This window comes from Scomber japonicus, chromosome 16 (genome assembly GCF_027409825.1).
Source record: "Scomber japonicus isolate fScoJap1 chromosome 16, fScoJap1.pri, whole genome shotgun sequence".
In the NCBI taxonomy this organism is placed as follows: domain Eukaryota; kingdom Metazoa; phylum Chordata; class Actinopteri; order Scombriformes; family Scombridae; genus Scomber; species Scomber japonicus.
Genome location: NC_070593.1, coordinates 14,168,629 through 14,234,044, shown reverse-complemented (window position 1 = coordinate 14,234,044; position 65,416 = coordinate 14,168,629). Strand labels below are relative to the sequence as shown.

General features: G+C 41.4%; 2 protein-coding genes across 2 annotated transcripts in view; both read right to left on the bottom strand.

Annotated features, from left to right (window-relative positions):
- Positions 1-6,151: 6,151 nt before the first annotated feature.
- On the bottom strand, positions 6,152-38,451 carry msrab (methionine sulfoxide reductase Ab). Its single transcript, XM_053336249.1, has 6 exons — positions 38,263-38,451; positions 32,209-32,277; positions 31,975-32,094; positions 28,812-28,916; positions 16,374-16,480; positions 6,152-7,429 (listed from the first exon to the last, which is right to left on the bottom strand). The coding sequence occupies exons 1-6, from the start codon at positions 38,444-38,446 to the stop codon at positions 7,256-7,258; spliced, it is 759 nt and encodes a 252-aa protein (XP_053192224.1). The 5' UTR covers positions 38,447-38,451; the 3' UTR covers positions 6,152-7,255.
- Positions 38,452-58,075: 19,624 nt separating this feature from the next.
- The window catches only part of ythdf2 (YTH N6-methyladenosine RNA binding protein F2), an 8,328-nt gene continuing 987 nt past the window's right edge, over positions 58,076-65,416 (bottom strand). The window contains exons 3-6 of the mRNA XM_053336247.1: positions 64,763-64,842; positions 61,838-63,532; positions 59,887-59,952; positions 58,076-59,548 (exon numbers count right to left, since the gene is read on the bottom strand). Coding sequence (XP_053192222.1) covers positions 59,525-59,548; positions 59,887-59,952; positions 61,838-63,532; positions 64,763-64,842 — 1,865 coding nt within the window. The 3' untranslated portion in view covers positions 58,076-59,524. The remainder of the gene's footprint in view (positions 59,549-59,886; positions 59,953-61,837; positions 63,533-64,762; positions 64,843-65,416) is intronic.

Below are 65,416 nucleotides of genomic sequence, written 5' to 3'. Positions count from 1 at the left end.
TTGACTAAAGCTGAAACAAACTGCTACATTATTAATCAAACTGCTCATTATTTTCTTAATTTATCAATGAATTGTTTGGCTGGAACAAGGTAATGTTTGGTTGTTTTTTTTAATATAATTGCAATTGGCCTTTTTTTTTGGTTACCTAAATTATGAATTGAAATGATCTGGTGATCAACTAATTGACTATGTGATCAGCTCTGTTTTCGATATCACCCAATTTAACACCCTGAACACATTGAAAAGAGCTGTGAATTTTAGAATATAAAAAATATATTTTACCCTGCAAACATAACTGGAAAAGACATTGATTTAACAGTTAAAAGCCATTTTGAAACTGGCTTCATTTCACCATCAAAATGTTGCCAGCAAGATGGGATTCTAATCAAAAATCAGCACAACCATGTTCTGCAATCTCCTCAAACTCAAATTTTCTTCAATAATAGCCATCCACTTTGAACTGGCAGCGCTATAATGTAATGGTCTATCACACAGTTTTGGTGCTGAACACGTGCTGTTCCCCCATCATTATGGAGTGTGAAGCAGATGTACTGTATCCTGTCTCAGTACCCAGCACCAGCAGCATATGAAGAATAATACAGTCGACAGCGAGCCTCCAGTATCTAAATCCAGTTTAAAATCTCATTAGCTGAAAAGCATTTGATCAGTTAACAAGCTGGCTTCTATATACATATTTAAGATAACATTTTATAATGTCTTGACCATATAAAAGATACTGATATGTTTTGTTAAGTGAGGGTGATTAGCATAATTACCTGAAAACGTCATTGATAACAGGCCTCACTACCTCAGTGAAATAAAAAGCTGTTCGTTCCTCATTCTTACAATATTTTACAGATGCTGGTTCACCAAGTAAGGACGGAGCTCGCTTTTACATTTAATTTTTGTCAATTCTAAAGGATCAGAAAACAGTACGATGCAGTTGCTTACTTTATTATGAATGAAAAATCATACCTGTTTATGCAACTTAACTGGATTACTCTCTAATTCCATATTAACTTGCTATTGTGCTCACTCGTGTATAGTGTGAAAGTTGTATTAGTCTGTTTATGTTGTTTGTATTTATAGTTGTTACAAGGTCTCTCTTGCAATGAGACTTTTTAACTTGTTAAATAATGCAAAGTCTTCTCTTTCATTTGTGTGTTTGAACTTGGTCGGTTCAGTCACTTAGAAATAACATCAACAATATTAGTGATAAAACTAATTAGGTTAAATATGTTATTAAATTACATGGGCAAAAACTCTAACTTTTATACTGTATTGTTGATACACTTTTATTTCAATATGCTTTATCTAATTTTTTTAATTAAGTATATTGGTTCTGGCACTTGTTATACAAGCAGAAGTGATGCTTAATGCCAGTGCATGAAATACATTAGAAATGTAAGCTTAACAGTTAGTGGTGATATCTGCTGAGGACAAGCATGTCAGAGGTCAACAGGAACAAAAGATGTCAGTTGCAACCAGCCAGTTGCAACAGTGATGTGGCTGTGCATTCGATTGTGATCGAAACACTTTGTGATGGAAAGACCGCTACACACAGCATGTACACACAAATAGAAATGTATGCAGATGCACACATTCACACACATCATCACACACCCTGCTGACACCTCAGTGTGGCCACATTCTCACCTCAAACCTTTCCATTCACTTGACTGTCAGGCCAGTGTTTCCACCAGCGGATGTTTTTTGAGGCCACTCTTTCTTTGAAAAGATGCTTAGGGCCTCAGTAAGGCAGGAGAAATCTACTTCAGCTATTTTAGACTGAGTCTTCTGTTGGATATCTGAAGATCTATAGCTTTCAAGCTGAAAAAACAACCTCTTTTTTGTTCTAAGCTAGTTTTCTGTTTGATTATGACATAAGGGCAACATTTGTATCTTATTTTATTCAGCATCTCTAGAAATCAAGACCATATTGTTTATATATGTGATACAAGTAATGGTTATTGAAATACCTGCATCAGCATTAAGCAACAATGCAGGGTCTAACCAGTTAGAACAATGCAAGTTCCTTTTTCCTTATGTGAAAGTAAGACAATGAATATATATACACACACACACACACACACACACATACACACAAACACACACACACACACACACACACACACACACACACACACACACACACACACACACACACACACACACACACACACGCTCCAACAGGAAGAAGGAAGAGTGTGGGTGTTTGGGAGCAGCTGCATGGAGAAGCATCAGACCCAGCTTCCTCCTGGTGCAGCCAGCACCATCTCTCCTCCCTTCTCTTTTTTTCACTCCCTCCATCTACTTATTTCCTTCATGACAATTTCCTTTTTATTTTGCTCTCTCTCTCTCTATCATAGACAGAAATATTAAGCCAAAAACAGATGCCACCATCTTTGTCATGATTTTTTATCAGGCTCTCATCCTTGGCACAAATTATGGGTTGTTGCAAGCATTCTGAAAACGTGGTTGGTGCATGTTGCAATGCAAACTGTGTGTCCTGTTTCTGTCCTCTTTTGTCAGAATGGTGACACATAAGTACATCACCACCTGAAAGCCAAACTGTTTCACAACGCTTTCCTGTTTTGTGTTCTAATCGAAGGTTTTTTGGGGTAGCGTTACAACTTGACTCCACTCTCACACCTGTGCGAGGTGTGGCTTGGATGACTCAAGGCACAGATGGACAGAACAGATTAAACCAGAAAATGAGCAAGAGAGAGATTTGTTTTGGAAATTTAACTGTGACATATGCTCAATGCTGATGGCAGATGCCTCAGCTGTGAAATGTAAATCTTTGATTATTGTGCAATCAACTTTGTAGTGTTTTGATTATAAAACACCATCATACACAGGATATACTGCATATGTCAGTGAGTACGTAAATGCAAGATATTCTGACTCTGAATCAAGGCCGGTGGAATCTTCCTCTAACATGAGCCTTCACAGGTGCACGTACTAGAGCATCTTTGTGTTTAACTCTTTCACTTTCCTTTCCAGTTTTCTATTCTTACTCCTTAATGCTATCACCCAGTCTCATTTTGATCCAGTACTCCCCTGATTTTTTCTCTTTCTCCTTCCCCTCCATCCTCAGCCCCACTTTCTGTCTGCAACACACCCCCAGTAAGTGGTTACTGTGATAAAGACACACAGCAGTTATTTCTGTGTTTCCTGTGTATCATGTGGTGGTAGCTTGAGCTAGCCAGCATGGCTGACAACGCACAGGCTTCCAGGTGCAGTGTGACAGTGTGGGCTGTCAGCCAGAAAGCCAGTGGGCCAGTTAGCAAGCCAGCTAGGCCCTGCAGCACGTGCTGCCCTCCACCCCCACCCTTAACCCATCACTATTCCCAGTGGAAAGGAGTAACAGGCTTTTGACATGTTCTTTATGGGAAAGAACACACAATTGTGTTTGTGTGAGCGTGTGCAAGCTTGCCTTTTTTGTTTTTATTTTTAATGAGACGATTGCTGAACCCAATAACCTGTTTGAGGAAATGTCTAAAAGTTTTAAAGAGTCATTAACTTGTTCATTAGTGAGACAGGGATGGGAGATTCTTAGGTTACATGCAAATCTACTGTACCTAGGAATCAGCTTGTGTTTCTCACCCAGAATTGAGGGGTCATGTTGAGCTGACGGCAAGAGACCTCCAGTGTAACCAGCATGCAGGGGCATCAGGGTTTGCCCTCTCTCCCCCAGCTCACCCACAGGCTGCAGATGCATCGACCCAGACAAGGCTGCACTTCTCTGGGCAGCACAGAGAGACTGCTGTGCTCCGGTTCCTGGAGCCCTGATGCTCTGATTGAGACCCTGCGCCCATGCAGGAACCAGAGGGAGGGGAAGGGAGAGCAAGGGAGGGGATGCAAACACATCTGGCATCTGCAAAACCCTGCACACAACTCTCACATATCATGAGAGAAATGTACAGGCCATATAGAAAAGCGAGCTCTGTTTTACCCTCTGCTACCACACGTGCAGAGGATGATACACACACACCAACACACATAGGCAATTGTGTTCCTACTACCTCAAAAATCCAGAAAAGTAATTATATGATGAGCATGGTATGAAGGAACAAAAACACAAATCTCCAGCTAGCAGGACAGTAAGGCAGCAGCACCAGAATACACTACTCTCTGCTACTGTGCTATTTATATAACTTACCAAACAATGGTGTTGGTTGGTGTCTAAAAAAAAACTAACAAATTACCTAGCTGCCTATGGCAGCATCTTCACAGGAAATTGTATAAAACAATACTATAGTCAATGATGTATACATACATGGCACTGTATATAAATAAGAAAAGATCTATTTAAGCTGTCAGGGGGAAGATAAATGAAAAGCTGTGAAAGGAGGACACAATAGAGAGCATATCAGAGTGCAAGAAATTTGTGTGGGTGCACATCTCTGCAAGGTGTCTTTTTGGTGTGTGTGTGTGTTTCTTTGCGTGGGCGCTACCTTTTGCATTAGGCGGCAGTACAGGACGAAGTTCGAGGTAGTGGGTTGGGACATGTGTTGTATGTGTATGTGTGTGTGTACACGTGTGGGTAAGGGTGCAGAGTACTTAGTGATAAACAACCAGCACCTAGCTCTCTGTTTCAACTCGCTCTTAGAAAGTACCTTGTGTTTTCATGAACCTCAGAATCACTAGGCAATGATTTTTCTTTGTGAGCTTTTAAACCTTTAAGAATTTGTCAAGGGGGAAAGGATGCTTGCAAGAGCATAATAGGATAACATATTAAATGCATATACATGCATTGGTGGTTAGTTTAGTATGAGCTGCCTCCTCTCTTCAGGGTGACCAAGTATAGGCCAGTGAGAGGCATAGCAGCAAGCTGGAGCGGTATGCTCTTTGTGGCCAGCTGTGGGGCCATTAAAGGCCCATCTGCAGACAATAGGCTCTGTCTGAAGGGCACACACAGCCTGGTTCCTGTCCTGCTCTGCCTCACTGTGTTTGTGTATGGATGCGTATATGAGAGTACCATGCATTTCCATGCCCCATTTTTTAATCTATTACAAAGGAATACACAGAAAACACATACTTGCTCAAGCAGCTACCTCTAAATGTCAGTCAATTTAATGCATAAGCACTAAACTTTGTAATTTTCCACAACAAATTTCAATCTCTTCTCACTCATAATTTTACTTTGTGATAATTCCTTTCCTGTACTGTGGCAGAAATAAACACAATCATGTCATGATTCACTGAGGCATTTCTTGTTGAAGTCAGACATCATCGCAGATGGTGGAAAGACAGATTTCACAGTGTGATTAAAGTGTTCTTCAAAAACTGAGAAAACGAAGATCACTTTATTAAAAGGTTATCTCCTCTCAAGCACTTGACAAAACACAACAGCATGCAAAAATATAGGCGTGCATTGGAAAAACAGCTAGCTGGCCCAACCACATACCACTCAGCGCGGTTCGATCAAGCAAGCCGCAACTTCACATGCCCCAACACACACACACACACAAACACACACACACACTGCTCCTACATGCAGACACATGCAAAAATATCTGTCCCAATACTAAAATAGGCCCTGAGAGGTTGCACCTGCACCTGTGCCCTGGTCCACACCTACACACAGGTGTCAGGATGTGACACATACACACAGACAGAGAAAGAAAGATAGAAGAGAGGGAGGGGGAAAAACGAGAGCGGGTGAATCACACAACTGCGGTCGACCAAAAAGCTTTTTCTAGATATCATCTCTGTATTTTGGAGTGTAACCATGAGTGTGATTTTCATTTTTAAATAGACTTTCAGGTTGATGTGTTTAATTATAAGAAGTAGTACACACAATGCTTATTCAGTAATTGCTTATTCTCTATGATATGTAATTATATAATGTATAATAAGTCATTTATTCATAATCACGGGTTTGGGGGGAGTGAAGTGAGGGTTTAAGCAAAGTGTGTATCATACTGCATACATTAATGCCTTGAGTGTCTCATTCTGTGATTCAGTATGAGTGATCTCTCAGTGTGTATTTGTGTGTCACAGTGACTCATACCCATTCGTCCCTTAACAGTCCCTTTTTAAATGGAGCAGAAATAGGGGGAAAATAATCTAAGCAGTGGCTTAATATGCATGCATGAATACACACAATTACATGCATGACACAAAAAATAAAAGCTTGGACAAAACATATTTTATTTCCAAAATTAGATGTTATGAAAATAAAGGCAGTGCACTGCCTATGTCAATATTCACTACTTGATTCAATCAAATCAAGATATTCACAGTAAAAAGAAAACAATAACATTACATCAAGTTAGTATTGTGGTTGCGTACTGCTGTGCTACTAGTCATATTAAAAATGCATTTGAGGAAAAATAATACTTTCTCAGCTATGTCACATGAAAAAGAAATGCCATGAAAACATTCTGCCTTGTGTTCTTTGAGAGATGTCGCCACCCTGTGGAAGTTTACTGTTGCTGCAGTCCAACAGTCAGCTGCAACTATTTTATTCCATTTACCTTATGTTATTTTCCTCCTCTTTGTCTTGTTGTTTTGATTGATTGTTATGCCTTATGTAAAGCAATTTGAATTACTTTTTTGAATTGCTATAGCCTACATACAAAGTTAGTTACAGTGTAAAAACTGTATTAATATCACAGAGGTGCCAGAAAGACAGGATACAGTATACAGTGAAGCTTTGAACAAACTATTCCCTGAGACCTAGCAGTGAATTTGTCTGAATTTGCTAAAATATTCTATTATGCAAGAAAGTTTGACAGACACAATATACATTCATAATTTAAAGATCCTCTCTAAAGATGTATATAAAATACTGAATAATACTGTATACCTGATATGGTTTTTATATAAAAAAGTTACATTATCTTGTTAAATTCTTAAAATGGTACCTAATTTTTCTGTCCAAATAAAAATGATAGAATCTATAAATATGCAAATGCAAAAAAACTGCTGTACAGAAAATGTCTCCTACTTCACTGTAAAGTCCATTTCCACATCACACTTTTTTATAAGTTGAATATTAGACCATGATTGGCTTCTAAATTAAAGTGAAACTACCTTCTTTTTGTAGAAACAGCCTCCCAGTGTCAAACTCTGCACATTCATTTATTCTGCACATGAGGCTCAAATATCCAAATGTTGGGACAAGAAGAAAAACATATTTTGTAGTGGAGAGGGACTTTAACAAGTGCATCAAATTGTTTTCAAAATAAAATGTACATTAGTGCCTTAAAGAATCCTTATCCATCACTTTCTCAACACACATTTCTCACAGTTCATCCTTCTCAGCTCCAATGGGACAAGAGGCCCCAGTGCCTTTGAGGCCACAATAACCTTTAGGTACCTTCTTCAGGTACTGCTGGTGATAGTCTTCAGCATAGTAAAACTGTTGACCCTCCAGAATCTCTGTGGTAATGGGACCATAGCCTTTTTTATCCAGTTCCTATAGACAAAATACACAGACACAAATTACAGGTTAATCAGGTTATTCCAAGAAAAAAAAGCTTGATTATGTCAATGAAAATGGATATATGATATTTGAATATTTAATTTTCAGATGTATTAATAATTATACAAACACACATCACAAAAGGAATATTAGAAAAACATAGAAGAAAAAGAAAGAAAGAAAAAGGTCAGTGTATAGAGTCAAAAGAGACTCTATATAAACAGGCCTTCTGGCTAACCAGTAACCCTATGGTGGTGTAGGCAAGACCGCCAAATTTCAGTCATCAGAAAGGTGTTGTATCCTTTCCTGCGAGTATATGCAATCCTTTCAAGGGGAATATATCTGTTCATTTCCAAAGACCATCTATCAATGGGGAGAGGGGATTCAGATTTATATGTCATTGTTATGCATTTCCTGGCCACACATAAAGTGATTTCCATAAATGTAATTTGGGAATTGTCTAAAGATCTCTTGTGAAATTTCCAAATAAGCAAAGCTCAGGATCTACTGTAATAGGAAGGTAACTCATATTTTGTTCTTCAGTACATCTTGGAAATAAACTTGTACATGCAAGTAAAGTCATTCCAAATATATATTTTGTATTCAAGCTGATATATCTACACATTTCAGATGATGCTCCTGCAAGTCATTAGATGAGGCTTTAACATGCTGCTTGACATTTTAGATTTAATGGATGTACAGTGTGGGGATTTTCCTAATAAGTTTTTCCAGCTAATATCAAGCTGTATTTAACCAGTAACAAGGTAAGGCAATAGATTACAAATTATTCAAGCAATGGCACAAGATTGTTTTCCTTATTTTAAGACAGGGCTATTCTTAAAATAAGAATTCTAAGAAATGACAATGATAACACACAACAATAACCAAAAAAAGTTATTTATTCACTGGCTTTGAAAACATTACAAATATGACAATGCAGCTTAACATAACTACTGCTGAAAGTTGGTGGAGTACTCTTTTAGGTTGAGACAATGTTCAAGGTTATAATCCCTAAAACAGACCTATGCATTTGCTGTGAGGAAGTGATTCCTAGCATGCAGCATCTTCACATGCTCATATCCTGTAGCCTGTTTCCATTACCACACGCGACATACATTCATTGCTACTTTCTCAGACTGCTGTAACTTCTTCAAAATGAGCACGTCGATTAAATGGCTGTTTTATTCGGCAGTGTATCGGATGTGAACTTTCAATACCTCTCACTAATACAGTAAAGAGTTTCTGCTCCTTGACTAGAAAGCAGGGTTATTGAGTGACAGAAGAAAGGAACATCTATTTCTTTTTGTAGTGCAGCTTGCCTCTGTGGCTCTCTCTGTGGGACAAAGCATCAAAGAGTATCCGCTCTCTTTGAGAACTCCTAAAGACACTTTCACACTTACACTTTTCTAAACACCACGAGAAAAGGCTTCAAACACCCTAAAAACGCACAAATTCACATACACACATTAAACACCTCTGACAGATATATCAAAGGTATACCTGCTGTGCTGAGTGGTTTTCTCTATCTAATAATACAAGCGCTCAGTCCTTTCTAGATCAGTGCTCTTGAGAGCTGACAAAACAAGTTCGAGGTGCAGTGGGACTATCTGTGGGCAACAAGTAGCTTGCATGTAGTTCTGTACACCTCAGCACTGCGCAGCACCGAGGAGCTTTGCTTTGTGGAGGCGTCAATTGGCAAGGTTCAACAACCACCATAAAACAGAAACCGTATATTCAATCCTGGCTCAACCTGGTCTTATCAGCTCCTGCAATATAGTCTCTCTTTCTGCATGACACTGTCATGGATACTGTTGGAGTATTTAAGGAAGGACGACTTCATTCTTCTTAAGGTGATAAAATGTATACTTGTCATCCAGTGGAGGCAGGTTTTCAAGGCAGGAAAAAGGTACGGAAATGTATATCTAGACTTCTGAAGTCACTCACACAAAATAATACACTTCCTTCAAAGTATTTTTGGGCATATTTTCACCTTTATTAGATACAGTGGAGAGTGACAGGAAATGTGGGCAGAAAGAGAGAGTCATGCAACAAAGGTCCCTGACCAAGCTCGAATGGAATGTTGCAATAACATCAGCATCATCTTCAATCATCCATCATCATCTGGAACTACTTCTCCATTGTTGAACTGTGTGCACTTTATTGTTCCAAAATATGTCAATATTCAGACACTGTAGAGTTCATGAGAAGTAAAAATGCCTCAAAATGGAGTTTGAAGACAAAAATATACATAAATGGGTGGCAAAATGTTAATAAATGATCCTAGTAGGGTTTATGACTCATTCTAAAACTCTCCAAAAACCCTGCTGAGATAATTGAAAACCATTCTTCCAAAGATCTTTCGAACATTTTGAGAATAGTGCTGCTGTTCATGTTGAAAGACAGAAAAATGGGAGGGTTGCTGGTCCAAAATCTCCCTCTCCTTTATTAAGAATGTTCCAATTCTTTACATTTGTTTTTGACTGACAAAAGCGCATGTTCAGTTGTTGATTGATACGTAACATTCCTCTCAAAAAAAACAAAACAAAACCCCAACAAAACAAATCAAGCCAAACACATGCAGGAAAAGTTACAGGCCACAAGTCTGGTTAAACATATTTTGCTGTTGCTGTAACTGAGCTGAATGATGTCATGAAAATAAATTATGTTGGCTATGACAGAACAATTCCCAGTCTGTACTTGTGTGAGAGAGAGGATGCATGTAGAATAAAAAGTAAAGATCTGTATATGATCTCTAAAAAGGACATAATGTAATGGGGAGCATGTTACAGGTAGTGTATAGTTTTGTCCACATGGTGGCAGTGTGGTACTTGATGTGTGTCTGAGTGTGTCCTGGACGTGGTGCAGTGGAGTCTGTAAATCAAAGCTCTGCGCCCCACAGAGAGGCTGAGGCAGTAGCTGACCTCTAAGTCCTCAGTGGCTGCTGCTACAATGCAAGGGCTCTAATCTCCCTGCAGGAAGGACCCAACGTTCAGAAACCCAACTACAGCGCAACACGGCCTTCAGCACAGAATATCAGCCTGACAAGCATGGATGTATTTACATTTTAAATGCACTGTTGACACAGAGTAACCCATTTATCCCTGCTTTTATCCAACAGCACTCTAGTAAACCAGCCGACACAAGCATAGAGCTTTGTACATCATGGCCTAATTAATCAGTCATCACCACCAAACCACAGCAGTAGCGAAGCCTTAAGGGCAGAGGATGCTTCATGTAAGAAGAACACAATGTCCAAGAAAAGGTCTGTTATACCGAGCAGACATACACCCCCACCCTGACACCCCCGCGCTCTACATCCAGCCTTCCACAGCAGTCACAACACGGCAGCCATTTTAGATCTATAAATCAGAATGCATGGCGTCACGCCACTGTGTATAACCTTATGTGGCTTCACTCTCTCTCTCACTGCAGCAGCAGCGGCAGAGGAATGGAGGGAAGAAAGACAGACGGATGTGGAGGTTAAAAACTGCAAAAATGGAGGAGGAAATATTCGAGAGAGGAAGCGCGAACTAGATGTTCTCAAGTTGAGCTTTTTAATGCTGTTGATGATGATAATGTTTAGATGATGACTACATGGAGAGAGATCGTGTGTGTGCAAGTAGGCTATACATTTGTGCATGTATGTGTGTGTGTGAGGAGTGAAACAAATACAGGACATTTTAGGAATACATAAATGTATGTGTATATCATGGGGATGTAAATCTGTCACATTATGGGGACTCACCTTCAATTTGGAAATGAAAAGCTTGTACCCACAAGGTACAAAGTTTATATTTGGGGTTGAGACTTGGTTATGTTTAGACAGTTAGGTATGTACTGGAAATGGTTAATATTAGGTTAAATTGCCAGGGAATTCAATTAAGTCAGTGCAATGTCCTCCAAAATGACAAAAACAAGTAATGAGTGTGTGTGTGTGTGTGTGTGTGTGCGTATATGTGTGTGTGTGTGTGTGTGTGTGTGTGTGTGTGTGTCCAGGGTTGAGCTCACTCAGCCCAGTCAGCCTTTCCTTTCTTCACGCCTGTCGGAAAGACTCCCCTGTCAAAGACATGGCTGAACGGGTGAATTTCTCTCTCTCTCTCTTTCTCTCTCTCTCTCTCCATATCCCTCCATTTCTGCTTTTCTTGCTCTCTCTCTCTCTCTCCCATGTGAGCAAAGACCACAGCTTCGTGCTACCAAGTCCTCCCTGCTCTCCAGCCAAGCGAGAGAGCCCCTCTCGCCATCACCATCGCGAGAGAGTCGGCCCCGGGACACAAATAGGACGTGACATCCCGAGAGAGGGTGGAGGTGGAGGAGGAAGAGCAGGAGGAGGAAAATGTACTCTCTTCTCTTATCCTACCCCACTGTCTTGTCTCTCTCTGTCGTTTTCCCTCGGAAGGCCTACGGCTGCAGAGTGGTAGGGAAGAGACGTGCATTGACATAGAGTTTGTGACACCCGATGACTCATGGTGAAGACATTTGAAGAGGGACATGACCTCAATTCTGTGATTTATGTAATCATCCCTTAGTCCACTCCAGTTACTGATGTGTGGTTATTGCTATTTACCATTTCTCTGGTTCCTCACCTCCATCATTTTATTCATTTTTCCTGGTGTCAGTGTCTCAGTCTTGATCTTGAATTAGTACTTTATTGCCAAAGCATAAGTTTACAGTGTAAGTGTTGTAGTTCAGTATTGAGATCTTTTACATTTTTGTAAAAGCAGCAATACCTCAATGACAAATAAAAGATAAAAAGATACTAATAGAGGTTCTGCATTTATAGATTTATTTTGTTTTATTATATAAGCACCAAAATACTTTTTAAAAAAAAGAAAAAAAGAATGGTCCCTGCCCATGCTGCTCACACTGTTACACGCTTAGTTTGATCCTTCACACTGTATTATATTTTATTTTATATTTTCTTCCTCTGCGAACCTGAACGCTGGAGAACAAGAAGCCCTTCAACATCTTAAAAATGTAAGGTAGTGCGACTCTGGTAGTAGATAGACTGTGACTCTGCCTGAAAACGCACGAAATAGACTGACATGATACTTATCGACTTGTCCGCGGCACCGCGCCTGCCCTCAATGACCTCGGGGAGAGACACAGAACGGGAGTGATGGAGAGAGAGGACGAAGGAGAAAGACAGACAGGGAAGAAAAAAAAAAGAGACACGGAAATACTGCAGAGACACACAGGGAGATATGGAGTGAAGGAAAGGAGGAGAAGAGCATAGGAGATTATTGTGAGGCTGAGGGAATGAAAACAGCAGCAGTGAAAAAAACAAACACAATAATCTGAAATAGAGACATAGAAGATACTGAAAGCTTGTTCCTGTGAGGTTCTGTGAAATTCCATACATGTAAAACATTCACGTATATATCACTGTGTGTTTAAATATGTGTGAGCTAAAGGATGTGTATTCCCTGTGTGTCTGATTTTTTTTTTCTGCCCTGCTCTGTTCATCTCTCTTTCTCTCTCTCAGCACGGGTCAGGCATCCATTTTAGCTGAGCTCTAATCTTCAGCGAGCGCTCCTACATTTTGTGAGCGAGGAAGCCAACACTCCTACATTTTGAGAGGCAGAAAGGATGCACACGTACTTCAGTCTCGGAGCGAGGTAGCGCATGTTCCTACGTCTTTTTTTCCCAGGGCAGACAACAAGTAGCTCAACATCTGAAGAACAAAAAACGCAGAAGATACGTCCTGCATTTCGGTGAAAAATATGATCACATTTCAGCTGCACTGTACTTGACAATATCGCACTGACTGGATTACCCCAGCACATTTTTAAAAAGTTATCCTTGAATCATATACAACTTAAAATTTGTCCATTTTTATCTTAATCTTAAATGTCTTGTAGCTACATGGGCACAATGTCTCACAGCAAAAATATATAAATATATAAAGATATTTAAGACTTGATGTAAAAGGAAAGACAGTCTATAATATGCCAGAGTTGGGGAATAGTTGGAAGTATGTGAATGTGACTTTTGAAGACTTTCCAGAATAGGAGGCGGTGAAAACCGAACTGAGCTTGTGTGACTAGAAGCCTGCTACGGAAACCTGCTGATGCTGTGTCCCGTTTTAACAACCCTCAAGCTTCTCCTCAAGACTTCTAGCCCCAAACGACCCCCACCCCCTTTTTTTTCCCAGCCATCATCCGAACCCCCTTTCCCCCCTCCCTTCCATCTTTCAAGCTCATTAAGTTAGGATGCCTTATCAGAGGGCACACTCACCCCTCCAAGGCCCTACACACATGTATGTGCACGTACACACACACAATATCCATGCTGGCTTGATAAAACCTATTGTTCATACATGCGTGTGCACACACACACACACACACACGCACACACGCAAGTGTACACACACATATATAGAACCCCCGTTCTTTCATTTTCCTCTCCAAACCCTAACCCAACTCTAAACCCCCCACGACAACCACCCCACTCTCTCCTCCTAATCAACTCTTCCCATCCCTCTTCTCCTCTCCTCTCACTCCCAACTAACCCCCCCTCACCCAGCTCTGGGGAGACACATTTTAGCAGAGAGGGAGGGATGGAGAGAAAGAGAGAAGGGGAATGAGAGAGTGAGAGAGAGAACGAGAGAGAGAGAGATGGGGTAGACAGAGGGAGAGAAAGAGATGCACTCCTCCTCTCTGCTCTGCTGCCACAGCGGCTTGGCTACAGAAGCCTTTGATGTTCTGCAAATTTCAAATTTCATTATAGAGAACCCCCTTCTCCTCTCCCCTCTCCCTACTCCCTCCCTCTCCTCCCCCTCTCTGCTCTCGCGCTTAAACAAGCTTTTCTGCCTCACTCTCCCTCCTTCCCCCCACCCACCCCCCAGTGCTGAAGTTAAGAAACTGAAAGCCCTGCAGAAGAGACTCTTCGTATGGGTTAATTATTTATTGGGCTGTGTGTGTATGTGCCAAATGTATGTCTGTGTGTGTGTGTGCGTGTGTGTGTGTCTGTACGTACATGTGTGTGTGTGAGTCATGGGCTGGCAGTGGGGTGGAATCTGGATTTTGTGATGCCTGTCTTATCTCTGGTTGTCTTAGATCGCCTCCACCCACTCTCTCTTGTCACTCTACCGAACATGCACTCACTTCACCCGTTAGAGAGCATTGGCCTTTTAGAATAAAACGTGCACACACGGGCGCGTGCACACACACACACACACAGACGGACACACACTTCCTCTGTAGAGATGCCATTTTCAAGCCGGGCGTTGTTGAGACTCAGCATCACTGCGGCAAAGGCAACCATTTCAGGGCAGGAAGCTGCCATTTTGGTTCAGAGCGTGTCAGCTGCTTTGAGAAGATATGTGTCCCAGTGGCCCTCAGATGAAACTGGGGTGCCACTGAAGTGGCTGACAGATTGGTGGTGTCAGCAGCGTTGGTGGGTAGAGAGAAGGAGGGAAGTTTGGGTGCTGTTCCTCCTCTGGATGTTTGTAAATGTGTTTTGTGAGTGTCTGCAGAGAACTAGGTTAAGGTTCTGGTGGAGGTGACAAGACAATACTTTCAGTATAATGGCCTTTTGTGTGCTGTAACATTATCCAGTTTCATACAATTTTTGCCTGTTTTTTTTAATAAAGGCCTATGGCACAGTCACTGCATTTCTTAACTTAGTTGTCATACATTGTTATTTACAGAAGAATTTAGGCTACTCAGAGATGCCATTAACTGTCGTGTGTAGCACTATAATGTTCACAGACAGTTTTATCAAAAATCTAAAGTAGGACAGCATTCTACTTACATTGTTTCTTCATGCATTGCACAGACTTGATTTTTACCTTTGAGGATTCAGCTCCCATCTATACTAACTGAGTATTATGTTGTTTCATTATCTGATCTTGGACAGCTTTATGAAATGTTCATAATTATGTTTTAACAACATTTGAACATTTTGGGCTTTTGCATGTATGTCCAAATCTTTTCACCACATATAACAATCGATCCATTTAGTAGCTGTTGTAGAGCTTTCGCCTATTAATGTGATCAAAACTCAGTGTGTCTATGACTTATAAACCTGGGTGTTGTGTGCATAATTTGTGTGAGGCCACAGTCAGTTGATTAACAAAGGGTGGAGTCACCATCAGTTGATAGTCTGTCAGTCCTCTGATCTGATTGCCTCTCTGCTTTTCTTTTCCTGCTTTCCTCCCCCCGTTCCTGGCCTCAGCTGCCACTTCTCTCTCACCTATGACCCCAGCCCAAGGCCAAGGTCGGGAGGTTGTTGTCATGGCAACATGAGGCCTGTGACTATTGACCTCAGGAGCCCTAAGTAACCATGACAATCATATTTGCTCCCCTCTGCCCCCTGCCAGCTTGTCCATGAATACAATTTAGAGAGAGAGAGGAGACGAACAAACCAAACTGATGGAGGATCAACACATAGATGGATGGACAGATGGACAGATGGATGAAAAGAACAAAAGGGAGGCACGTGTGCTGCTGAAAAGAGGAGATTTAGAAATGAGTTTTAATGACCTATTGACCCTCTTCCGCTTTTTCAGTTGGAGGGCCATAGAGAATGATGCGGTCATTGAGTGGATGTAACCAAACAGCATCCAACTCTAAGAGGTCACCACTCCAGAGACTGGCTTTTAATTGTTATTCAAATAAATGGGAAAACTCCACACTACAGCTTATCCCTGCACAACAGCCAAAAAAGGTATACTTAAATGATAACAATTTTGTTCAATAAGATAATTCTCATTTTGTTACTTACATGATGGAATCAAATTACTCTATCAGCATTACTTTTTTTGTTTTAAAACAGGGATGATATGTGTGAAGTACATTGCAAAAATAGTTCATTTTTCAACACTTTTTAAACAGCTACTCTGCTGCTTGTCCTTTATTTCACACATGGTTTAGTTATATACCTTGCTTGAATAAATGTCATAATGAAATCCTATGATGTGTGCGTGTGGGTATTATACCTGCTGGAAGGCCAGTTTGCTCTTCAATGCAAGCTCCTGTTGAGCAGGGCTGGATGAGTAAATTGCTGAACGATACTGTGTACCACGGTCATTCTGCTGCCTCATACCTGCGTAAACACACACACACACACACAAAAGGAAAATAAGACACCCTGCAAATAAGCGCAAGTACCACAATCACCACAGACACAATGCCATTTGCATGTAAAAGGTTTTCACAATTATGTCATCATCCTGCATCTTGAATTCATGAAGCCAAATGAATTCAAAGATCAGAGCAGATTCGTGCTTCCATTAGGGGGGCCTGCGGTGTGTAGGTGTATGAGGCCTTGTGTAGGTGGATGCATTTTCTTCCTCTGTCGTGTGGAACTGTCAAGATTTTCGTCAGCTTTACATCAGTGTGTTTGGAAGAGGCCCAGTCCAAGAGTAACTTGATTAGCAGGCCAAATTGCTGCCATCATATGTGTGCTTGTGCAGCTTTAGCATCCATGGGCCCTTCTATGGCAGGCTCCCTCTCTCTCTCTTTCTCTTAGCCTTTGTTTCTTCACTTTACCATGCAGCATTATTCTTGTCTTCATTCATTCTTCGAAATCCTTGCCTTTCTCAATCTTTGGCCTTTTGGTGTCATGAATGGAAGGGCCGATTCTTCTCATCTCAGCAAACCCTTAACTTCTTTGTATATAGAGTCTTTCTCATGTAAGAGTTTTATGATTTGTGTTGTGGTGGACATTTCTTCCCATTTCTCTATTTATTTTAAATGCGTGGTTTCTCTCCAGTTGCGCCGGTTTCCTCCCACAGACCAAAAACATGCAGATTAGATCAATTGATGACTCCAAATTGCCTGTAGGTGTGAATGTGAGTGTGAATAGTTGTCTGTCTCTATACTACATATTAGCCCTATGATCAACTGGCGACTTGTTCAGGTTGTATTTCTGCCTATTGCCCAATGTCAGCTGAGATTGGCTCCAGCTCCCCCGTGACCCTCTAGAGGATAAGTGGTAAGGAAAATGGATGGATGGACATTTATTTCAATTATTCAAAAAATTCTATACACAAACACATCCAGACACAGAGCACTTTGAGCATTCAGTTGGAGTGGAGTGGTGTTTGTGTCCATCCAACAAATTTGAGTCCAACATTCATTTGCCTTTTAGCTCTACTTTGGTCTCCATCAGTTTTTGAGCTAACTATTTCATATAAATATAGCAACTTGTTCCATTGCTCATATAAAACATTAATTAATGCAGCTTTAAATGACTAAAACAGGGTCTTTCTGAATTGCAGTGTGTGGTTAGGGTAGTCAGTTTGGACAATAAAAGTGTGATATATTTTTAAATAAACCAATTAGATGTGGCCACAGTCATGCAACTGTTAGTTTGACAAAATTGTAGTGTTTTTCTCCACAGGATTTTGTTTGACATGTGACTTCCACCTGTTAATATCTTGTCAGATCTTTCTATTTACACTGAGGGAGAAAACTGATTCTCACTGAATGTGCTGACAAGCTGCAGCCACAAGATGCTGACATCTTCCTGACACGGTGATCTGCACATCTTGTTCTCTTTACATTAAATGTTACCTTACATCATAGAGTGTCACAACCTATCTGTGACACAGTCTGTTCAGTTACAATGGTGATGAGTATTAATCTGGTCCTCATTCAAATATGAGCAGACAGGCAGACGTTGCCTGTGCTCCGACATACACTGAATAAACTCACTATAACTAATGTTGCTGCCTGGGAGAATTTGCTTCACTGGAAATTTCTTCACAATATTAAACGCTGGTGTTGTGAATCTAAGTGTGTTGCAGAAAAGTATAAGTGCACAGCCTGTATTTCTTTTCTTCTTTTCTGTCAAAAATGCACACACTTAATGTTAGAGAGAAAAAAAAAAGAGATGTGCACATCTCCCTTTGCAGTATGTTGGTTCTGTTTGGTTGGGCACGTCTACACAAGTCAATAACTGTTTTTTTGTTTGTTTTTTTAATCTTTCCCTTCTTTTTAACCCCTCTAAAGAACTTTTGCACCTCATTAAGCGATCATAACAAGAGCACACTCTAGAGTCTTTGGGGCTTTTTGGTGCCATTTGCTAAATACACAATGACAACTTGCTCACAATCACAATGGTAACATATTGTTTAGAATAATAATGTTTGCCATGTATATTTTTAGTGTGTCAGTATGTAAACATTCACTAATTGGCACTAAATACAAGATGTAGCTGAGTCTGATGAAAATGTCATTTGGTTTACAAGTGAATTTCTGGAGAATTTCTTTTTTTTTTAAATGACCTGATGATGATGAAACGTTAAGTTAAATCAAGGGATTCCCAAAATTTGACTAATCTGGGAACCATGAATATCTGCACAAAATGTCATGTATGTCAGTCCAGTACCTTTTAAGATAATTTAGTGTTGGACCAACAGAACAACACTGTCATCCCTGAAGTCAAGACACTAGCAGATTGGCAAGTTTTATATTTTACTTCATAAACATATATTTTCTAATTCCAATTCTTTTCGTCTTTTTTGTGTGTATTGCACCTCTACCACCATCTACCACCCTGTCCAAATTCCCATTTGTCTCCCTCTGTACCTCTGTACCCTCTATATCTGCAGTGTTGGATGTCGGCCATCTTGCCCCCAGTGCTGTTGTTCAGTGGCGAGGCTAATGGTGGCCCCACCATTAAAAGGCCACAGAGCCACTCTGCCACTGGCTGTCCACCAGAGCCTTTACTCGGATTGGTTGGCCAGCAGAGGTCTTATAGCTTTGCTGTTCCCTCTGACCTTCCCTGCTAACCCTGAGGTTCTAACCTGTCCAACCGCACACACCTACACACACAGCAGCGCATGGGTAAGATCACTTGTAGACAACATTTGCATAATATTTATGAGAGAACAACCCGACATATGAAACTACGGGTTTGACTTCTGTAATTTGATTAAATTATTCATCTTCAAACTTATAGGTTGATATTCAATATCTTACACAAAAAAATATAAAGACAGCAAAGGTTTTACAACAAAAAGAAATGATTGAAGATCTGGAATATCAACGAAAAGTCAAGAGACAAACACCCTTGAGTGGTAATTGTCTTTGTGTTGGAAGCAATCATTAAGATTCATCACATCTTCAGAGATCCATCCACCATCAAAAGAGGAGTTACTCCCTAATCAAAATATGAACACCATCCAAAACATCAGCCTATCTTTTGATTATACTAACTCCAGATCCATCCCCATAAGCACTGAGCCCTCAAAAAACTACAATGGCAACAAATACCACCCAAATAAACTCTGGTTCTTCCCTCCTGCCTCCACCGCCTCTCTCTCTCTTGCACGCGCTCTCTCCATTTTTAACAGCCCCCTTCGTTATTTTCTCCATCCATCAAAGGCGGCAGTAATTATTAATGAGAGCCTCCCTGTTCTCTCTGCATTATGCATGAGAGCCATGCTTCTGAAAGCAGAGGGTAATGGGGGGTGGACAGAAGGGGAGGGGCTACGGGTCACACACTTATACACACACATACACACACACTACCTCTTGGGGTCACTGACCTACGCCCACAAAGCTAAAAATATTAATTAACTGTCCCCCCTCCAAATAAGAAAATTTAAAAGTAGCCCCCTTTAACACTTGAGAGACAAATTGAAGCAAAAATCAGACGAAGTGGGAGGCTGGTAGGGTATTTCAAGTCTCTGAGGAAGTAACTACTCTTTCCAACTGACATTCATGCACAAACCTGCATACACAAATGTACATGCATACACTTTTTTACTTGTGTTTAAACCCGCTGAGATTTCTTGCAACTCTGTAAAATCTCTTCCAGTGTTTACCATGGCACGCAAAAAAAAAAAAAAAACAACATTTCTGCTCAGCTTGTCCCTGCTGGCTGTTGGGGATAAAAGCCTACCATTTCTCCCAGTTCTAACTTCGTCTTCCCTTCTTCCTTCTGCAATTCACAGTAGTTCACTTTTCTTCTAAGGCTCTTTTCTTATACTTTATTCCCCCACTCACTTATTTCTTTCCAATGTATTCACCCCGCTTTAACATGGTTGTGTGCTTGCATGTGCTGCAAGGGTGGTAAGAGAAGCAGAGTGGATTCGTACAGCATAGCCGGACTTGTGATTTTCAGTTACAGGAAAAAGAAGGAGACGAAACAGCAACGTTCAGTTCAGTGCGTTCAGACCAAAAGCGTGCAAAGCGTACAAAGCTTGCGGAAGTCATTCATTTTCTATTGAGAGCCAGGCGGAAAAGACGGAGAAAGCGGCAAAGGCGAAGCGGAGTGAGTGGACAAGGCGGGAAAAAAAGTTAAAAATGTTTTAACTTTTTATGACGCGCCAGAGTGCACAAAGCGGAGAGCCATGCAATAAACAATGGGAATGGCTGTGTTTGTAACCGCATACTACATACTTCTATACTACATACTTCCATCCTACACACTACACGACCAGTTAGTAAGCCGACCGTTTACACTGTAGTAAACTACACGATAACCCACAATGCATTTCATTCCTACCCGAGCTGAAATCATCAGGCTGAAGCTGATTTCATTTTAGCTCTAACTCTGTAAATATACCACTTTATCGACCCTTCTAACCTTTTTAGGCGAGAAAGTAAAGTAGCCCTTTAGATCCACAATGTGATGCTAATTTGTCCAAATTACACCTGTTTAAAGTTTTGTTCCTGCGAATTCGGAGCTAGCCGTAGCGAGTAACGCACTTCCGGTTATTTTCACAAAATAAAACACCCGTTACCTTTTATTATTAAGAAAACCATAACGATAGAATTGGTGCTTTTATTTTGAAAAGAGGAAGCAAACATACCCTCGCAGTAGCTAACTTGAAACCACCGAGGTGATGATCTGTGACGTTTGTATTTTAGGTTTTTTTCAGAAGTTGCGTTGCATCTTGGGTAATGTGAGTGTGAGTAGTCATCTCTTGATGCATACTCTGCATTTCTGGAGAATCTAGTAAACCATCCGGGAACTTCTCACATACTCTAAATCACATACTATGCAGTTGAAACACACTACATACTTCAAGTGACGTCAGAGTTAGTACGAGTAGTAGGCAAGTATGCGGTTTCGAACAGACCCATTGTCTAGATCTGCTGACGTCCCTTGGTCAAGTGGGTCCCAGCGAAACAACCCATGTAACTTGGGTTCCTACCAAACGTTCGTTCTGAAATGGAGCTGGAGGCCCAATCTTCAACAACAAGATGTCAAATTGCTCCCTGTCAAGCCTGAAGTACCACTGGAACCTCTTGCCACCCAGCCGCAGCTCCTGCCCCAGCCGGTGAAATTCGCTGTGCTGATCATGTCCCTGAAGGATCCCGTGCACCCACATCCGACGACGAGGGCGGCGTCTTCACAGGTAGAGCAGGGCAGCAGCAAAAGCAATGCTCTCTCTCTCATCCAATGGTGATCCCGGTAAATGAATGAGCTGTGCTACAGCAGTTGTTGCATGGCAGGCTTTTTATGCGTGTGACGTGCAGCCCCTTTAAATTGAGAAGCAAGAACGAAAGGTCGACAAAGGCCACAAAAGCGACTTTAGCGGGCCGGACAGGGCGGCTTTGGCGTACTGTCCGCTTTTGACGCTTTTGGTCTGAACGTACAGTAAGAGGGTAAGTAGATTAAAGGAGATGCTGGCTACTACAAAAAAACTGTTAAGTAGGGAGGGGAGTATGTAGACACGGTGGGACAAATTACAAGTCTGCAAGAATGAAGGCACTGTATCGATACATATCGCACTTTAAATGTGTCAATTTCTTCTCGCCCCTTAACAGAACCGATGGCCTGACATTGGTGTCTTTTTACACAACGATCCTTCATCCATTAACAAGAGCTGAGATTAGCCTCACCTTTACACCTCATTGGGCCTGATTTACTAAAAGGTTTGCATGTGTAAAAACATGTGCAAAATATGCAAGCTGGTCTACTAACGCGGTGCACTGAGGTTTGCTTCTGTCAAATGTGCAGGATAGTACGTGCTGTCCATTTAGTACGTTTGCTATAATTAATATACAATGTGGGGCATTTTTCAAACAAAACGCACAATCTATTGTACTGTGCACGCAATTTAGTACCCCCCCCCAAAAAAAATATTTAATTACAGAGAGAAAAAAAGAATAACAAACATTTTAGCAGTCAAGCTATTGTCAGTGTCTGCAATAAAGAAATGTTGATTTTTTGCATCCTTCTGAGCATGGAGGAAAACATCTGAAGTGAATTCGGAATGACTGCACTTTGCATTGCGTACAATTAGACTGCAGCACAGTGAGCACCATATGAACAAGCTAATATAGATTCTTTCTTCTTTTTCCTTTTACCTCTTTATACATTGCCCCAGCCTGAATATACATTCATTCTCATTTAGTGCAATATTTACTTCAACCACTTCAGGTTTAGAGACAGAGACATAACCCTGCTCTGTGCCCACGCAGAAACAGCAACAGGAATTATTTGATGTTTTTCACACTGATGGAGTCTGACCAGCACTCATCATTTCTACAATATCCGGTCAAAAAAGTACATTACAAGTAAAAACACAAAAAAATAGGTATAATGGCTGATAACTGCAGTCTTCCCTCTGTGTATGTGTGTGTGTTTGTGTGTGCGTGCGTGTGAGATAGTACTCAGGGTTGTGCCGTGCCCTGCAGTCCTGTTACGACTGTGTGCATGCCAGCACAGCCCTCTCCTCTTCTCCTCTCTCAGCTGCTATTTTTGCCCTGTTCTTATGTAAGCCGCTCCTGACGCGCTGGAGACAGAGGCAGAGTACGGAGTTGGGATGGTGAGAGCATCCCCAGTGGACACACACATACACTTGCTTGCACGTGCAAACACATGCAGACACACACACACACACACACACACACACACACAGTATATACAATAAGGGGAGTGAATATGTGACATATGCAAACATACAGAGCAAAACAGAAAGCGATGCTCTGCTGACTGTCAGATGGAGACACCACACATATGGAGGCAAACTTAAACCAACAGCAAAACCGTATGTGCATCGGCAACAGTACTGTGCATGTGTGCGTGTGAATCTAAAGGTGCACATGCACATTATGTAGCTTACTGCAGTAACTACTATCATCTATTTTAAAAATCTGTTTTATCTCTCTCCTTAGGTTTTTTTTTCTGCTGGAGCACTGCTCTCTAACATGATCACTTCATGGTTCTGGGCATGCTGTCAGAGCACTGTGACTCTGGCCCTTACGCTGTTTATTTTTAGCTGCATCTAAATCTAACAAGTAGAGCTTGTTCTACTGTTATACACAAATAAGTCCAGATAAGAGTATGAGTTAAATTCCTAATATTTAAATCTGTGACATCTTATGATAAAGCTTGGCCGAGAAAAATATATCACAGGCTCTAGATAGTGTTCCAGTCAGCAACACAAGAACATGATGCAAATAATGTATATGTTGAACATTTCTATCAAAAGTTTCTGTCACAACTAACACACAGCTTTGGGAACAGAGTGTTCATTTTCTATCAAATGTACATGTCACATAATACATTACATACAAGTAGACTAAAATATCATCAAATCATTTAATCAACAAATTTAATAAAAATACTATTTTACTATAACTTGTTCTGAGTTTAGTCTGGGGCCAGTGTCACTTCCCTACAAGCAAAGTACTTGATTTTTTTTAGTGCTGCACATATTATTTTCATAGCAAAAATCGCTTAATATGATTCATTTGATTTTGTTTGAAGTCAACTCAATTTTCCAACAACCTGGAATTAAGGTGACAAATGTTTTGACTATGTGTGTAAATGTGCCTGCCTGTGTTTGTGTGTGTTGGTTGTTTTTAATTTTTTAATTTTAATCTATCAGTCATCATTATGCAAAGCACTGATGCTGAGGTCTTTGACTCTATTCGTCATTTAAATCTAAGACTGGGATCAACTATTTTCTTTTAATTGTAACCATATTCTTTTAATTCTCATTTTCTTTATCTCTTCTTTTTCTTCACCTGCTTTTTGCATTATAATTCTCCTCTCTTTTGTCAAGTTATCATTCACAAGAGTCTATCCTTTTATATGAAGGTTGCCCTAAAGTGCTTAAGAAATGCTGTGTAACGAAAGCCGGCAGACTTATGTAAAAAAAGACTTTAGTTATATTCGTTAAAATAATCAAACAGACACGCAGAGCTCCACCCCCACGCCTTGCACACACGTGCCACACAATCTCCATAAATTAGGGCTGTCAGTGTGTGTGAGGGTGTAATAACTGACACCTGGTAATGAGCACACCATTTTCAGCCAACCAGGGGAGAGGGAAGGGATTGAGTTGGAAGTATGGGGGGTGGCAGAGGTCACAGGTCAGGGGTCAAGGTCACCTCCTGTGGGGTTTGGCTTTAGATGGCAGGAGCACCCCTAAATTGAGGGATGTGGTGACACAGAGGGACATGGGGCTACCCCAACAGGGAATTGGCGTGTGTCGCAGCCAGCTGGGGTGAAGATATTATATATAAAGGAATATTCATGCTCATTTCAATTGTCAGAAAGTAACTGCCACAAGCATGACTTAGCAGATGCAAGACTGCTTAATCTTGGTCTAGTTTGTGATTTCACCCTTTTAATCTGTGATGTCTGGTAGGCCTATATACCTAGAGTATGTTACTTTTAACATACATATAGACACACGCACACACTACACAACACAGATTAGAAATATTATAAAATGTTTTGCTTGATAAAGATGACAAAATAAAAGTTGAAGTAAATAAAAATGGCCAACATTTTTTCAGTTGTACTGTAATATTTTTTTTTTATCATGTGACTCCACCAAAGTCTACCTATAAGGGTGAGCATGGATGTACGTGCAGGCGTTATCAAATGAGGGCTGCCGCGTCTGCCATCTTAGCTGTGCATTTGTGTTTCTGTGTCTATCGGCATATGCCTGTGATGCCTGTTCACTGACGCAGCATCAGCAGCCCACACCATAAATACTGCATGGCCTCAAAAAATAGAGAGGGAATGAGGGAAAAGGAAGGAAAGGAGAGATGAGGAGGAAACAAAGAGGAGGGGAAAAGCCTCGGTTGTTAAGATGAAGGGCGGCAGAGGGGAGGAGGGGAACAGCGGAAGAGATAGGAGCTGGAATGAGGGGGAAGGGAGGATGAGGAGCAGGGAAGAGAGAGTGACTAAGAGATAAAAGAGGAGTCAGTGGATGTGAGTGTGTTTGTGTGATGGGCAGATGGCCTCGGGGAGCGGTCGACTCACTGCACTGCTCTGCGGATGTGCTGACGGGCTCCGGGCCGTTTGCTCACTCGCCCCTCCGCTCCACTCACTGCAAAGAGGACGGGGGCGCAGGTGAGAAAGGTTAGGTGGAGATGGGTGGGGGAAAGAGAGAGGAGACAGGAGGAGAGCGGGAAACTGGGAAGAAAAGGGATAAGGAAAAAGGAGTGGAGGGTTGGATGCGCTGCCATGAAGCATAAGAAAACATTCAAAAAGGGAGAAGAGGAACAGCAATGACCTTATGTTTGGATAAAAAGGTGTAAAAAGGGTGCTAGTAGAGCAAAACATTGGCCAGATAAGATGTTCCTATCCTCCAATGGGAGCTAAAGGGATGAGGGAGATGAGTGGATCAGGGCCTATAGACCTCTGTAACTCTGTAAAAAAAGTATTCAATGAACCAACTGACATGCCATCGCTGCAGCTGTGCGTACCTCCGCACGTACAGTACGTGTGTGTGTTATGCCTATTCGCATGCACGCACAAATGGAGTAAAGCTGTCTATGAGTAGGCATAATGAGCACTTGTGCATAATGTGAAGTGAACAGTATGCTTGTGTATGGAAATGTGTGCGCAATTGATCTGCAGTGTGTGAAAGAATAGCAAGATGTGTTTGCATCTGAACAGTGATCATTCTACAGTAAATACATCAAATCATGTTTTTAACGCCCTATGATGAAACAGAGCTGCTGTTGCCCTCTGACATGCAGATGCCACTTTGAGTGCTGAGACTTTGTCTGTGCTTCAGCATTTCCATGCACTCACATATGAAGATACGTTTTTGAAGAGTTGTCATAACGCAGACATAAGAAACTTATAATATGTGAGCGTGTTGAATGGGGGGTCTTTATGCAACATCCCAGGGAAGCCAACAGATTGAGACTAGTGTTGCTGAATATGGAAAGAGGACACACAGCAAAGGCTGCTGGGAGTTTCTGATTGGCTGCTAATGTTGCTATCCAGGCCGGGATTGGTGGAGCTGACGCAGCCCGACATCACGTTGTCGGGACTAAACCCTTTTGAACTGAGGCAAAGCAGAGAGGCACAGATCTCAAAACACACATACACACACATACACGCATGCACGCACACATACACATACACATACACATACACACACACGCACAGATACATACACACACTAAAAGGAAGTACTGCATGCAACTGAATATGCATCCATACATGATAGCTCCACATGTCCTCCAACATAGTGTGTATATAAATTGGGATAGGCTGTGTGTTGATGTGTGTCAGGAGAAATCAGAATTCATAACGTTCTTGGGCTGGTCTCCATATGCAATGATCTCCAGTGAATATCTGCAGTTAAAAGGGAAAGTGCAAACTTCCTTAATTTCACCATTCTCTTTTAAGCCCAGCTCTAAGGTGGACAGAATAAATTGGAGCTTAAGCACGCGTGAAGGCACAGCCAGCGGGCCCCTTTCCACCACTCCATGCCACATTTGTCAAATCAGAGGAATTTCTGCTACACGTGAACCCAGAATCGGCGAAGAGAGAGACGGCAGGAATTCACATTTAAGTCACGTGTAACGAATAACACTCCCAGGAAAAAAAAGTACATTTGAGTTTGTGGTTATTTTGGAATATGTCGCCTGGTCTTAACTAGCAGAGTGCATAGACAATAAGCTGCATGCTATTAATAAAACATGAGATGAGACAAGGCAGTGAGTCAGGGGAAATGCATGACTACTCTTTTGGCCTCACTGCCTTTGCCCCGTGGCGTGTCGGCTCGGCTCGACTCTGCCTGTGCCTTTGCCCGTAGTAAGACGTGTCTCTGCCCTTGGCTACAGCGAACAGGAGAAAAATCGTTTCTGATTGGGATGATGTGGTTCTCGGATGATCCTCAATACGCAATAGTTTCTTCTTCCCTGTCTCTTTTTTTTGTAAAGCCAGCTCTGGTTAAACAGGTGAAGCGAAATGTGAAGAACGTGTGAAAAAAACTAGAGTTGGTTTGTCGGCTTATGTATGCATTTAGTTGTGTGTTTGTGGTAAATGCCGAACAAACCTGACATTTATAGTGTATTTAGGTCACACAGCATATGAGAGCGCAATCATGACAGATGCAAAAGAGATGACAGAACTGATGTGTGCAACGTCACTGTGTGTGTGTGTGTGTGTGTATGTGCGTGTGTGTGTGTGTGTGTGTATATATGTGTGTGCGTGTGTGTGCGTGCGTGCATGTCTGCAAGTCAGTTTTAAGACTGAAGGTCGGGCCTATGAATCTTTGATCCACCTCTTCCCAACTTGTCATGCCCCTCCCTACATTCAATATGAGTGAGCAGAGTACATCTTTGCCTGCCCTTTCTCTCTCATGCCCTGTTCCTTGTTCACCCCCCCACACACACCCCCCGGCACGCACACACACACACACACACACACCTACACACATGGACGCACGCACACACACTCTTCCTGTGCCCTCCTGGTGCATTAATGTTCTTACATCACCTCCTCCAGTGAGCAGAAAAAACAAGAGAGCAAAAGACTCAAAGAGATGGAGGGATAGAGAGTGGATCATGGGGGATGGGGTCCTTGTCAACGTTAGGGGGGGGGAGTTGAGAGATGGGTGGGGAAGAGACATGTGATTAAAAGAGGAGAGAGGTGAGGAGACCAGGATCCAAATGCAGGGAGAGATGAACAAGGTAGAAAAAGTCCAAAAGTATTTGCAAATAACCCATTAAAGCATCTGAATTATTTAGCAAAGTTTTAGAAAATTCACAAGTTTCCTGTAATTGACAAATTCAGGGAGCGATTAAACACAGTCATAAAACACACACACAATAAAACAAACATTATTTCACCTAATTTTATACAGAAAAAAATTGCATGAGTTAGAAGGTTGGTTTACATTGGACAAAGAACATAACCATGCACATATTCCAACAAAGAGGGGTTTCTTTTTGCAGTTGGGGCTTGAACATGCACCACACTGGTGTGCCTCTCCATGGATGGCTGGATCTCAGACACATTAACACTGTCTGGCGTTGACTTACACCCATGAGACCTCCCCCACCACAACGCACACACAGGCACACGTCTGGGCATCATCCTTCTGCTCTAATACACCCTGTGCCCCTCGGGATGGGTCTTATTTGAGGGCGACTTTTGGATTTGTGTGAGTGTACGTGTGTTTGTGTGTGTGTGTGTGTGTGTAAGTTACTACCTTGTGTAGGATCGTGGTTCTCCCAAAAGCGTTTCAGCAGTTTCTCAAGGCTGATGTCTTCAGGAGAGAAGACCACCCTGACCACCTCAGTGTGTCCCGTCAGACCTAAAGAAGAAACACAAACGCATGAGTTAAATTCAAGTATGACGTTTTTAATATGATGTCTGCTTAACTTCTCCCTCCTGATTCCTAAATCTCATCAGAAATGCTAGGTACTATAATCGACATAATGATGCGTATATGTCTTGTCAAATGGCAAAAAAATGCAAATTGCACGACAGCTTATGAAACTAATGTGTTCTTGGATATAAATGTCAGTAAGTGCATGTGCCATGGAGAGAGATGGTTCAATGCATAGAGAGCTATGTTACTGCTTATGGCACAATTGGAAAAATGATAGGCTAGAGTTAGAGAGAGAGAGAGAGAGAGAGGAAGAGAGAGTAGCGAGAGAACAGTAAAGGTTGGCACTTATGGTGTAAGTCACCAAAAGCACATAGACACTCGCTCTTGTCTGCAGCTGCCAGGACCCCAAAGCTTCAACAAGCTGCCTGCAGGCATTCTCAAGCTGGGGGCTGCTTTAGGTCTCACATGAAGGTACAGACACACACATTTACGGCAGAAAAGGCATACTCACACAACTCATCGCACACATACCTATGCTACACGTAGGTGTGAGCCATAGAGTTCTCTTCTTCAGATAATACTGACATGTGCTCCAAGTGGCCAGATGCATGAAACTGGCCTGAGACCCACTTTCTGTGTCTAAATGATAAAAACTCAGCACGCCCCAAAGGATCATCTCATGCCAAATTAACAGATTAACTTCAAGAATGAACATTCGATATGTGTCAGTTTTTGCAGGAGTGTACAGTGGATAAAACAATGAGATGTGATTCAGTATACAGATTTAATGTTTTGTTGAAGGAACCTTCAGCCGGATGAACGGGCATCTGGGATGGCCTCCAAAGTCATCATGTTGCTGTTTTTTTTGTTTAATTCTCTCTGCTGTTGAATGCAGTTAAAACATGACTTTGTGAGGTGAAATATCTAATACTTATAATACCCTGTACGCTTTAAACCTGGCTTCACTAACAAAAGAACAGATAGATTGAGCAAGAATATCCTCAACAGATACACAAGAGCAACATACAAAGACAATGATCTATGTTTTAACACTTTCCTGACCCTTTCCCTCATTACTGTCCTCTCTTAATAGCAAATGCAGAAGTAGCATGACATTGTTGCACTGTCAAAAACATATCAAGTACACTATAGTCCCATCCCACCTTGTACCAACAGTCAGCAGTGTTTTCTTTAAACCATACAATCAGGGGCTCCACTAGAGTATCTTTGCATGATTCATAGTTAAAAAAAACTCTTACTCACTTATTTATCTTATACTGGCCCTTAATGCAGCCCCTCAATTTAGCCTCTGTTTCTTAAGAGGCAGTCTAAGCTCCTGTCACTTTAAAAGGTTAAATGCGTAAGGTTAAAGGCGTTATTTGGATAAACCACATATTGGGAATCTACATGGTTACCGTGAAATAATATTAAAAATTAATAAAAAGGACTGTCTTTTTACAGCAAAATTTTAACCCTTAAAACAATGGAAAAATGCTATCATTTTAGCGGAGCAGAGCAGTGAACTTGCAGGCTGTGGGTGGAGCAGATGACCATATATAGAAATACGTCATGTGCTGACAATGCAGACTGAAGGTAATAAAAAAAAAAAGAAAAAGAAAAAGCTGAGTATTCAGAGTAGTCTTAAGGGATTACTTCTACATACATTTAAACCTTTGGCCACATACTTTTATAAAATGGAGTGGATTTAATTAATCAGGATTAAATATACTTATTGATTTAAACGTCTCCTTCCCTCCATTTCTGAGCTGTCTGTATGCATCCGTCCTCCCAAGACAAATTTGATTGCACCTCAACCTCTCCTGTTTCTGTCTGTCAAACCATCTCACCTATCTGCCTGTCCTTCCATCCTTTCCTGGCTCTGCTGACAGTTCCATCAGCTCCTTCTTTCTGTCTGTCTGTCTGTCCAGCTGTCTGTCCTGCCCTGGCTGTGTTGACAGCTCCTCGGTCTCATGCCGTCGCAGTGTTCTGCTCCGTCATGGCCACTGGAGCGACGCCTGCACTCTCTCAGCCGATGGACAGGCAACCATTCTTTCTCACACTTTTTTTTCTCAAATTTTCCTCCCCGTCAAAAGTTTATTTTACCCATTCCTTCACTTGCTACAGCTCTCAATCTCCCTTTTAATGTCATCTGTGTCAATCTCCATCCTCCTCCATAGCTGACCATCTTGTTGCTGGGGAGCAGACAAAGAGAGAGAGACTGAAAGAAGCAGATAGGAAACCTACAATCCCTTGAAGGGCTCTGCTCAGAAAGTCTGCCAGCCAAGCCCAAAGCGTCTTTCCCCTCCTCTCCATGTCCCCCCATGCTGCGCCGGCACCTAGACTCGATGCCTGCCTGCAATGATGCTCCCTTAGAAATGGAGACACCCGAAACTAACATCTCAAGAATCCTAAAATACAAGAGAGGCACACGGGAGTAAAACAGAACTAGACATCTTCATTTGAATTATATATCAATGCCCTACTTGAATCTATTTGAATCTTGTGAGGAGGAAAACGGAAAGAAGCAAATTCAGATGGGTAGCCAAAGATTTTCAAAGGATTTGATAGCAAATACACAGATTTTAAGCTTGTATCTCCAGCATCATGTTTGCCAAATCATAGTCTCAGGGAAAGAAGCCCATTTATGGCGCTTCATAAACAGTAACCTCTGTTGAAAAACGCCGCAGTACAGCACAGTACAGAGCCCAATCCTTACAAGTAGGTCATGGGGAGGTGGGGACGGGGGGTGCAGCCCATCTGGAGCAGTGCATTCTGAGTAGTTGACTGCAGATGAAGGGAAGGCGGGCAAGAGGATGTGAGAGCTGTACTTAAAACACCCTTTCCAACTCTGTTTCTTTTTCCTTTTGCATTTTTTGGTCTCTTGAACCCTGACTGATCCTATAGTGAAATGTCCTGCCAACCTACTTCACCCCCTCACTTGAGGGGACCATGATTGGTTAATATATATCAAAGTGTAGAAGGTATGCATACATGAAAATGTTCAAATAAATACACACACACACGGTGCAGTATGTATTACCTGTGCAGACCTCGTGGTAGGAGGGGTTGGGTGTAAAGCCGCCTGCGTAGCCCACCTGTGTGGAGAAGACTCCTGAAAGCCTCCAGAAAAGTCTCTCAGCTCCCCAGAAGCAGCCCATACCTGAACACAAACATCATTAGTGCTTCTGTACCGCCTTCAGGGGGGCCAACATTTTACCAAAATGTGTCAATGACCACATACTGGTTACTGTTTTGTGTAATTGTGGAGTCTCACCAAACATGATGGTCTCCATGCCTTCTGGGAAAGGCTCCACAGTGGGATTCCCATTAACTGCATGCTTACCTATGAAGGGAAGCAGTGTGCAAATGTGAAATCAAATCATAACATTGTGTTTCAACATTACAAATTACAGCATGCAAGCAAAGAGGCCCATTAGCAGCTTCAACTAGGCCTCATAGGTCTGCACTTCGTTACAGGCTGACCCAGGCCAGCGGATCAGAGTCAGAGGCTTCTGTGCTGGAAGACATTTAAGAGATTACACGGCTTTGACCGCCATTCTATCCCTGCTGTCCTCTCTTCAATACCCACAATTAAACACGGTGAAGCACTTATTTTCTGATCGCTCTCTTGTGTGTATTTGGTGATGGGCTTGATCATCAGGTGCCCACAAAATAAACCAATGATGACACCTTTGCTTTGTGTGTAACCCAACATGCAAAGGGAAAGCCTTGACAGTAAATCCAAAGCTGTCCTTATCTCCACCATGTTAAAAATACCCAATAAGTAAAACAAACTGGAGTGCAGGGTTTGTGTGTGTGTGTATGTGTGTGTGTGGCACTCTAACTGCTGCGTGGAATAGGAGTGCTAAAAAGGAAGTCAGTGTGTGTGTGTGTGTGTGTGTGTGTGTGTGTGCGCGCGTGTGCGTGTATGTGTGTGTGTACGCGGGTGTGCATGTGTGTCCGTGTAGCCCACAGATGTGTGAGGAGGATTAGGGGTTTAAGAAGACTGAGGTGACTTAGCGTGCAAATCTCCACTAAGCAAGGCTGGTTTGTACTGCAACCACTAATATTAGTCTACAGATAAACAGGCCACAGGGTACACTATGAGCTTAGGCACACACCAATAATGGATGCTTGCTCGGAGTTCAATGTGCGATCACTCTCTGGCCGCTCAGAGATGACATGTGTGACATTGATCTGAATGCAAACAATCTCTAATCTGTCACAGTTCCTAGACTATCTTTTACTGTAACAACTATTACTTCCAGTTTATTTCAGAGTGTTTTTCTATGGCCAGGGAGTACAACTGAAAAGAAACAGTTATGCTATGTCTGGTCCCTTAATACCTTAATATAAAGATTATGTATTGTGAAGAATATAGAAAGCAAAAGAAGCATAACAGCTGATAATGCCTGTCTTGGTGTGCCACCTTAAGGGCATTTCTTGATATTAGACAAGAACTGTTTGGTTTTTTTGTGAAGTAACAGATTGTGGAAGCAGAAAGGACTCCTAAAATGTCACAGAGGCCTGGCTGCCCTCAGGCAGTCTCTTCCTGCCCTCCTGTTGTGCGACAGTTCTGTCTTTTAGCAGCAGGTTGTTTGGCACTGCCAGGTCATGTTCACGGGCACAGTCAGCTGCAATCAAAGTATATCTGTGTCAGTGACTTGTACTAGCTAAACATTCTCAGTCCACAGGGTTGACTCAAGTTGGTGGGAGTACAGGAGAAATCTTCAACTTCCTCTTGTGAATTTGTTTAATCTCTCTATCTTCTGCACACTCTCACCCTCTTGTTCTCCATTTCTGGCCACAGTGATAAAAAGTTACCAAATAACTGAGAGAGAGAAAATGAGAGGGTAAGAGAGAGACAAGTGTGTGATAGAGGAGGAGGAGTAGGAGGAGGAGAGATCAGCCTGCCAAAACAATAAAAGGAGTAAATAGCCAGTAAGAAGCAACAGATGAGGGTAGCAGAAAGGCAGTGAAGGATCCTTTGGTTTTCAGACCGCCATGCCTTTGGGCGCTATATAAAAAGACCAAGCACTCCATCCAAGAGAGAACACAGAGAAAACAAACAAGCAAACAAATAAACAAACAAAAAAAAGAGAAGTTAAAATGAAGACAGCCAAAAACACGCCGACACAGCACTGTCCAGAGAAGCTAAGTGCGAGCCAAACCTCCCCATCCTCTTGTCTCTCTCTCAGCTACTCTCCATCTTCACTTCACACTCTCCTCCTCGCACCACTTTCCCATCATCCCTCACTCTCTTCTTAGAAACACATGCACACCCGCCTGCACGCACACAAACACGCAATCGCTCGCACAATCATTTGCACACCAACCTCTGCTGTGGGTATTTCTCCCATGGAGCAACTGGCAGAGGTCCAGGCAGTGCCAGGCTGGCTCCTTTCACTCTGCCTAGCCCAGCAGTCCCCCCTGCCAGCCCAGCGCCCACCCCTCATTCTGCCAGAATTACCGCACCTAACACACACACACACACAAACACATACACGCACACACACACACACACACACACACACACACACACAGAAAACTGGCTGAATACCCTCACTACGCTGCCTGACTACGCCAGCAAAAGAACAGAGGACGACAAAAAACAAGCAGGGAGGGTGACTGACTGAGCTTACAAAAGAAGAAAACAGGCTGAATATGGGGGAAGGATTCATGAAAAGGATTTTTTTCCAACTTGGATGAGATATGGGCGTAATTTCTTTTGTGCGCTTTTGTTTTCGAGGATATCTGAAAAGCGCAGTGCAGGCTATACAGTGCAGCGGGACTGAAGCGGAATACTTTGGTCACCTTTTGTTGCTTTTAGCATGGTGGTTGGAGGCGGCTGGACCAGAACCAAAACATCAGACCCGGTGCCCTGCCACTCTGCTTATATCATGGTTACCATCAGTAAAAGGGCACAACAATCTATCTGTTGCTTAGCAGATAATAAACGTCCGTTTTGACTTATTTCGGTGGGTATTTAGTCTTTGTTACCGTCCGGTTCTACCCATGGCCCCGTGTTTCTCACCCGTAAAACTGAAGTCCAAACGCTGCTGCCCCCTCATGCAGAGACACGGGAGAGGTACTATCCCCGGATGCCAAAACTGGTGACGGAAAGGTCGATTTCCAGGCTGCTCTGTTTATTTCCTTCCAAAAATCCATTCTCTCCCTCTCCCTCTCTCTTTCCCTCTTCCCTCCCTCTTGCTATTCCTCTTTCTAGCTTCACACAGGTTGGCAGAGAGTCAGGCACGAGTCGTCGGAGGAGGCTGATGCTTTATACTGGTGCCAACTACCCTCTGCTGTATGGGAGGATGGGTAGGGGCAAGAAAGAGTGGGGTAAAGGGGGGGAGGGGGGGCAAGCAAGGCTGGTGGGAGGTGGTCCATTTTTAAGAACAGTAAGAGGTAAGTAAAGGAAAGAATGGGGGTAACCTTAAGACAATTAACCCAACTTGGTTTTATGACACCTGCGTTTTACATATACTTAAAGCTGTCAAGGTTGGGGGAAACTGTCTAGACTCTGGGGAGTACAACTTTCAAGCCATCCATGCATTCCATACATTCTGTATCCTAGCAACGGAAACAGTGTTACCATGGAGAAGACTGCCTACTATAGCACTGGCTCCATTATCCGCTTCCAGCAAGATGGAGGCATATCCTGTTGGGCCTGCTCAAATTTCCTTACTCAAAAGCCTTTTGGGGGTGGGGGGTGGGGAGTAGCATCCACCTGGTCAGCACAAAAACATAAATGCATTCTCTTTTTAACTACAGAGTAAAAGAAAATTGAAAAAGAACAAATCCATTTTGTACACCATACTGTTCAGTGTTCAGGGGAGCTATCCCAGCATGCAATGGACACAAGGACAGGAGGGCCAACACACATACTAAATAAACACATGCATGTCTTAAGGAAATTCAAAATTGCAAATTCCACCTTTTGGGTCAAGTCTGAACACAAGCTATCTCTGCAATAACGCAGCTGTCCTAATCAGAGCCTCAGTCCTGCCCATGAGTAAATCTCTCGTTTATTTATTTACTGTTTGTACACTTCTTGCATGCTTTCTCACTTTCTTCCCCTTTGTGCTCATTGTAAAAGCCAAAAAAGCAAGGGCAGCTGGAGACAGCAAGAGATGAGAAAACAACAAAGAAATAATGCCAGAAATATATCTTCGCCATGAACCCGCTTTTAAGAGTTATAGTGAAGCATGTAACAGAGATTGATTCTGGTCAGCTGACCTCCCCCATCCTGTTTGGAAGAAATATTGGCAGTCTATCCTGCACTGCCTCAAAATAATAGCTACTGTGCCCCTACCATGTAGCAATCTGCCACTGGATCATTCTCGCCAAGGTCACAGAGTACATTATAGAGACTGGAGAGAGGCAGGAGACGGAGAGGACACTGGGACATCTGAACAAGGAACAAGGAGCTTCTTTAAAAGAGGTTGGGGGGTCAGAGGCAACTTTCAAAATTAGTGATCTTCAGAGGGGACAAATGTGTGCATGCACTTACACACACAAGGCTGGGACAGCACAGAGCATATGCGGAGACAGTCCTTGAAATCCCTAAATGACTCATGCTTACTGGGCCACACCAAAAAACACAGAGGCATGCTATTTCAATACACAACATACACATACACAAACTAGAACAACCCCGTCCCCACCTAAGCTGCCCCCCATGGTGAAAGGGGAGGAACAGATTTCTGCCATGCGGCGTCTCCGAGCTGCTCTGACAGACGGAGCAGGAACTTACGACGGGGCGGAGCCTTCATGCGCATAATGCCCAGATGGGCCTCTGGACGCTGCCGCAATGCTTCCCCTTATGCACTCACACCCAGCTCCCACAATGCACTTTGTAAATGCTCTAGTCTTGAGCAGGTGATGACTGGGAGCACCAGATTCAAATTGCACCATGTTTCTTCTTTATTGCTTTTGAGCCCTGCTGTCCCAAAACAGTATGAAAAACAAAAAGTGCTAGGACAAGGTGAGCAAGAGAGGTTTGACTCAGATACAATGTGATACACAGCGGGAGTGGATGAAATGATCAGATAAACAAAGATGAAGCAATAAAATGTGTTCAAATGCACTGAAACGGAGAAAAAAAAAGGAAAATTATTACGGACAATAACATCTTCACCCCAGACTACCAGCTAATGCATTTTAATAGCAGCAATAACTACAACGTCATATTTTCTGTGAGTGCCAGTACGTCACTGACAGTGCTGAGTACTTGATCCCAAGAGATTTAATTTATCCTGGTTTAATCATCAGCTATTTGTAACACAATCCCACCATACATCCCAGCAGACTTCTGCTGACACTTCATATTTTGCAGCACACTCAAAAGATTTCATCGCTGTTCACAAATTAAATTGCTAAACAGCAAACTGGCTAAAAATTATTAAAGTTAGCTTCACATTGCCAGGACCCAAATGGGAGAAATCATTGTTAATAAGCACTATTTTACTTTTTCCCAGATTCATAGCAACAGAAGACAGAAAGACAGAGCCACAGAGCACAGATTAATAACAAACATAAAAAAGTGATGGTAGTAGTCCATTAAGAGTTAATGCACCACATTCACCATTGCTTGCTTCAGCTGACTCTTCTACATAAGAGTCACAAAACCCTCACAAATGTTACAGCATTCATGTCAGCTTTGGAATAACTGAACACACAGGTTGACTAGCTTGACACTTCAAAGCAGGGGTGATTGTAGGATCAGACCTTTAGGGGGGTCTTCAGCTCCTAATGAGAATTTGACATACAATTATTTGTTTATTTTTAGGGATACTTTTTTTTAGGGGCGCTTGAGTAGGCTACCCCTAAATTGGACTCTGTAATCTCTTAAAATGTTGTTTGCCCCCTTTTGTTGTATCCTGCAGAAGGAAAACACTAGAAAAGTTCCAACCTGTGGTTAAAAGGGGGCTATTACTGAAAAAACTTAAATGCAAACAAATACACACAGATGAAGTTGCGTTTAAGCCACAGAATCAGTTATGAAGGCCTCATAGCTTACAGATGTTTAGGGAGAAATCTGCAACTCTTCTCTCCAGCTGTCATTTCAATACCATTATATCAACTGACACTTTAAACAAACACTTAAGAAACTAGTAACTGTTTCACATCATGGTACGCTATGTAAAGCACTTCCTGCTTGCAGCCATTACTCTACTCCCGCATCGACAGGAAGTGTTATATTCTCTTCTTTTCTGTCAATATTTAACATGTTCTGTCACTTCTAACTCAACCACGTGGGCGGTTACCAGGTGTCGTCACGTGGCAGCTCTATCATTTTAATACAGCTTGTCACCTTGTTATTTACCTGCCACGACCATTTTCTCTTCTCTTCCTCTCAGAGCGCGGTCTCTGCTTGGCAGCTGATGTGCCATTAGGACTGAGTCAGCAACAGCGAGCCACACACAAACTGCAAGCAGCCAAACGGTCTGTGTTTGTGTTTTGGACAACAACAACTGTGAAAACAGCCAAGTCTTCCGGGATGCCACCATAGCGCCACGCTGTTGCGTTTTTTTTTTTTTTTTTTCTAGAGCGGAGCTGGAGGGAGGGGTGTAGAGACGGTGAAAACGCCATCAATATGAATATTCATCGTGCGTGGGCAACGTCGTGCACTGCATATTAACTAGTCAAGGGGTTAATATGACTTTGGCACAAAAGCCTACACTGCACCGTGTGCGGGAACGAAATTAAATTTAAATAAATATCCACGCCGTTCGGCATGCAAATGAGCCCTCGCCAAGAATTATCAGCGCTCATTCTGTAGGAGATGCTTCTTTCAGGTTGGAGTATTGGATGTATGGCTGGGTAGGTTTCTCTTTGTGGAGCGTTTTACATCAAGGAATGTGTGTTTGGGGGTTAATTTGTATGAGTAACAGCTTGTTAAAAGCCTTCAAAATGTCTCCAGTCCTGCCAGCCCATATTACACAAAGCATCTGTAGAGAAAAAGAGATCCATGTCCAGAGACAGCCTCAGTATGTCTCTGTAAGTGCTATCCAGCACTCAGTAGTGACCTTTAGTTGTTTTTACATAGCATTACCATGATATCTATATAAAAAGGTATGGAGAGAAGTCCCTCCTGTCCATTTCCATAAGTGCATTAAAGACATAACTCTGGTGACTAAACCATTGAATGTGCTTTTGGTCCCACACTACCCATTGTTTTATTACTGTTTTCATTTTAAAGTCTATTTGTCTTTAAAATTAATACCTTTTAATATGATGTGTCTACGTTTTTCATGCTTGGAGATGCTCTTTAGACTGTCTCTTTACAAATGGTGATCGGGTTTGTTGTTTCATATTTGTTAACAAACCCAAAAGTCATAAAACTTCCATCACTTTCATATATTTGCCTTCTGGTTACCTTGTCAATAACAATAAGGTCATGTAATGTTTTATGTCATTCTTGGTGTAGTTTCAATGTAGGGGAAGATCTGAATTGCAGTCCAAAGTCTACAAGCAAGTCTTAATCATCTGGGTAACAATGAATGTCATGTCAGTATCCGTGAGGTGTTTCAGTTAGGCTATCCAAAACTGGACAAAAAATACACACACACACACAAAAGGAGGATGTGTTGCTTTTGTTTGTTTTATATCATCGTAAACTGACCTATCTGTGGGTTTAGGACTGTTTGTCAGACAAAATGAGACATTTTAAGTTGTTACAGCAGATTCTGCAAAACTCTGATGAATATTTTTACTATTTTCTATTGTCTAAGATGCATAAAACATAACTCCCACACACCCCTTTTCTCTTCCTTCACATTTTATGTCTGATTGATAACCCATCAAATAAAGGCAAAATACCCAAAAGTTACAGGCCTGGACTGCTCAGATCACACTCAGAAGACATTTTACTGCGCTCTGATTTTATTTCTACCACAGCCCGATGTGATAGTAATGAGGGTGATTATTTATGTACGGGAGCTTAAAGCATCCTTGTGTATGCACTGAACCAGCCAATCTACAAGTAACAAAGAATTCAGGGCATTGTTCCTATATACTGCAAGCCAGAATAACACACCCTGCTGCAATCCCCCTTTCCTCTCTCTCTTCCTCTTTCTCTCTCTTATCTGCTTGGGAAATGAAGCTCAATCACCTGCGGAGGAGCTGAGGGCGGCACAGGGGACTTTGCAATGCAAATGCCAGGTAATTACCCGAAAGCTAGGAGAGTGGAAGCACAGATGAAAATAGAGCAGGCAGAGAGGGAGAGAGAGAGGAGAGGGGGGAAAGAAAGAGATGGACCGAACACTGGGTTCACATGCCTGTTGATGCAGGATGATTGGGTTGTTTGAGGGTGTGTGAAGATGCAGGAGGAGGTAAGGGGAAGAGGGAAGGAGGGGACGAAAAGGTGGTGAGACCCACAGGGATGGATAGTAACCACATACATACAGAAAGTCTGTCTGCACCTGTGTATGAACATGCACGTGTGCGTTCCTCCAACAAATGATCAAAAACTTTTGATTCTTCTGACACACTGGAAGTATCCACATTTAGAAGAATATCTGCAGTGAATAAAACCAGTTTTGTGCATGAATGCAGCAGTAGTTTGAGATGTGTGTGTGTGTGTACACTTGCATGTGTAAGTGATTGCGCCTGGGTGCTCCTGTGCACGTAGGGAGTGTGTGTATATGAGCCTGTGCGCATCACTGTGTGCTACATGCTCTCTAATGGGCACTTGTAGTGTATGTGTGTGTGTGTGTGTGGTGGATGATTGCATATGTTTGTGTGTGTGTGTGATTTGTGTGCTGCATCGGAGGATTTAGTGAGTATGCCAGCTTGCAGCTGTTTGATTGTCAGTGAGTGAGAGCGAAGAGATGTGCAGATGTGAGTGAGTATCAAAGAGATTATGAAATGACCTGGAATTAAATGCCGCAGTAGATTTTAACTGGGTATTGTGGCACGTTAAGCCCTCTCTTTGACTCATAGATGGTTAGAAAACTGTACGTTACATGCAATTTTATTTAATAAGGAAAATGTGTATTTGTAATTCAACACGGACTGCAGCTTTTCATATGTTTGTTTGATTGTTTGTGGAAGATATTACCAAGCAATAGTGTGACTCACAAGCAGTTTGCACCTCGACTCAATCGCTGCCTCTGATTAACATCTGAACAGAACAGAAGCCAGCCAACCAGAAAACTGTTTTGGCGATTTAGTGTAATTGTGGCTTTGCTAAAGTCTCACTTTGCCTAATTAGAATAATAAATCATGCCGCCTCGTTGTTTTCAAAGGGCCCTCCATCGTCTCGCCGAAGCAGGTGGGATGGTGGGATGGTGTAAAAAAACAAAGGGTTTGATTGCTCCGCTGAAGCTACAGTCAGTTAAAAGCAGTGTGGCGCTCTCCGGGGATTCATATTCAAAACTAAGCCGAATCAATTCATAGACCAGAGTGGGAAAAGCCAACTTGACAAATTTTGATTCATATCCTGGCCCATGCTTGACTTCACTTGACATAAATCACTTGGCTCATTGGAAAATGGAGAGGAGAGACTGAGGTTTGTTTGAATGACATGAAAGGCTGAGGGGAGATTGTGTGGTCGTACCTTTCCAAGATGGTTGTTGCATCTTCCAGTTTCTTGCTCCAGGAAAGTAAATGAAACACATTCTGCTGGGGCTATAATATGTTACACCAGGTCACATGGCAAGATAACTTCCTCTGTCTGTCCCTTTCTTTCTCAGTTCACTGAACTTTCACACACAAAAGAGAACATCATATTTCAATCAATATTTAAAACGTGATGTACGATTTAACAATCAAAAAGTAGTGGCAGAGAGTGGCAGCAGAACAGAAAATATTTTAGAAGAAAATACTGGTATATAATATACTGTATGCACAACTGCTTTCTTATTAAAAATATTTTCTGTCTATTCTGTTTATGTGAACATGACAATTGAATGTGAAATTCTGTAAATGGAGGTCTTTCAACTGTGAGAAGTTGGCAGGGTTAAAGGGGTAGGTGCATCCTTGTCTCAACCTTTCTTCCTGTTCAACAGTGATTAAAAACTGCATGCCCTCTTGTTTGGGTAGCCATGTCTTTATGTGTATTCCTCTCATTTGACGGTCACTGAGTCTATACTCGGTCGGGATGTGCCTCTGCTTCTGAAGAGATAGTCTGCCAAGTTGTAGTCTCTCTTTAGAGCCATGTAGCATATTGTTTATTGTGAGTTTTGGATTTGTTATTTCAGTGGTTCAAATAATTAGATTTAATTTGTTCAGTGATTTTGGTTAAATGTTTGCAGTTTAAGCGGTGCTTACGTTTTAAATCTGTAGAGCTCATGCAAATGAAAGGATTTTATACAGTATTGCAAAGTGTAAGAGACTAGATTTGAAGTTTAATAGTTTTTTAATCATGAGAGAGAAGAGAAGCTCTGTCCAATATGAATTGTTTGGGACAGTTTTCTCTTTTTCTTAACTATATTATACTGAATCTCTGTTGGATCCTTGAAACTTTATAATAAAATGTAATATATAAATGACTGAAAAGTTTGTTTTTACTAGTTTTGTCTAATTTCTTGAAGTATCATATTTTATTTGGGAGCAGATCAAATTTTCCAGTATATAATATAAAAGTCACAAATATAAAAATTCCAATGCAAAACTGTCTGTCAGTAGCCTGGGTAAACCCATGCTCTCTTTCCAGTGACATTATACTTCGCTCAGAAAGTTAGCATGGCCACCAAGACAACATTTTCGCCTGAGATAGGGAACCAATCACAGAACGGGGAGGCGGGCTCAAGGCACTTTGAAAATAGAACAAAAACTTGCGCTACATGTTTTTTCCTTCATAAAAAGGATGTGTTGGCGCTGCTCCCTACAGGCTCTCAATACATCATTGTGTATCGTTGATATGAACGGCTGTAAGTTTGTCCAGTAGCATTCAGAAGCATTTGATCGACATTCGTCTCTAATAGGAGAAAATGAACGGCTCCTTGCCAGACCCTACCTCACTTGTGGTAGGGTCTAGTGTTAGCCAGACTAGTCTGTCAGTGGTGTAGTAGAGTAAAAAGTACAATATTTCCCCCTGAAATACTGTGGAGTAAAAGTACAAAATTATATAGTACCTGAGTATATATACTTACGTTCCAACAACAGGTCGTATTCACTGTATGTACTGTGTATGGGACTTATAACAGAATCCAGTTACACTGTTTCCTTGACGGGAATGTATATTTCCATATGTCACAATTGTCACACAATAAGAGTTTTACACATATACTTTTAAAGAATAGATTCTTTCTCCAAAGCTGATTTTTAGTAACATCTTTATAAATTCTCTCTTCGCTCTTTTATTTCTCCAAATGATTTCTCCTTTGCTTGCCAGTTGTTTTAAAAAAAAAAAATCAGAATGGCAGTTTTTGCCATCACATGATACTATATATGAATAGAGTATCATACTAAATAGATAGAAAGAGATAGATAAACACAGAGAAAGCAAGAGGTGAATTGTGCGAGCTGAATGTAGCTATATAACACCAGTCCACTTCCTCTCCCTCGCACTCTGGCGCTCCACCCGTGCTAAGAGTGGCTGGGCTAAGCCACTCTTGCCCTACATACAGCCTAAACAGCAGATTACTGACTGTCCCTCTAATCCCATGCACCAGGGCATGTGCCACTGTCACCATGCACCAACCACCCAATCACCCTGCAGCCACCGTCACAGTGCCTGCTGTTCTGCTAGCTGTGCAACCCCCCAACCCCAATCCCTTACATCTTCCCTGTTTCTGTTTTTGGTCAGTCATTTCGGATTTTCGGTTTTATTTCTATCCGAATAAAGCACGCTGGAAGAAGAGATATCCAAAAACCTTCATTCCACTTGCATCTCTTTCTCCCTCTCTTTCTCCCTCTCTCTCTCTCTCTCTCTCTGTCTCTCTCTCTTTCTCTCTCTCTCTCTCTCTCTCACTGTCTTCCCTAGCAACACCCTGTTCCATCCTCTCCCAGTGCCCCCCACCTTCTCCCAGTTTTAACCTCCTCATGACCACCTGGCATGGGATAGCTTCCTCCAGTCCCTCAGCCTCACCTAAACCACCAGGCCTGAGATTAGGGTTAATCTGGACCTTGTGTCATCCTGTATCTATCCACCACCCCCACAGCCCATTCTTTCCTCCCTCCCTTCCTCCCTCCTCTTTACCAAAGAGGCTTTGGTTTAAAATCCTTTATTGTGAACCCCCGCTCCCCTTGCAGTGTCTTTCTGCCTGCTGTCAACTGCAACTTTTCCTCCCGCACCACATCCTTAGCCAATCCTTGAACAGATACTGGTAGAACCTGTCCCCAAGCTATGTTGGTAAAGAGATGTGAGCAAAGGATTTTTTTCACCGTCTTTCTCTTTAGAATAAATTTAGAATTAGGCAATTGCTGAATTTGCACATGCACTATGCTAAAATGAAATGCTTGTGCACGTGTGTGTGTGTGTGTGTGTGTGTCGTGTGATCATGCAGTAATACATGACTATACTTAGCAAGCGTGCATACAGTATGAGGACTTGCCGTAATGGAGTGCATGCAAGGGTGTAATGGTGTATTTGCATGTTTTGTGCACGTCCATCGTTGTTTGAGAGTGCTTGTTCAATTCGTATATACAAGAGATTTAGACGAGAGTCTAGAGAATTCATTCTCCACTCTGCTGTCCCAATCACCCAACCCCCAGTGCATTTAGCCAGCCGTGCTCTCCCGGTCCTCTCACCCCGAGGACAAAGTGAAGGCATGGAGGCCTGAGTTGGATGAAGAGAATCCACAATGGCGCAGAGAGCAAAGATGCATAGAGAATGAAGACAAAAAAAAGGGGGAAAGATACAGTGCTAAAACCCCTTTTCATTTTTTTGTCTCCTGAAATAAATGGCAAATTCTCCCTCAAGCAAAGTCTCTTTTCTTAAGTTGAAAAGCCAGGAAAAAAGCACTTGGCGGACAGAAACCGGTAGAATGGAGCATGAGAGGCAGTGAGAGATGTAGGCCACCAATAGTGTCTTATCGTGAGGGGCACAGAGAAAGGCCCTTGAGCATGAGAACCTGCCTGAGTTGGATGCTGTAATGAGCAAATCCCATGGAGGATCCGTTGAAACGATCACAAGATGCTTAGTTTATAACATTAATGTCAAATTCCTTGTGTAATCATAATCAGCTCATTTGTTGAGCACTGTTTAATTTGTTCCTGTTACACAGATAGTAGGCTCTATTATTAAACATTTGAGTACATATAATATAATGATTATTTATAGGATTCACTCTTATGACTTCCATCCAACTGGAGGTTCCTCATGCCCCCAAGAGACACACAAATACACACGCACATAATCACAACTTGATGACATTATTGTTTATGTAGCAGACCATAATGCACAGAGGTACGGGGGGATTTGCTTAAGATCTTCTAAATGGATTAGGAATATGGAATCCCGGTACCTTGAGGAAAATGAGCGTTGAGATGCGAGAGTGACTGGTAGAGCAAGACTGATTAAAGGGGAGAGAGCAACAGAACATGCTGAGAAAGGAAAAAGTCGAAGAGTGAGGGGAGAAACGAAGAATGTTCAAAGTGATCGTGCAAGAGTGCAAAATGTCCACAGAGAGCACGACAGAAAAAGAGAGCGAGCGATGTAGTTAATGGATGTAAATTAATTGCTGTCATGTGGATTCTGATCCCAATAAATCAGGGTCAGTGTGGTCTCCGGTGCCATCTCTGCATGGCTGGGAAAAAGGCAGGAGGGAGCTTTGATCTGATAGATACACACTCACACACTTATATATATGTATGCACAAACACAAAAACATATACACATACTGCACTTTTTTAAAAGATTTTTTTTTTCTGCATTTTTGCCCTTATGAGCAGCTGAGGAGGTTAATATCAGACCAATGTTCACAACTGGAATCAAACTAAGGATGTTGATGCCACACGACATGCGCTTCAACCGTTCAGCTTCCAGGATGACTCTGAGTAAGTCTTTTGTGAGAAATGTGATAATCCCTGTGCAGTTCTTGAAGGAGAGCAGAAGGAACTTTAATAGAGTACACATACGGACATACAATATAATATTAACTTATAAGTAAAATTTGTGGAGCCAGATAAACTTGTGTCATACATAAAATAATGTGTCATTAAATATACAGTAATAATTTAAAAATTAAAAAAAAGTCAACACTTGCTGCTATATCCACAAAGCCGTGCCATAAGATCGCCTTCATCATGAGGAACGTTTTAAAAATGCACCTCAAGTCCAAACAGAAGGCTGGATGCCAACTAGTGCAGACCTAACTGGGTTATAAATGCAATATGGTCCAATGAATTAGCCATGCTTATTACTGAAAATTACCACTGTGCTTTCTGCTTAACTAGGCTGCAAAATTGATTTACCTTCTTTCCCCAGTCTATGACCATCACAAAGACATCCTGTTATTATGAGGGCTGTGAGTATTATTGTATGTGTTAATCAGAAAATACGTGAACCATGTATTTTAATTACAAATCATACAAGGGCAATTTTAAAAACAAAAGCCTTTGAAAAAAAAAAAGCTCAGAACGCATTGCCCACACATTAAAAGAAGCCGCCACACCGCAACAACACCAAACCATCATTCCAAAAAAAAAACACCCCAAAAAACACCTTTTCACATTATTGTCAATGCTGATGTTAACATTTTGGTATTATTTTAGAACATATTTCATTCATTCACTGTACAACAGTACAGTACGCCCCATATTATATACACCGTGTTTTCTTTGATACTTTATGCCCCAAAGCAAATCACTCATGTTCAAACAATAATATCTGAACATGAGAGAAATGGTGCAAAATGGGAAGTAGGTCACATAGCAATTTATTTGACAAAAAGGGATGGGGGTGGGGAACTGGGGCATGGTGTATGCAGAGGCAGCAGCAAAAGGGAAGGTTTTTGGGAACCTAGATCAGATAGTGTGTGTATGTTTGCGTGTGTTTGAGTGTTGTGCGTGCATATGTTTAAATGTGTTGGACCTGGAAGTAAAGTTACACACTGCTCAAGTGTCATTCAAGAACTGCTTGGTCAGTATGAAATTGAAAAAAATGTCAGCTTGCTGACAAACATGATCACGTACACATGCATCTTGTGGTATCTATTAAATATTACAAACCGCACTCACACAAACACACACACTCATCAGAGGCTCCATTGCCCACTCTAGTGAAATTGAAACTGATATTCCGGTCACTGGACCATATCAGCACATCCGACACAGAGTGTCAGCAGCATTGATCAGCTGTCAATGAGCTGGCCAGCTACCCCCATCCCTTGTCAAATCAAACACACACATACACGCACATACATTTAAGCTGTATGTATCATCACTAATATTTACACAGTAAATACCAAAATTCCACATAACCTACTGTAGATACATGCATTCCCGTGCACAGACACCCACACACACACGTAAGCTCCCTGGCTTCCTCCTGATCCTGTTTAAATCCCGTCATCACTGAACATCACAGCTGTATGATTTGCAAGTGCATGAAGGCCATATACCTTGGTCTTCCTCCCTGACCCACAGCACTAAATGCTACAGCTTATCCAGCTATACAGTGCTGATGCATACACTTACTTCATTTGTCTTCAGGCTCACATTCCTCCAGGTCAGAATTGTGTGTCAATTCTGTATGTATATATATTTAATATATATAATGAATAAACACCTTTAAATAAGAATTCTACGTGGTGATTTACATAAATATAAAAAGTATAAGTGATGAATTGCAAAGTTTGAGATACAGTTTTTAAAAATAATTTTCAGCAGCTTACCTGAAATAAACATGTAGTGGATGAAGTGGCTAATATAAAAATAAAAATTAGATTCATATTGATTAGTTACACTGACATATAAGGGACATTTGTTGTGTCATACAATTACAATACACTTCTACAATAATAAACACTCCTGCAGCACTGCAAAGTAGAACTCCCTCATCTAAAAATGATAAAACGTACTTTCCTATTTCTTGTTACATCAGGATAATTTGAAATTAACTAAAATAATCTTTAAAAAATTAAAATAGAACATCAGTTATACAGATTGGTGTATTTCAAACGCCGCCTAAATAATATTCGCATTCCTAAAAACAAATCAAGCCATGGAGTATTAGGTTTATGTGACCCTATTTACATATTGAAAAACTATCTACTGTGTATATTCTCAACGCAATCTAGACAATCTGCACAGACTGCGCTGAGGATCTGTAAAGCCACATTAACACATGAGAGAGGCTCTGAAGCACCAGTCTTTTCTAATGACTCGATAATCCGACCCAAATGCTGCCTGCTTGCTAATCTCTCCATCAGATTACCAAACTAGGGACGAGCACTGTCTACAGTATTTGTCTCTGCCTGTCTCTCTGTCTTCCTGCCTGTCTGTCTCTCCCTCCTCAGCTTGTCTCTTTGTATAACCGCTTGCTTCTTTCCCTTGTATTTCTCTGTATGATAAAAAAAATCCTTTGCTTGCCTCTCTGTGATCTTCCTGGCTGTCTGCTAGTAGGGTTGCATTCCTGTTCGCCCGCTCTCATCCTCACATGTACATCTTTTAAAATGGAGAACGGGGTAGTGGGACATCAAAATGTAGTCACAAATCTCCTTCCTCTCCTCAAGCCAACATGCATGAGGGTAAACCTGCATGAACATATATGCATATACATTATGTTTGTTATTTATGGCTTGAAATTTATACCCATAAATAATAAAGTTCCAGGATTTTCTCAAAAATAATCCGAAACAAATGTATTTGACACAAAAAGCAAAGAAACAAAGCATATTCCACAAAAAATAAATAAAGGAAAAAGGAATTCATTTTAATTCATGCCGCAATTCTTCACTCACATTCTCTCTTAAAATCCATCACTTTATCCCTCAGAAATGGAAGGCCACGCTGCCTCTGTCGTTCCACCCCAAAGCTTTGGTGCACTGATATTGTGCATTTCATGTAAACAGATCTAAACTAATGTCCTATTTGTCACACATCAACCATGTCTGATTCTATATATTTACTATAAAACAGTGCGGCTGTTTTTCTGCCTGCAAGGCCTTACAAAATGTCTCTTTGATTTTACAGAAATCACTCTATGTCAGCCTCTACGTGTGTGTTCTGTTTGCATGTGTATGCATGAGTTTGTGTGTGTGTGTGCGTGTGAGTGGACTGAGCCGCATTTCTGTCTTATATACTGTAGCTCAAACTGCTGTTGACAGTCTGCAAAAACTTTTGACATTTAGCTTTTCACAAAATAACACTCAACACAACTAATACTAACTGAACATGTCTCTGAATTATCCCTACATACCTGGCAGGTTTCTACAGATTTAGTGACAGGCTAGAGACAGGTCGTATTTTCTACAAAAAATAATATATCAAATTCTAGGACATTTCATCCCATCAAGGTATGTAATTCTGCATGATACTGAAATAGATATTTTACGCTTTCACCAAAATGGAGATCAAAGGGTGTGAAGTAAATGTGTGTCAGATCGCTATTGGGCAGAAATGCAGCCGTTTAGCCTGCGTGGTTTTGGTAATGCCTGGCAAATGTCACACTATACCAGCAGTGCCTAAAAAACCAGACGGTTAAACTTTCAGCATAATTTGTATCTGCACATTATACAGATAAACATTACTACATTACTACTACTACATTACTACATTACTCAACATGCACTGAATATAGACAATAATGTTATTAATGTGTATTGTAATCATTTCAACAGCCAATATATTTACCCTAAAATGTATTTTTGAATGCTCATTATCATTTAAAAAATATTAAGAAGGATATTGTATCATTTCAAAGCTAAATGTAATATCTGTAACTGCTACATGAAGCACTGTAGATGCAATATGCATTGTGGCATAGGTCTAAACAAAACTGGCAAAAGTAAGACTGACAGCCAATGTAAGCAAAAATTCTTGAACACAGTGGCATCAGTCAAAACATGTAGACATAAAAATATATATACTCATACAGAAGGGATCTCTTCCTGCATAGATATAACAGCTCTGGATGTCGACACATCTCAAAATAATGAGAAAGGTTAGGAGTGGGGACATCGGGACGAGCTAAGTGGTGAAGTGAGGCATGAGACGGGAAAGAGAAATGGAAGGCTGGAGGGAGCAAGAGATGGAAAAGGAAGAGAGAAAAAAAAGAGGTGAGGTGGGCCCTGGTAGATTCAGTGCTGTTAGTGGACGTGTGTGTGCGTGTGTGCGTGTGTGTGTGTGTGTGTATGTATGAGAGGAAGAAGGGGAAGAGAAGGGAAGGGGGTGTTACTGCGGCTGTCCATTTCCCGGGATCAGCTGATGGCCGCGGATGATGGAGCAGAGAGGGGTCAAGGGTCAAAGCCTTGCATTGTCAGCCTAGCCCTGCTCTCCCTTGGGGTTCCCTCCCTTTTCTCGGCTCCCTCCTCCATCCATCCCCTGCTGCCTCCTGCACATTTACATACATGTATCAACACTGTGCGTCGTCGTGGCTCGCTGGGCGAGAGGAAGCACGGCACGCATTACTGGCTGGCTACCACTGCAGTCTGCACTGCTGCAGCCAGTGCATTCACTGTAAAGCCATATTTGTAAGCATTTTTATATTATGTTCAGGCACTGGTGCATGATACATTAGTACATCTGCACGAAATGTCCTTATGAATGTGTTTTATATATGAATGAATATATGTGTATGTCAACTCTACATGCACATCTGTGTGTATGTATGTATGTGTGTGTGTGCAGGACAAGACAGGGCCCCCCCCCCACCACCACCACCAGTATTGGGCCTACCCTCCTCACCCTCGTCACCCCCCCTCCCATTCCCACCCCCACCACACATTCACCTCCCCCACTTTGCCTGTGTAATCCCTGCCAGCTGGCCCCGTTGGCTAATCCCTCTGCACTGATCAGCTGGGCCACGCATCCAGTACGGGACAGGACAGGGACAGGGGCAGATAGGGGCGGGACGCTCTGTGTGTGTGTGTCTGCATGTGTGTGTGCGTGCGTGTGTGTGTGTGTGAGGTGGGGGGTGGTGTCGACCAGAAAGCATAAATTGAAGCCCGTGCCTTCACCGCGGCGCAGTGTGTCTGTGTGTGAGCCAGTTGCCTGTTCCTCCTCGTCCGTCCATCCCTTATCTCTCTCCTTCTCCTCCTTCTCCCTTGGATCCTTATACATATATACCTACTTGGCTTATATATGTATATTTTACATCTTGGGCTTTTTCGTCTTCCTTTTCGGTTTTGTCTTGAGCATATCCAAATGGATTTTTCTAATGGAGGTGACTGGGTAGAATTTAGCTGAGTTTTTTTTTTTCCTGCTATCCTCTCTCCTATTTCCCCTGACTGCATGCGTGACACCTGCCTGCCTGCCTGCCTGCCTCCCGTCCCTCCAGCCCCTTGTCCACCATCCCACCCCCTGTGTGCCTGCTCCCCTGCTCTTCCCAACCCACAAGGACCTTCACAGGATGGAGCTGCGCAGTCACAGCTACAACTACAGCAACAACAATAACAAAACCAGGACCAAAGAGGACCTGAAGGAGGAAATACTCGGCAGCTCCTCTGCAATTTTTTTTTTTTTACCTTTTCTTTAGAGAGGAAGGATATATTTGATCTGAGAAAAACTCATTCTGCCTGTGCTACAGTAATATTCTATAGGTAAAATAGAAAGGAAGTAAGTGCAGTGGTTAAAAGTTTAAAAGAAAGGGATCTTAAATGTAACATGCAGTTTTTTCTGGATGTGAGTCTTGCGTAATAGCAAAGAAGCTAAATTATTCCTCTTATGTTTTTTGCTTTGTGTCATACATCAGTTTTTACCTTTTATGAAATTATTAATTTGTGCATGTTTTAATCAAAGGATAGAGACCGTTGTTATTTAGATCTTGTTCTCCAGTCTGTACATGGTTATAGTTACATGCGCAGAGTGCACAGAGAGAGAGAACAGTAGAGATGAGAGTAGAAAGGAGGGAGGGAGGGAGGGAGAGAGGGAGGGTAAGGGGGAGATAACGACATAGCTTTACCAACTGTAATAAGGAACTGCTTGGTCTGGTTAAACCATACCAAGCCCTTAACCAGGATCAGCGGAGGCAGTGCTATGGTGAGAGTAAGACATAGCAGCGCAGTGTGTACTCATAAATAGTCGCCATCCTTTGTTTTGCTCTGAGGGGAAGATGGTCTGCAGGAATGGTAGCAATCAGGTAGCTGGGCTGCTGCTCTCTTTATGGTGCAACAAAGGTAGCTTTGCTTGCTCGCTCTATCTCACTCCTGGTTTTTCTCTGTTCTCTCCTCTCTCTGTACTGCTTTTTAATGATGTGCTGTAGTATGTGTATATAGAGAATGCCTTAATGTGTGAATGCTGCTTTGATTATCCCTGTATGTTTATTTTATTTAATTTTTTTTACATTTTGTTTCTGGTAAGCCTCTTTTGCACATCCACAAACGCATGCATGCATTTACACACTCTGGGCTGTTCAAACAGAAGAATCACAATGTGTTTGGCTTTCTATCATGTGTGTTACTTCTTTATTGTCTGTATAGAAACCTGTTTTCATTGCAAAGAGAACATGCATGTCAGTGTGGGATTAGCATGCACTTTGACGTGTGAACGGACCGCATAGCTGCCTCTCTGTCCACAGGGAGGAGAGATCACAGGTGAGGAAAGAGGAAAGTCAAATATGGACTGAAAAAAAAACTAAATGGGACACACTTGTGAGACTGAGGGAGTGGTGACAATTAAGAATAGTGTACATGCTGAAAATATATGTGCAACAACAGTTTAAATGGTATAGAACAAAGGAGTGAAAGTGTTGCTGAAAGGAGGGTAAGTGACAGAAGAGAACAGGATATGAAAAGGAGCTGAGAACGTTTTGGAAGTTTGGGTTTGAGCTCTTTGTGTTCACAGTGGACCTTGATTTAATTTCAATACAATTAAGGCACGCGGTGAATGCCAAGAGAGAAGCCACAGTCTTCGCTCACCTGAGAAACCAGCACATAGCTGCTACAGGACAGGAGAGTGGCACTGATAACTACAGATGGATGTGTGCGTTTACTACAATCCTATGAGATTAACAAGCAATGACATTAGTGGTGACAGAGAAGCAGGAAAATAAGCATTAGGCAAAAAGGTTACAGAGTAGTGACCTAAGACAGTTAATGTTAACCATAGAGCTCTAAGAGGGCTATTAATAAGACATACAGGAAACATAGCAGAGATAAATACGCCATCATCTCTGAGAACCAGTCTAACTAATACACTGGTTTCCATAATGTCAGAACAGACAGAGCCGTAGGCAGCCTACCAGTGTTGGTCCTGTGGCCAAATGGACAGAGGGATCACACCAGGGGGACTTGCCATGTGGTGACAGAGGGCCACATCAAAGGTCTGTGTGGTTACGCATGAGCGTACACTTGCCCTATCTGAAAACGAGATGGAAAAACAGGGTGAGAATGCTATGAGAGCATGATATGCAAGAATTTTTTTCTTTACTCATTTCTACCATTAAGGCATCAAAAAAGGCAATAAGCTCCAGGAATCATTCTCATGCATGCTTATTTATTTTATTTATTATTATCTAAATTATCTATATTTCCACGATCATTCATACTCCATGTAAATATGGCTTTGTACTTTATTTGAAATTAGTCTTTATTTGTGTTTCTGTTATGCAAAAAGTCTCAATAAAGAAGTCATTTCATGGACAACATTTCTATTTGTGCTATCTAGTATTTCTTCTCAAAGTAAAAAGGCCCAAAGCACATCAAGCAGTTTAAATGATGAACTTCATTTCTACACCTACAATCACAGAGCTGCATCACATGATTCAAGATGTAAATCGCTGTAGGTGATAGCGATTGAGTTGACCTACATCTCAGATGATGGAGGCGGTATATGCCACCAAAAAAAAAGAAAAAAAAATTGTAGATATCTGTGCAGATTCCTCTCAATCAATTTTACTTACTGCCATAGCTTTAATTTTACTATTTAAAGCTAGTCTAAATATAATGTGTATTTAATATAGGAATAATGGACAGTCATCATAAAAAACATGCAATATAGTTCATGTTTTAGGCAAGTGAGATTAAGATTATAGGAACACACAAACACAAAAGGCATTTTTTACAGAATGCAGCTGCATCTATAGTAGGTCTTTGCTTCTTTATGTTTTGATACACCAGCGGATGACATTTCATTATTGTCTGTCACCTCCACACAATTAGAGCGTGCAGAGGGCAAGTGTGCCGCATATGTTGAGACAGAGGTCATCAACTGTTTTCAGGCCCCAACGCCTGTCTACACATTATGCATGTGCAAAACTCTCCATTGAATTGGGACACTAGGAGAAATGAAGGGGGTAATACTCAATAAGTCAACAGTGCGGGACCCCTGGCGATAGAGAGCAGGTGACCGCATATAGGCCCCCTCACATGATAAAAACATTCATCATCATGATGTATTCTTATTTCTAAATAACCCCTCCCCTCCCCCCTCTGTCTCTTTTTAAAAAAAGCATTTTTTAGCTCCCACTGCTTTCAGCTATGATGCAATATAATGCTGATAAATTGGTGGCAGGTGTGGAATTATAGACCTATAGTCTGATGGGTATGTTTATTGTCCATGTTAAAAATACATTTTAAATAAATAGTTATTTTCTCATCGTATATTGGAAAAAAATACATTATGACAAATGGGTAACCCATGTTGGTCTTAGATGCAAGTTAAATAACATAAAGTGACTGAAACTGGCATCTTACATCTTTTTTTAAAGTAAAAGTAAAGCTTTCCAGGCACACCACACTTACTAATAATACTGCTATACTAATGTGTTTTTCACACACATGTACACACACGTACACACACACACACACACACACACACACACACACATATATGTATGTATATGTATGTATGCATCTATGTACACACACATACACACACCGCTGTCATATATATAATTTAAGAGAAAGGCTTTCCGAAACAAAACGCAAGAAAGGAAAGAAGACAACTAATTTAGTCATGTAAATAGAGGTCGGGCTGGCGACATGGTGAAGCGTCACTAATGGAAGAAAGAGATGGATGCCTTATGATAATGAGGGGAAAATAAAGCAGAACCATGACCTTGCAGTGCAATATGAACACACAGACACCACGCATTTAATGCGTGGCTCTCTGACTGAACAATATATCAGATAATAGACGATATTTTAAATATTTTTCATTATAGGGTTACAAAAATGCAGAGCCACAGCCAAATAACCTCTTAAATGAGTCCATGCAAAAGATAGGCTATTTGAATTTGGTCGTCTTGTCTTACTAATACTCTTTTCAATTTGGTCTGAATTAGAGTTTACTGAAGTCAGCAAAGGAGATTGATCACTAATGATAATTGAAGTTCCTCTTATGTGAACTCGAGACACGGTACATGAGAAAACCTCCAACCACCACCAACACACACCGCTGTCATCATTACAGTGAGGAATTTCTCCTTTCACCACTGCAGGGCAACTTATTTTGTTTCTCCATCTATGCATTCAGCTTCATGCACGCTCTGACCTCCTCCCCTCCTCTTCTTCGCCCTTAACCCCCTCCACCACCTCCTCCTCCTTCTGCACTTTCTCCCCATGGTCCCATTTCTCTTTCTTCTTCTCCTCCATCGTCTCAGTGGCTGTGTCTGCCTCTCTTTTATGGCCATTCATTTGCATCCCAGGAGGGGCTAAAAGGCGTCCCCAGAGACTCGCAGATAAGGGTCACAGGAGATCCCCTCGAGGCAGTGTTTTCCACGCACCCACAACGCAGACACGACACGTGCCGTCGACCCCCCTCTTCCTACTTTCACCCGCGTAAGCGCGCGCACAGACACACGTTTGTGCAGCTATCATTATTGGGACATTGCACTGACTTCCATTCATTGTGGAGAGCCTAACCCAAACCCTAGCTCTAACCTTAACCATAACCAATTCATGACTAACCCTAACCTTAAAGGAACCAGAATGGTTAAAGGAATCAGAATGTTTAACTTAGACCCTATTTTCCCATCTTATTGTGTCTAACTTTAGTGACTAGGATAATATTTTCCAGTATTGAGCAAGAGCACTGCAGCTGTCAGCCATGGAAGGGGCTGCAATTTAATCAATGTATGTAAACTAAAAGTTCTTGTTTTTGCTACTGACAGATTCAAAATGTTAATATAAGTGCCATATAGAGAAAAAAACTTTTTTCTTTACCTTTCACTTGAGCTGGTCTTTTGTGGCTAACCAAGTCCCGCTCAAGAGAGTCTCCGTCTGAAATCTGATGAGACTTGAGTTGTTGGAATCAGCTAAATATTCAACTGTTACAGGGCCGGAGAAAGGAGTACAGAAAGCATAGCATAGCGTACTGTTGCTAATATGTGCTGAATATTTAGCTGACTTTCAGAACGAGTGGATAAAACAAGCACAAGTGACATTGACGGGGTGCAATTGCCCCAAGGATTACATTGCAGCCCTTTTCACAGCTGCCGGCTGCACATTCTCACTCAATACTATATAAACCAATATCAAAAATGTGTTGTTCCCATTAGTCACTTAAGCAACACACAAAAAGATGGTGAAATAGGTCCAGGTTGAAAAATACAAGTTTCTCTTTAACCAAGACCTCAGAAATTACGCTTTATCTCATAGGATAGGGCTCAGTTTATAACAGAAAAGGTCACAATGAAGTAACAACATTGTGACACACACACACACACACACACACACACACACACACACACACACACACACAACCCTGTAATTCAGTCTCCAAGGACTGCAAGAGACAATCTAACGTGTGCCTATCACATCATTTCCTCTGCTAAACCAGAAAGTACCTATAGCGCGTCAAAGTGTTGCAAAAATAGATATGGGTCTTCTTTTGTTTTCTTATTAAATGAGTATCCTAAAAAATGCCCAATACTCATAAATAAAATGTAGGCCTGTTATTATGTTTAATACCATTATTGGAAGGCTATTTTAGTTCTTCAGTTCCTCTTTTAGTCTAGCATTTAAAAGGCAGTGTATATGGGGCAATGTGCAGTCATAATTTGGACCTTCATTAGCTAATAATACACAATTCTGATAATACTTTTAGTTCTGATAGGCCCAGGCAACAAATAGTGAGAATTTAAGTATGCAGTGTGTAGGTATACACTATTTCATCAAGGCTATATCTAGCCTATCACAGCTAGGCAACATTAAGAGGCCAATCTTTGATTAAAAAAAAGAAAGCAATTCTGTCTCTCTGTCAATTATTAAAATCATATTTCAATTGTTTGCAAATAAATGTAAAGCTGCCGATATCTGAAAATATTAACTACTGACTTGTGTTAATGTTAAAGACTTGTGTGCAAAAAAAAAACTTGTGTGGAAGAAAAGTGGTTTAAATTCTGGTGGTGGGTTTACAAATTCATTTGGTCTCCATGTGTGTATTTATAGCGGAGGAAAAATCAGAAATTTAGTAGTCAAATTTCACCGGTGTCTTGCTGTTGGCAGTGTGTTAGTAGTCTATTAGGACTATAGGCCCCATAACCCCATCCAATCTTTTTTTCCTAGTATGCATACCAACACGCGAAAACAGACATTATAAGTAGAACATACAGAAGGCCTTGAATGCTGCTGGAGAACCTGTCGGGATGGAAAAATGAAGAGCAGTGAATAATACTGATGCTGTGTCGCCCTCTTGTGGCCACTGCGTTCAATACAACCACACAGATGAGCTGGAGAAAATGGCGGATTGCAGATGATTGTTCCACTGCATGAACATAGGTAAGCCTGTGCGAAAAGATGACATTTTCCTACATTATTAAAACAAAGTCAACAATGTCAAGCAACATATAGCATTCACGTCCCTTATTTCACATCTTTGCTTACTGTCAAGCTCCTGTTATCAGTCCTGACACAAATATGGCTGATAATACGGGATCGATGCAGGCCCATTCATTCCTTATGCGAAGTAATAAGTGTACAACCACAACAACAATCAAACAGTAAATCAAATACAGCACGGTAAAACCACACAGCATGTCCCAAAAGGTGCATTGATGTTTCACCTGCTGTAAATAAAAGGTACTACACAAGTTGACAGACAGGTCTACAGTTGGCCACCCATGTGACTAAAGGAAAACAAACAGCTGATGATGAAGAAAAAAGCCACACATCACTTTGTGGAGCATCTTTATTATGCCACAAATAAAAGCCAGTAGTTCTGAAAGAGGACCTTGCGTTTTTTTCTCCTTTTTTTTTGTTTTTTACTCACCAACAATGACATTCTGAAAATGGTGGAAGCTGATTGTGATATTATAGTATGGTTGGCTGAGCAGTCAGAAACGGGAAAATGGGAAATGTGAAGACAAGGCAGGTTTGGAAAAGTAGAGGGTTAAGAAATGCAGGGTACAGTGGTGAAAATTGAGGTCAGAATGGGGAGCGGACGGGTTGAGTATGAAAGGTTAGCAGAAAAACATCCGTTCATATATCCATGTGGGAAAAGAAAAACCGATGAAAAGAGTGCACAGACGCGCTGCATGACAAAATTGCTTTACAGTCAAACAAGGGGAATGCACACCAGTTCTGCTGAATATATCACATTTATTACTTTTGAACTGATTAATAGAAAGAGTGGGGGCAAGGCCACTCGCATCACTGTCTTTAGAAAACGGAGAGAGGAGGAAAAAAAACAAAACAAAAAAAAAACAAGAAAGCAGCCCATAGCAACAATGAATTAATTTGTCCAAGGGAAAGAAAAAGTGGGTAAATAAAATCCAATGAAGACTGTTAACAGAGAGCCCCAATTTTTTTAGACCATGAAATTATACACCGAGCAAGGCTCAACTTAACATTTCTTCTGCTTTCAAACTCTTGACCCCCTTCCTTACTCTTCCTCTCCAGATCCTCTACACCCTACCTTCCCCACACACTCCGTCCAACATATCCCAAAACAAAATAGAGGGCCAATTTGAACATCTGCAGTCCTCTCAAACAAAAACATGTCAAGCATGTACGAAACAGATTCTGGAGTGAGCGTAGTTGACACCCGCCTACGATGAAAATCCACTGAGGAGGAAACTCCACTGGGTCCTGGTTTAAGATGTGAGCATCCTCAGAAGATAGGTGAGGGGGTGGGGGTTTACAAAGAAAATAAGACAAACGGACCATTCTCGACTTTGGGAGATTATTATAAGCCAACACTACAAATTTCTATTGGATTTGTGTGTTTGTGTAAGAATTACAGACTTGCTCATGGACCATAAAAAACAGAGGATGATCCTTTCGTTTAAAAAAGGAAAAAGCAGCATACGAGGGAAAAAGCATATGTAGTGGAATGGGGTGGGGCAAAAAAGATTTCACCTAAGGATGCTATGCATTTAGTTGTAGTCCTATGAATAATCGTTTCCTTTTCTTTTTACTACAAGTTCGAAGTAAGTCTTTAAAGTCAAAAGAAATCAAGAGAGTCTTCATTTAATTTTTTGTCCTTGGTTAATTCTTCACCCCTATTAGAATTTCTTAGAGATCTGGATGTAATGACGTAATGGGGTGGATAGGGCTTTAGGTGGGGCCATTGCAGTCTTTTGACCAAAGCACCAACTGTTACTTGACTCGTCCTTGGCGCTCCTAGAACACAGAGAGACAACAAATTAGAGATAATACAAAAACAAAACAGAAAACAGTCAAAATATTAGCATGTTACAGCTGACCTGGATGACTCCAGATTATCTTGGTTTATTCATTCAAGGAGCCAAAGTTTACAATCAACTCATTTGTTAACTCTTGCCAAACTCCAAATGTCAACTCAAACAGATGTAGGTTTTGGATACAAATGCTTGACTTCTCTGATATGAATACATACTAGGCTCTGGGTGTATAATGAATCATTCAGACAAATGTCTTCATCAAGTATTAAAATAACATAAGGACTGTTTCAATGTATGTCCACAGATGAGGCAAATTACCTGAAGCCTGTAATGACTCCTGTTGTTTGGGTTGCTGGGATATGGCTCACTGCCTTGGACCTCCACCTGTCACACAGAAGAGTGAAAACTGAGCGCATTTGGAACAATTTCAGATTTAAAAAACAACTCCATATACTCAAAAAACTTGTAAAAACTTGACAAAAGTAATACAGAAACCAGTCCACATTTGGATGCAAAAATCAGAATTTGATGACGTGCTTATTTCACATTAAGCACAGCATGTCATGGTCAAAAGCTAAGATACAGACAACTGTCTACAGGCATCAGATTTTAGATTTAGGTAGAGTAGAACAACTCACGCCAAATGTAACCTTCTTTTACATGATGTTAACCCATTATTAAAAATTAGTGTATACTTCGAATAAACAACGCATACAGTGCAAAGTGCTTGGTTATTTTAAACTGTACCAATTGTTTTGTTTGTATCTTGTATCAACACCATGCAATTTATTAACCCATCGTTTTACTGCTGTAATAACATGTTCAGTAGTTTTCTAGTGGTTTGGCTTACATTAAATGAAAGTGGCTACCAAAAAGATGGCACTTAAAACTGAAAATTGTAAGTCTTATATCAATTTGACACATATTAACCCCTTAAATGGGATGAAAAATCACATTTCACATTTTCTAAATAAACATCCAAAAACACTGAAAGTTTAACAATAGACCTACTACAATATATACATGAATGTTATCAACTGTCTAATTATAGTTTCTCCGAGGTTGCTATACTGGTTTATGTAAGGATGTTTTGCTGGCAGAGGATGAAAGCAGCAGATAAACCCAATATTCCCAAATCTATAATCATAAATGACATGTTTCATGGATCCTGGACAACTTGTTTTTCTTCTATGCTCATATATCCTGCTTTGAAACGCATTAAAGTGACTTTTAAATGGCACCTTTCATGGCTTTAACAAGGGGTACAAATTCTTTTTAAGGCATACCTCAAATGGGATACAGCGAAGTCAATAAAAGGACAACCAATTTTTGGGTTAAAGCCTGCTAAAACCACAACATACTGGATAATAAACATTATCTTCATCTGCAGGAAAAACAAGTGTGCAATCCATATAATAGCAAGAAGGCAAACATGGAAACTCACTAAAAAGGTGAATGAGTGCTGTGTTAAGCTTCAAAGACTCATGTTATTATGTTGTTCATTAGTTTGTAACTAAAAAAAGTTACAAAATGTGTGTGCAGGAATCAACGCCCTAGTATTAAACAGGACCTTGCTAAAATTAGAAAGAAATGCAAACTACATTATGTGCACTGCAACACACATGTGCTCTATTTTTGTTCCTTATGTTGATGCCAGAAGTTCAAAACAGCTAAACAGACTTCATCCAATATTTTCCAGTGAGTAAAGACAGAGTATGAAAAATTACGTTGCACATGAGTTCAGGAGGCTGGACAATATATATATATGTTGATATAGACTTTTCAGGTGTATCTATTCCTATCAAATAAAAATGAAACAACTGAAACACAATATAAACCATTCAATTCAATTTTCATGTACTTTCTCATGTAATCCTCTGGATTGTTTCAAAAAGGTTTTCATCTCATATAAGCTCTAAAGTGAATGCCATCAAGTACAACATTTTCTGGTGTTCATTGTTCTAGTTTAAAGCATGACAATACATAAAAACAAGTAGAAAACAAAACCACAGTAAAAAAAAAAAAAAAAAAAAAAAAAAAAACTGGAGGGAAAGAAAAGTCACAAAATATCCTACTGTGCACCGTAAATTCAATTCAGCTGTAAATCCTCAAGACGTGTTCCTTTGTAATGCAAAAAGCAGCATTGTACATGCAGACACATCCAAACTGGTTTCATACACTGCACTTTTTTCAAAACAAGCTAAAAGCAGAGCACCCGTTTTAAATTCATTGTTTTATCTTTTACTTCATTCAGCAATAACTCTTTTACCTTTTTCACACACTCTTCCTCCTCCTGACGCTTCTCGTAGTGAGAAAAGTCATCGAAGATTGAAGTGGTGTGTTTATATCCAGCGATGATCTTTAGCACCTGCCTGGCCTTGTCCAGTGGCACCTCTTGTGTGTCCCGAGAGTTGGTCACTGGCTTGTTTTCGTTGTTCTCCAGTCGAATGTGTCTCAGCTGACTGTTGGGAACGTCCTTTACAAAGATCCAGCGCACATCAAAACGACCCTTCCACTTGTCCTGCGACCACACGCCAGCAGACGTGTTATAGTCCACGGGCGAGCGCATCTCTGCTACGCCACAGAAGTGCCCACTTCCATTGACACTGAACAGAAGATAAAGCGGCCCTTTGCCACCCAACGAACGGTACGCTGCATCAAGCCTCTTGTTGCCATGCTCCGTGCTGCACCAGATGTTATACTTGATGGAGCGGTGGATGTCATCCTCTGAGTAGCTCTTGATGATAAACACCCGGCCCTGCTTGGGATTCCAGTCAAAGTCCTTGGGGTTATAATTGTTGACCATACGCAACTTCTCTAAGACTGGGTGGGGCTCAGAAGGAACTCCGGGAACCACGCCTACACCAGAGGAGGTGGGAGGCGACTGGCCTGTACCACTCCCACTGGCATCCCCAAATCCATTGGCCCGGTTCCGTGGAGGGACCCAGCGAGTAGGTTGAGAGGGCTGCTGTTGTTGGCTTGGGGGCGGAGGAGGACCCTGGGAGAGAGGAGGCTGGGGCATTGGAGCCATACCTGGCTGCCCGGGTGGAAGCTGATGCTGGCCCATCTGAGAAACAGGGGGTACCAGCTGTCCATTGCTGAGGGGCATTTGTGGGTTACCTGCAGCAGTAGCTCCGGACTGTGGGGACGCCTGATTGGGTGGCTGCCCATTGCTGGGAATAGAGGGCACCTGCTGAGGGGTGGCAGCTTTAGGCATAGTACCCTTGTTGTCCCAAGTGCCGATGTCCATGTTGTGTTTAATGGGCGGAGGAGGCAAATTGGCACCGGCCATGCCACCCTTGGTTTTCAGCTTCGGTTGAGGCTTGGCTGGCTTGCTGGCAATATCTGCCCAGGAGGCAGGTTTGGCAGGGGCAATTGAGACAGGAGGCATGCTAGGGGGTCCAACAGATGATACAGGGCCAAGGGGACCCCCACCAGGTAAGCCAGAGCCAACCACCTTAGGAGCCATGTCCCCATTTCCACCAGGAGCAGTACCACCGATCTTAAGCCCTGCCATGCCCTGGTCAAGGCTGTTCATACCAGGTGCCTTGTTAAGGGGCTCATTGGCAGCAGGTGCAAATGGGGACTGTCCATCGATCATGGCACCTCCAAGTGAGCTGGGAGCATAGGCATAGCTGCTGCTGTAGCCCGAGCTCTGCGGTGTCCCCGACTGTCCCTGAGAGCTGCTATTGCCCCACGCTGAGAAGTCGATACCACCTGGGAAGAAGTTGAAGCCGTGCTGACCCAGGAAAGGGTTGCTCCCCAGGGGCCCTGGCTGGCCAAACATAGCGTCCGGGAGGTAGTGGGGCTCTCCGTTGCTTAGCTGTCCATAGGAGGCCAGGTAAGGCATAGGAGGGTCCCCACCTGTGGACCATGCTGCCTCATTTAGGGAGTAGGAAAATCCTATGGAGGGGCTGTAGTAGCTGGGCATGTACGAGTCCGACATGGCCGTATAGGCATTGCTCTAGATAGAAAAATAATTTGTTTTAGTCGCAAGTTGTAAATAAAAGTTATTTGCCACAACACACTCACATTTAACTGAAAACGGTATAAGATCAGCTTCTGTTTGATATATATATATATATATTATGTACCTTATTCTTGGAGATCCAAAAAGTCAGACCAAGATAAGAGATGAGCAAAGTTATTAAATTACTGTAATTATATTATATAGGAAAGATTCACCACATAAAAATAAAAAACAATCTACTGTTCTTAGTATACCACTGATCAGGACATGTATAGCACTGAACTAGACAATAAGAAAAAAAAAGTGTCAGTCAACAGTGTCTTGATCAAAAAGATCAATTGCATTTTTATAAGTGGAGGAAAATACAGGCTCCATTCATTTAATCTAAAGCCCACTTCAGACAGTGTGCCTGTTACTACACAAGGGGGACTCCATCTACCACAGTTAAAGAGAAATATAATCCAAGGCCATTGAATGCAAGACATTCAACAAAAGCTCTCAATCAATCTGCAAACCCTTAAGGCCTTACTGTATTTCTTTGTAAAGCAAAAAGCAAAGATGTGCACATATACAAAACAGGTATATCAGCCTATTTATCTTCTGATAGAGAAACTTCTTGTTGAGTAGTTACCAAATAAATTACACCAACAAATCTCTTCATAACAATCTTCTAATATTAACATTAAAATACTTATATTCAATGTTCAGAAAAGAGATTTTTTAACCAGTCAACATTATAGTGATTCTCTGCATATACACACACAATATCGAGCTTACAATCAATTGGATACATATACATCTCACAATAATACATTACCCTGTGTATCAAAGATTGCAGGTAATATTAACTATATAGTTGGGAAGTTTTTTTGTTTGTTTTTTTTATAGACGCCACCATGTGCCTCTAGTACTTTAAAAAAAATGGAATTTAAATACTTTTTCTTAAATTTACGTACAAGTGTGAAATATACACATACAATAAAAAAGTAATTGTAAAGTCCAAATAATAACAGTCAAAGTCCACTAATGAGATACAAATGGAAGTTACTAACTTTCTGATTACTATATGAATTATAATACAACAACTGGGGAAAGATAAACAAAAAGATTTATAGTTTACTGAGAGAAAAAACTAACTTGAGCTTAAGTCATTGATACATTATAATAAACGTGATTAAACTTAAAATTAAAGCCTATGGGCAAACACTGGTCAATAAAGCTTACCTGTCTGGCCTGAGTATTCAGGTAAGGCTCAAACTCATCGTCATTCAAAGTATCCTTTTGGGTCACAGCTCCGTTTTGCACTGAAAAGAAAAACAACACGGATGTAAACAGAGCATACGGGTCTGAGTGAGATACATAACATTATCTATTAATTTCACATCACTGCCTATTACATAACTATACCACTCCCTGCAATTATTAATGAGTGTCACGGGAAAAGACACTGGACTGACTGCAATAAAACATCATACAACACCTTAGTATGTTTTAGATAACACAGCATAGCCTTAAGCAATGAGATGAATCAAATGTACATGGTACAGGCGGTATATTGGCAAGATATAACACTTTAACTCACCTACAACAGACTAAACGAAATTATAGCTAGTTTATGAAACTGGTGAACTTCCCAAGTATCTTAAATATATGTTATATGCAGGTGGACCAGCGTTCAACGCACTGTATCCTGAAGTTTAGTGCTCTCTGTTACAGCTGACGGAATTGGACGAGCTTTTTAGGACAAGAAAAAGTAAAATAAAAACAAACTGGTTGGTAAAAACACGTTGTCTAACATTACAGTCTGGAAAGCATGATGAGGGGAAAGCACAAGGCCGGTTTGGATACAGGAAAAGCATGTCGGAAGACGTGTCATTT

Bases quoted from the DNA above. Each gene is read 5' to 3' on its own strand.
- msrab (XM_053336249.1), bottom strand. From the start codon at position 38,446: ATGGTGGCATCCCGGAAGACTTGGCTGTTTTCACAGTTGTTGTTGTCC. The intron at 32,278-38,262 runs GTAAATAACAAG...TTCCCTTCATAG, and splicing joins AGAGAAAATGGTCGTGGCAG to GTAAGCATGCAGTTAATGGG. The intron at 32,095-32,208 runs GTGAGACTCCAC...GTTTGTGTTCAG, and splicing joins CATGGAGACCATCATGTTTG to GTATGGGCTGCTTCTGGGGA.